The 65,841-nt window shown below is 34.4% G+C and overlaps 9 protein-coding genes and 1 non-coding gene across 17 annotated transcripts; 2 read left to right on the plus strand and 8 right to left on the minus strand.

Moving 5' to 3' along the window:
* On the minus strand, nucleotides 5,685–7,700 carry LOC104731056 (dof zinc finger protein DOF4.6-like). The gene is made up of 2 exons (XM_010450313.2): nucleotides 7,380–7,700; nucleotides 5,685–6,968 (listed from the first exon to the last, which is right to left on the minus strand). The coding sequence occupies exons 1-2, from the start codon at nucleotides 7,401–7,403 to the stop codon at nucleotides 5,928–5,930; spliced, it is 1,065 nt and encodes a 354-aa protein (XP_010448615.1). The 5' UTR covers nucleotides 7,404–7,700; the 3' UTR covers nucleotides 5,685–5,927.
* LOC104731057 (short-chain dehydrogenase TIC 32, chloroplastic-like) lies at nucleotides 14,445–17,422 on the minus strand. Of its 2 annotated transcripts, XM_010450315.1 has the most exons (9): nucleotides 17,334–17,422; nucleotides 17,016–17,193; nucleotides 16,713–16,944; nucleotides 16,429–16,508; nucleotides 16,126–16,282; nucleotides 15,667–15,748; nucleotides 15,176–15,263; nucleotides 14,990–15,036; nucleotides 14,445–14,846 (listed from the first exon to the last, which is right to left on the minus strand). In XM_010450315.1, exons 2-9 carry the CDS (start codon nucleotides 17,134–17,136, stop codon nucleotides 14,655–14,657), a joined length of 999 nt encoding a protein of 332 aa, XP_010448617.1. In that variant the 5' UTR covers nucleotides 17,137–17,193; nucleotides 17,334–17,422; the 3' UTR covers nucleotides 14,445–14,654. The 2 variants fall into 2 exon arrangements, with proteins under 2 accessions (XP_010448617.1, XP_010448616.1); XM_010450314.1 differs by lacking the exon at nucleotides 17,334–17,422 and having other exon boundaries at nucleotides 17,016–17,320.
* LOC109124610 (trehalase-like) lies at nucleotides 31,786–35,064 on the minus strand. Of its 3 annotated transcripts, none has more exons than XM_010450317.2 (12): nucleotides 34,881–35,064; nucleotides 34,079–34,673; nucleotides 33,809–33,928; nucleotides 33,619–33,734; nucleotides 33,431–33,531; nucleotides 33,229–33,338; nucleotides 33,072–33,144; nucleotides 32,824–32,985; nucleotides 32,651–32,738; nucleotides 32,482–32,581; nucleotides 32,172–32,385; nucleotides 31,786–32,055 (listed from the first exon to the last, which is right to left on the minus strand). In XM_010450317.2, exons 1-12 carry the CDS (start codon nucleotides 34,915–34,917, stop codon nucleotides 31,972–31,974), a joined length of 1,800 nt encoding a protein of 599 aa, XP_010448619.1. In that variant the 5' UTR covers nucleotides 34,918–35,064; the 3' UTR covers nucleotides 31,786–31,971. The 3 variants fall into 3 exon arrangements, with proteins under 3 accessions (XP_010448619.1, XP_010448620.1, XP_010448618.1); XM_010450318.2 differs by having other exon boundaries at nucleotides 34,885–35,062; XM_010450316.1 differs by lacking the exon at nucleotides 34,881–35,064 and having other exon boundaries at nucleotides 34,079–34,861.
* Nucleotides 35,940–36,475, minus strand: LOC104731060. The gene has a single exon (XM_010450319.2). It carries the CDS (start codon nucleotides 36,331–36,333, stop codon nucleotides 36,091–36,093), a length of 243 nt encoding a protein of 80 aa, XP_010448621.1. The 5' UTR covers nucleotides 36,334–36,475; the 3' UTR covers nucleotides 35,940–36,090.
* Nucleotides 36,533–36,603, plus strand: TRNAG-CCC. Its single transcript has one exon. It is a non-coding gene; the product is annotated as a tRNA-Gly (tRNA).
* Nucleotides 38,229–42,440, minus strand: LOC104731061 (protein NLP7). Of its 4 annotated transcripts, XM_010450323.2 has the most exons (6): nucleotides 41,924–42,440; nucleotides 41,039–41,619; nucleotides 40,565–40,612; nucleotides 39,589–40,480; nucleotides 39,055–39,498; nucleotides 38,507–38,975 (listed from the first exon to the last, which is right to left on the minus strand). In XM_010450323.2, exons 1-6 carry the CDS (start codon nucleotides 42,264–42,266, stop codon nucleotides 38,959–38,961), a joined length of 2,325 nt encoding a protein of 774 aa, XP_010448625.1. In that variant the 5' UTR covers nucleotides 42,267–42,440; the 3' UTR covers nucleotides 38,507–38,958. The 4 variants fall into 4 exon arrangements, with proteins under 4 accessions (XP_010448622.1, XP_010448623.1, XP_019089368.1 ...); XM_010450320.2 differs by having other exon boundaries at nucleotides 38,229–39,498; XM_010450321.2 differs by having other exon boundaries at nucleotides 38,231–39,498; nucleotides 41,039–41,613; nucleotides 41,924–42,439.
* On the plus strand, nucleotides 47,670–53,144 carry LOC104731063 (probable E3 ubiquitin-protein ligase RHA4A). 2 transcript variants are annotated; one of them, XM_010450324.2, is made up of 7 exons: nucleotides 47,670–47,879; nucleotides 48,472–48,550; nucleotides 48,680–48,746; nucleotides 48,901–49,039; nucleotides 49,404–52,014; nucleotides 52,185–52,270; nucleotides 52,900–53,144. In XM_010450324.2, exons 5-7 carry the CDS (start codon nucleotides 51,793–51,795, stop codon nucleotides 53,111–53,113), a joined length of 522 nt encoding a protein of 173 aa, XP_010448626.1. In that variant the 5' UTR covers nucleotides 47,670–47,879; nucleotides 48,472–48,550; nucleotides 48,680–48,746; nucleotides 48,901–49,039; nucleotides 49,404–51,792; the 3' UTR covers nucleotides 53,114–53,144. The 2 variants fall into 2 exon arrangements, with proteins under 2 accessions (XP_010448626.1, XP_010448627.1); XM_010450325.2 differs by lacking the exon at nucleotides 48,680–48,746.
* On the minus strand, nucleotides 53,358–56,171 carry LOC104731062 (cellulose synthase-like protein G1). Its single transcript, XM_019233824.1, has 5 exons — nucleotides 55,534–56,171; nucleotides 55,055–55,204; nucleotides 54,840–54,968; nucleotides 54,291–54,734; nucleotides 53,358–54,208 (listed from the first exon to the last, which is right to left on the minus strand). The coding sequence occupies exons 1-5, from the start codon at nucleotides 56,119–56,121 to the stop codon at nucleotides 53,384–53,386; spliced, it is 2,136 nt and encodes a 711-aa protein (XP_019089369.1). The 5' UTR covers nucleotides 56,122–56,171; the 3' UTR covers nucleotides 53,358–53,383.
* On the minus strand, nucleotides 57,659–60,742 carry LOC104731064 (cellulose synthase-like protein G2). Its single transcript, XM_010450326.2, has 5 exons — nucleotides 60,078–60,742; nucleotides 59,747–59,899; nucleotides 59,516–59,623; nucleotides 58,988–59,431; nucleotides 57,659–58,747 (listed from the first exon to the last, which is right to left on the minus strand). The coding sequence occupies exons 1-5, from the start codon at nucleotides 60,663–60,665 to the stop codon at nucleotides 57,860–57,862; spliced, it is 2,181 nt and encodes a 726-aa protein (XP_010448628.1). The 5' UTR covers nucleotides 60,666–60,742; the 3' UTR covers nucleotides 57,659–57,859.
* Nucleotides 62,196–65,835, minus strand: LOC104733330 (cellulose synthase-like protein G3). Its single transcript, XM_019233825.1, has 5 exons — nucleotides 65,286–65,835; nucleotides 64,146–64,295; nucleotides 63,883–64,011; nucleotides 63,336–63,779; nucleotides 62,196–63,236 (listed from the first exon to the last, which is right to left on the minus strand). Exons 1-5 carry the CDS (start codon nucleotides 65,751–65,753, stop codon nucleotides 62,349–62,351), a joined length of 2,079 nt encoding a protein of 692 aa, XP_019089370.1. The 5' UTR covers nucleotides 65,754–65,835; the 3' UTR covers nucleotides 62,196–62,348.

A 65,841-nucleotide genomic window follows, 5' to 3' on the forward strand; every position in this document is an offset into this window, starting at 1 on the left:
GGGCGATCGAAAACTCTCATCTCCATATTATCCTACAAACATGAGTTGCAATTCTGGGCAATCGCACGGTGAAGACGACCTACGTGGTGTTTTTTTTTTGCTTTTAAATTTGAGGCCCAACTTTGTTTAACCACTGAGGCCCAACTAGTTGAATGCTTCTTCATATATTTTCCACATTTGGCTTTTTTCTTAGTTCAATTATGTTATAAAACAATTTTTAAAAGTTCAATTATTTTTCCTACTTCTTATTCCTCTGCGTGGCCAAAACAAACATTATTATATTACATAGATAGATTATAAATCACCCAATTTGCATAATACAAATGATAAAGTGTCTTTTGTGTTTTATGTTCAAATAATGAAGCGTGGCGTATTTATATTTATCAAAAAATGCAGTAATTATGAGAAGAACAAAAAATGTTAAACGGGGCTTGTGTAATCAAAATTACATAAATGTCATCAAAAGTCTGGTATTTTAAGATATTTTTTTTAAAAAAAATCCTACTATATTAATTGAGAAGTACAAATATAAAACTAACCTTAAAATTATTAAAAATTACATTCAATTGCCATTAGAAAAACTAATTAAGATTAAATAATTATCTAAATAAATATTTTTAATTAAAAAAACGAAAATAGGGGAAACATCAAATAAAATAAATTGTAGAAAATTTAAAAAAATCTGTTAGAATCAATAAAAAAAACTAACAGATAAGATTTCTTTTACATGTTAGTTATATCTTTTTACCAAGATTTCACAAAGGTTTAAATAATTTTACAACTATAGCAAAGATTTCACAAAAATTTAAATAATTTTATTCATTACATGCAAATGTTTTATTGACAGGATTTCAATAAACATTTTTAAAATATAAAAATTATAATATAAGCAACAAATTTTTAATCACAAACCATTATAAATAACATAATAACAAAATAAATTATTACAAATTTTCATCAAAAAAAAATTCAGCCCGCGGTTTTCCGCGGGATAGTACCTAGTTGAATATAGTAAATCTACTACATATGATGGAAATCAAAAGTACCATAACAAAAATGTAAACGTTCCAGTTTTTCCTAGTTAATATATATTTTACTGAGTAAATGTAATATTCCTTGATGAAAAATGTTAATTATATTTTCCAGTTTTTCCTAAATAAAGTTCAAAATGTAAAACTTCCATTTTTTCCGATTTGGTTACACAAAAATTTATACATGTCTATAAATACAATTTGTAACTAACAAAGAAGAATACACGAGAAGAAAATAAAGTTAGAAAGAATACATATATTGGTGCCTTGAAAGAAACAAAATGGAGCCTGGTATGATCGTAATGATTGTAGCAATCATCCTTGCAATTGCCATCATAATCGGGGCTGTTCTATGTTGTTGTTATTGTTTTCGATCTCCGATTGCGCCTAATAATGCTTCTTAACTATTTCTATTATATCTTTTTTTTTTTGTCAAAACTATTTCTATAATATCTACTATAATCATTTTATTATGAAAGTTTTTACAATGAAGTTTTTCTTTTTTGTCATATTGAAACTCTTTATTTAAATGAATATTTTCATAAGTTGATGTATTACGCATTTCATGAATTTTACATATTCAGGCTGTTTACTTTTGTGAAAACAATCACGCATAATAATTAATAAAAGAAATTTTATAGGAGTACCTAGTCTATTTTTATTTCTAAAGTTTCTAGCCTAAGCTCAAGATTCTGAGTATGCAAATGCGGCATAATGGATTTGTCTCGTAATTAAAACCTTCGCGAATTGCATTGATCCAATAAGTTATGCTGGACTTGGGCTTTTTCGAAGAGAGATGACGTGTATATAACCTTGTCAGAGACAAGGTGACAAATCATTCAGACCCTAGGTATATGTGACCAAGGAGAGTTATAAATTGAAGGACATGAAAAAGGACTACAAATGAATCGGTTCTGTTTGATTTGACCATCTTTAGTTAATTGTGTGTTCTCAAAAATTCTGTTTCTACTGATTTTTTTTTTTTTTTTTTAGTTGGAAGCTTATAGTCATATTTTGCGAACATGATTTGAATGTTTGGTACGTTGACAATGATTTTATACCACAACCATAAACGTATCACTCATATTAAAAAAAAAAACAAAAAATGTTCGAGGGTCACACCTTTCCCCAACGTCTTTCGCATCAAATCGTCTTCTTTTTATGTCAACGGCCGGTATCATCAAAATTGTGTCGAATTCACTGTGTACTTGATTAATCTTATCGAATATACTATTTTCTTTTTGTGTGTATAGAAGAGACAAAAGTCTTCCCTTATTTGTTCAAAAATATAATATTTCAATCGAACATGTCTTGGCTGCTTAATGTTATTAACATTTTCTAACAAAATTGAATTGACAACATCCGGTCTAAAATCGAAAGAATAGAAACTTAAAGGTAACGAAAACATAGTTTGGTAATCAGTTAACTATATGATTAGCCTCTTTGTATACATGTGAGATACGGACTGTTTACTCTTTTGTAATAAAACCATAACACAATTGTAATACAAAAGATGAGCATCACTTATTTATATCTTTAGAAACCCAACAACAATTTCCGAATCAATTTTGAGCTCCACACGTGTAACTTACCGCTTTCAAACCATAACACATTCCCTATCGCTCTGCCAATGACGCTGAACATATGTCTATGTTAACGACAAATCCTCCACACCGATTCCCTTCCCCGTCTAGTAAAGCACCTCCGGCTAATCTAAACCTACTAATTAATACCCACTTACTATAAATTTTGGTGATAAAAATGAAATAAAATCATATTAGTAATAGACATGTTTGTACGTTGTACCATAATACCGTAAATTATGTTACAACTATATGTCTACAATAGAATATCTTAAGTTTTATGGTTTCTCTTCGTTCATATTCATTTTTTGATATCATACGATAATACGATACTTGATCTGCATGGTGATTATATCTTCCTCCCCAAATTATCCGACCTTTTTTTCTCACCAAACTATATATATATACTAGAAAGAATGAAAAGTTGAATAATTAGGTGGAAGTCTACTAATTAGATATTCAAACTATATCGCCATCATATCAATTCTGTAAGTTACCAAATATTTTCCCTTAGCTTAGCTATTTTATTTCATGATGTTGAGACTTGAGATCTAGCTATTATTCTTTTGAAATTTAAGAATCTATTCTAAGTTTCTAACATATATTCTTTTGCCATATGTAATATGTAACATTACATGCCATGGTGGCATGGTCCATCCTATCATCTTATAAATTATAATACTCCACTTGCCGAACAACTTGAAATCTACTTTAGAACTATATTTGTAGACCTACAATTGTTAAAATATAAGTAATTGACAATTTGACATAAATACAATTTTTGTGACAAAAACGTTAGTACAAATGTGATAGGAATTTAAACTGTGCTTAAAGATTGTATATCATTCGAACGTAATTAGAACCTATCTCAGTTATGTTAAAGTTATATGCTCATAAACATATAAAAATTGATCAAATGTTAACTTTGAATTAGTGGCATTAGGTTTCAAAATCAATACGGCTTTTATAGAGAAGAACTGACTACTAGAAAGAGATTAAGAAGAAATCAAAAGAAATCTAAAAGTGTTCGAGAAAATTTGGATTAAGATTCAACTAATTTTATGGACGTGGATGTATCATTCGAAGTTGTTGAGCTACGATCTGAGAGAAAACTATTTGACGTCAATTTTTTTTTTTATATATATATATCAATGTTCTATTCTCCACTAGAACTTATCCGTAAGATCACATCCATACTTGAATACTTCAACACAAGCACACCGAATTTAAAACTTAGTGTAGAAGTATGTTCTTAAGGTCGAGTCATTGTCACTTTCAGACAAAATTATTTAACGTTGGTCGGATTCTTTTTCTCTTTCTTTTTATAGTGGCCACCATAACACATCACCTAAGTCCATTGACCTTGATGTCTTTGTTGTTCGATGCCATAATAATCTCATTAACAAATTTGTTAAACTAAAGTGTGTTTATTTTACAGTATGGACGATTAAGGGCGGTTGGCTCAGCATTCGGAATAAATTCAACTGATCAGAAACATGACATGTCTTTCTTTTTTCGTTTCTTTTTCTTTTTTTTCTCAGTTTTTATTTTTGTATAAATTATATACATTTACAAACCCACGGATGAATAAAAATTAAATACAAAAGAGAAAAGTGATTTTCGAAACGAATAACGATATAATTTTTTAAAATTGTCATGTATAATTAACATAAAGTACTTAACGGCTAAAACCAATGCCACAAAACCTCAGAATTTTTGAGATTATCCAAATTGTTGTTGTATAATTGCGCCTTTGATTGTAGATATTGTCATAATGATCGTGTGTGGTTATCATTGGTCGAATAAACTTAAGCCATGGGTTATCAGTCAGAATTGTGAAGTGAATTAGTATAAGATATCTGAATTATTCCTTACAACTAACAGTTTATAACACACAGTACTTTTGTATGCAGCTAATATCTTTCCTGTTTCGATAGTTGAAATATTCTCAACTGCCATTTGACTGGTGTGGTTTTGTAACATAAAAGTTCGACTCATGTCTTTGTTTTCCTTAAAGTGAAATTCCAAATTTTATCGGATGTTTCGAACATAACTTATATAGTGAGACTATGAAACAATACATTCACTTATTCAGCCTCGTTTCGTTTTCGTTACTGAAGAATTAGTTTTCAATAAACTATATCGTATTTGTACGTCTTTTTAGTGTAATTAGTAGATAGATACGAAAAAAATATTAAATAAATAGTAGAGGTAAAAAGAAAAAAAACAACAAAAAACAAAAGGATCTAGATTGATGAAGCTGAAACCATAGTGGGATGTATAATTTCAAACACACAGATTTCAAGGAGAATGTTTCTGTGGGGGCCCACCTTCTCCAGTCCTTAGACTTGTGACTTTGTCTGTCTCTCACATTATTCTTCTTCTTCCCTCTCTTTGTTTTTCAATTTTTGGATTTTTGATTAAATTTTTGCCTCTTCGGTCTTCTACAACACATGGAAAACCAAAAACATGTACGCTTTGTTATTATTGTTTCATTTCAAAACTGTTTTCAGAATCAAAGTAATCCATGAAATCAACATTTTCCAAACACACTCACTCATGCCCATATATATATTCATTATATATGAATCAAAATGCGTCGACTGAATTAGTTAGGTACCTTTCCTTGTTGTTGTAAAACGAACCCAATCAACTGTCTTTCTGGTCAGAAATTAAACGAATCCAATAATTTATAATTAGATAAAGTTTTAACTGGAATATATGGTTTTATATATTACTAATTAATTGCGATGGTAGGGCTAAATCATCTTTAGCAATAAAGAATAGATAAGTGTATTTAGTGATGGTCATGTGAAAGTCATCAGACCTTACCTGTCTCTTTTATTTTTTTTAATTTCTCTTAATTTTCTAAAATTTGTACCTGTTCTCTAACAAAATGACATCCATGTGTTGTATGACCAAAAGAGAAAAAAAACATACTCTGCTGTTGCATATAATAAATTGCACACTATATATAGAACATAGTTTTGCATTAAATTTTTCATTATGTAATTTTAAAAAATAGTTTTGGTGAATGGATGACATGAAAAATTAGAATTAACAAGAGAAGGAACATCAAAAGACCAACCAATGTATCATTTATAATCTGTGTTAGCAATAACAAAATTCAAAACAAATTAAAGTCATTCAATATGCATGCACCCCCAATAATACCCTTAAATCCAAGTTAAGAAAGAAAAAAAAAACCCACCAATAAGAAAATTGAAAGGGAAACTAAGAACATATTGATTAATTAAATAAATAGCAATAATTAACCATTAATAGTACTAACTTCATCAATCAAGCCGAGAAATTAGCACCATGATCCCCCACTCAACATCCCAGTCCAATACCCACCAGATGTAGCGGCTGCATCACCACCACTACTTCCTCGCTTCTGATGATCATTAATGTCGACACTGACTGATGCTGATGAAGAAGAAACTGGCAATTTCAAATCCTCAAAAGGAAACAAGTGCCTTCCATTCACATCATCGTCGCCACCTTCTCCTCCTCCTTCACCTCCTTGAAACCCTCCATGGAATCCGTTATTATGATGATGATCTAATGAAAACCCTAGCAGTGTTGTGTTCGTGTTGCAAGGCTTGTAATGATCTTGCATTGAAAACCCTCCGGATGTTGGATCTTGATTATGAACTGGAAATCCCATAAATGAAGAACTTGAAGAATTCCCATTATTACTGTTGTTTCTTATGAGATCCAGAGAAGAAGTTGCCATGGCAGAACATGAAGAAACAAGCAATGGATTGTTGTTGTTGTGGCTCTTGTTGGTGTTGTTGCTGCTGTTCCCAATGTTGTGAATGAGGTCAGTGAAGTTGGTTCTGATCATCCCATGTGGTGGAAAACCTAAATTGAGATCTTGTTGGGCCGTCTCAAGGTATTTAGGGTTTTGACCGGTCAAACCTTGTTGAGAGATGCTCATGAGGTGGTGGTGATGATCAGAGAGATGCTTCTTTGTAGCTGGTTGTGTAGAACCCGAGTGATTGTTACTAATATCAGAAGAAGAAGAAATTGAAGATGAGTGAGATCTCTTGTTCTTTCTTGAGCCACCGCCGACAGGAATGTTCCTAAGCGAACCACCTTCGGTCCAATACCTTCTACAACCTTTACAGAAGTATCTTGGCTGCGTCAAACTATAATTGTTGTAGTAACAAAACTTTGTGTTGGTTGAGTTACATCTCGGACAGTTTACAGCTTGGTCCTTTTCTGGCCTTGCCTTCCTCTCTCCACCCATGGCCCCAGCCGTTGGTGGCTGCTGCGGCTGAAGCGGTTGTGGTTGCGGCTTTGGGCATGTGTTTGTTACTATTTCTTCCAAGGGCTTCACCACAATCTCCTGATCATCAAAATCACAAAAAAAACTCTCCCAACCATTAACACAAAAACCTTTGCCTATATATATACAAGTATATGTAAAAGACATAATTAACATGTATGTACTGTCTATCAAAAATTAATGGGTTTTTCATCAAGATAAAAATGATTGAAATATTTGAGAAATGCTTTAACTAAAAACATAAAAGAAAAAGCAAATTAATAAAGGGTAAAGTGAAAAAAAAAACCATATAATTAATTAAAGGAGAAGGTCCAAAACTGTTGAAGAGAAGAGTAACATCAAAAAGAAGAAGATCCAAAAAAAAAACTTAAAAGGGAATTCTAAGTAAAAGATCATGTACTGAAGCCAAGATATATCAAACGATCTAACACATACATATTGAGTTGTAAGAATATATGTGTTTGTGTATACCTGTGGCCAATGAGCTGTATCCATAGATGAACTTCCTCAGATCAGCCAAAACAAAAACTGATATTTCTTTTTCTTAATTGACTTCTGTATTTGGAAGAAAAAAACTATCTTTTTGTTTTTGTTTTGTAGGATGAAGAGAAAAGAAAAAATTTGATGGCTGAGAAATCTTTTTTGAATGGGGAACTTCTTTGTATGCTTGTCTCTGATCACATTTGCTTTATGGTAGAGACTAGACAGAGAGAGAGAAAGAGAGAGAACAAATTGTATAATATAAGATTAATAAAACATTCCGAGTGGGAATCTTTGTCGTACTGAAAAATAAACAAATGCTTTAGTACGCGTCCATATTTATTATAAGCATGTATGTATGGGCTTATATAATATATTCACTGATCTATATTTTGCCAAAGAACTCTCCACATTATTTAGAACATGGAAGGATTAATTAGGTGGAAGTACATACGATTACATATAGCTTGAATGTTTTTTTTTTCTTTCAATAAAACAAATAGTGGTGATGCTGCATTTCGTTTTAATTCATTACCAAAAAATTAAGTTCTTAATTAAATTGATTAAAATAACTTATTATCGGTATTCATTAATCATGCGATTGTGATTAAAAAAAATGTTTTTCTTTTGCAAAATCGTCACAATTTTGTCGCTGAACTTGTAAGCTAACATGATTTTTTTTGTTAGAAAAAAGACTATCTTATATTTTTAATATTTATTATATACTAATTGGATGTTAATCAAAATTAAATTGAATTGTCGTTTTCAATCTAAGTTACTATTTTTTGACTCAACATAAACATAATATAAATTCTAGCATAAGTGCAGAACATAATCAGATTCTCGTAAGGGTATTAGAAGAAAAAAACAAAAACAGTAGCAACGCGTTAACTCCTAAAAGAAGTTACAAACGTAAATCCTATTCGACAAGCAAATTATGGTTATGCTTTTGGAAATATTTTGACTATCAATATACATGTGTTATCTGATAAAACATCATCTATCAGTTTCTTAATTTTTTAATATATATATCACTTGTTGTTTTCCAGTTCAAGGGAACTTTCAAATTTGAAAAATCAGAGTCGGGTTGAAAATTTTGGTCATTAATTAGGTATTGGATATTTAAGTCTTAACGTCCACAACTATTTCATTTCTGTTCTTTAAATTGTAAACTATATATATAGTACATCAAAATTTCCTAATTTGATTTGAATGCCTGAACTTTAAAGTAGATTGGTCGCTTCTTCTGTTTCAAAAGTCGACTGCTCTTTTCGTAGTAAAATCACGGAAAGTGGCTTCTTTACCCATATGTTTTTTTTTTTTTTTGGGTTAAAGAACATTTCTTAATTATTGTTTCTAGAAAGTTATGGGGACTAGTGTTTACAATTTTGAGCAAAAGAATATAGTCCCTCCGTTTTAAAATACGGTCGTTTAAGGTTTTTCACACATATTAAAATGATGTTTAATTTTTATGTTTTACCCATAATTAATTTATTGTTTTATTTGATATCATCAATTAATAAGCTAAAAAAATAAAGATAAAATTGTACAATTTATCAAAAAAACTGTAATGAAAATATAAAACGACAACTAATTTAACACAAAATTATCCTCTATAATGACAACTAATGAAAAACAGAGAGTATTTAGTAGATTAATATTATGTGTGTTTTGATATTGTTACACGTAAAATATGTCTATATATCTAGCTTTTTATCAAAAAAAAAATTGTTAGAATGTTTCACATTGTAATTGGAAGTGAAGATAAATCGTTAGTTATGTAGTAGTTATTACTTATTACCAATTGATTATAATGATATGATACATAATAAATAATTTAACTTTGTGTATGTATCATCATGTGTACATATCTAGTTAACTAGTATTTGATTACATATTTACATTGATATACTCTGTTAGCTAGTTTGATTATATTGATACATACAACTTTACAAGTATAACGCATCAATACACAACTACTCAACTAGTATATGCTACATATACATCATCACAGAATTGAACTAAAAAATCTGCAATTTACCTTTTAAAAGACAAAATCGTTTTGCAAAGTGATAGGTGTGGCCTTTTTAAACTATCTTGTTAGAAGATTATCTTTGGAAATATATAATTATCAAATGAAAGAAAAAAATTCAGTTGTCGAAAAGGTATATAAAGTATAACTTTTTTTCACGATATAAAGTATATTATCAGTATCTTATTAGTACGGAGGAATTAAAATTCAAGGACCAAATAAGTTGACCATCCATTGACGAGTTGACCTCTTATATTATCTCTTATTTTGGTCGACCTATTATATTCTAAAATCAAATAACAACAAAACGAACACAATTCATCTATTTTAACATGTTTTCTTGGGACTTATTTACACGTACAAGTCAGATATACAGAAACAAAAACATTATGTACAAATGTTAAGAAGAGAGATCCAAAAGGTCCACATGCACCAGATTAAAAAAGATCATCTGTTATCTCATACTACAACTTATTCGTATTTCACGTGTGACTTAAGATTCCAATTAGGCTATATATGATTACCTGTATCGCACGAATTTAAGCTGATTTCATTTTAGACGGTCATGATCTACCCCATCATAACGTTGTGGTGTGTTGATTAGTCTGGCCCTCAGATTTAATATGACCTAATGTGTCATCGCCACGTGAGCTATCTTAGTGTACAAAACAGCTCATGAACACCTAATTTCTTTCACTCCACATGCCACGCTCCCTTATTTAGCCATCTTCTTATCACGAATGAAGAAGTTACCAAACACATTATAATAATATTTTTGAAAAACCAATATTATCTTATTAATTACATTCGGTGTTGAAATAATATTATGAAATGGTCATATTGTGCAAATATATGCTCCAAAAGCCCAAATGAAGATTAATCTCTTTGGTAAACTTGATTAGTCTTCATTTCTCAAAGTGGTAATCATGCATATGTGACATACAAGAGTCAGAGATGTTGACAAGTGTCGTGAATTGAGTTGACCGAGTCGAATAATGAACGGTTATTAGGGCTAGTTGTGGCCGGTGAAGTTAGGGTCCTACATTACCCCATGCGCGTGCCTTCTCTGATAATTCTCGACGAAGAAAAGGTCCACCGAATCTGAGCCGTTGGATTTAGTTACGGGTCCTACGTAGTGCGTGGATAGCATCTTAGAGAAGTTGCGGTCCATGTCAGCGTGTGTGTGGACAAACAAACCCGCACCTTAACCAACTTGCCATTCTCTGCACCCTTAAGCCACTTTACCAATAGTTGTATTTCCTTTTTTTCTTCTCGAATTCACTTTTTGAAGAGCAAATAACAAAATCTGATGCAAGTGTTTATTTCGGGTAAAAGATTAGAAACCACTGACTGACTTCAACTTAAGTCTTTGGTTTTGAGCACATTTATATAAAGAGGAAAAGATCGTTGTTAAGAGTTTGACTCCTTGGTGATGGAGACACCGTACGTAACCTTTCCATCTCTTAATCGAGGGGTTATATTGCTGGTTTTACACTTTTACTCTATAGGTTGAATGTTTGGATTAATTTGAATATTTTGATCGGTTCAATTTAGCTATCATGTGTACTAATGGGCCAACTTAGAATTAGTGATCTTATTGGGCTTCCTTCTTTTCAGTTTTTGAAAAACAGCAACACCTTCGATCCTTGTTGATATGGTATATAATCTTAATCCAATATGTCATCATACCATTAAACATGTTAGCTCTAGGCGATGAAAATTTTATTATTTCGTAATATTCAACTCTGTAAATATATATTCCCCCAACCTCCATAAAGATTAGACTTAGCCACATAAACATTTAACGATAATTTCAGAGGTTAATTTTGCTGACACTACTTTCATTAGCACTAGCAGCTCAAGACCCAAATTTTGGTACCCTGGCTCAAATTTAAGTAAAATACAAATATATTTAAAGCCATCACCTATTTGCCTTTGCTTTCTTGGATATATATATATATATATATATATATATATATATAGGATTGGTTAGAAAGAGATAAAATACTGTTCTCTCAAATAAAATAGGTTATACCACATTTTACTATCTAAGTTGATATTAAACAGCACCGTTTGAAAATGAGCCAAAACACAACTTTCGTAGTAGATATCCCCTATATATTAATAGAGAAGCACTCTTCTAAAAAAGCTGATGTGTCGCCGCCAGAGAGCTCGAGACACATTTAGCAAAAAAACCCTTAATTTTTCTACTTAATTACATTAACATGCCACTATATTTAAAAAAACCAATTAACTGAATAATAATTAGATATGTCATCAATTCTCACACAAATTTAAATATCACATATTAAAACTAATTAAATAATTACATACTATTTTAAGTCAAAATTTCACTAAAATTTACTTACAGATATACAAGTCAAAGTTATATTATTTTTAAGAAATCAATATAAACTATTGATTTCTTAAAATTAATATAAGTAAAATATTCTAAAAAAGCTATAAAAACATATAAAGTTAACAAAAATAAAGAACATATAACTTATTAAACATATAACTTATTAACAAAATCATATAAAAAATGTTATTTTTATGTTAGTATTATTACCATAATAATTTAAATAACAAGCTTTCAATAGTTATTATAATTGATTATAAAAAGAAATATATTACCCCTGAATTAACTCCAACTCATTAAAGGAAACTTAATTCCCAATAAATATAAATTTATATATATTCATAAATAAATATAAAAATGACAACAAATTAGGGGATATCATGATGTGTGATTATTTATAAATATCTAAGTATGTAAACTAATTAATCTCAATATTTAGTGTGATTATTCATTAAAAATAGAAATATTGATAACCAAATAAGAATATACGTTTTAATTGTACATTAATCAATGTGCTATTAAAAAGGAATAAGACAATAACTCTTATCATTATAAATAAACTTAGTACCCAAAAAAATATAATATATTTAAAATGAGTGATTATTAGATTGTGAAAAATTGTTATAGTTACTCGATTAACCATAAATATAAAAATTTGATTTTTAAAGCACACAAAAATATATATATTTTCATAAATTGTAACATTTTATAAATATTTTCTTTACCACGTTCACATAATTCACGGGTGAAATGTATTCTTACACGAATACGTTGATTTTGAAATTTCATTAATTTTTTCATAATGGTTTTTTTTGGTAATAACCCGTTATTTATAGAACTATTAACAAACCGACTAACTCAAAATATTTAAATAGCCTAATCACAAATATTAAATCAATAAATTAGATTATCTTAAGAAAATTTTAGAATCCGATTGTTACTAACATATAATAAAATTAATTAATGAAACTACCGAGTAATTTAGTATATGTTGTTATGGTTACATAAGAAACATGCAAAATTGTTATGATTATAAAATAAAACATAAAATATATGAATTTGATTTTTAAACCACACAAAACACATGTTGCAAGAAATAGTAACATTTTATCAATATTTTGTCTTCCACATTTAAAGATTTCACGTGTGAAACATATTTTTTACACGAAAAAACGCAGCTTTAAATAAATAAATAAAAAACTTTAGTTACATATTATGTTTGACACAAACAAATGTTGGTTCTAAAATAATAATTTTACTTATAATAATTTTGTTTAAATTGATTTATCTCGCACATAGTACGGGTTGTTACTTAGTTCTCTGTAATTTTACAATGTACCTTACATGGACGACCAACCTATAAGCAGCACTACATTATTACTAATCATCGTATCATCGCAAATAAAAAAAATAAAATAAAATAAAAATAAAAAAAAAAATAAAAAAAATATCGCATTAATGACTTTGGGGCCTCAAATTCGTTTGGGCTTTTTTATGTTATTAATTATTGCCTTCTCCAAATAAGATAAACTGATAAAGGTCCGTAAAGCGTTAGACCTTTATTTCCCAAACAAATTGCTGGTTCATGCTCTCTCGCTAAGGTAAGTTTAATTCATCGATGCATCGAAGAACGTGTGTTACTGTTAGTTGTGAACTGTTTTGTTTTTATATGCTAGATTTACACTGAAGTGTTGTTAAAAAGGGAAATTTAAGGAAGCATGTGCATTGTTCTTTTGTTTTAAGTTTGGTGCCAACCTTCTCCTTTTCTGCTCTTTATGTAATGATTAGAATTCCATAAGGACGGAGCAAGTTTGATGGTGCACGAGAGTTCTTTTTCATCACAAGTGAAAAAGTGAAAGATGAAAAGTGAAAACCCCTGGCGCATGTTAGTAGGGTCCCCTTCGATAAAAAGAAAAAGAATAGATAGAGAGAGAGAGACTCCCCCACGCGTAAAAGTATTATCATGCGCCATTTTATATGGTCCTAAATCTTAAAGTCCCATCTCTAACCAATTCTCATCTTTCTATCTTTCTTTTTTTTTTCTCACTTTTTCATATTATTTATTTTCTTTTTCATATCCTTCGTAGATTTCTTATCCATTTTTTTGTTCATTTATATTCACTATATACCATTTCTCCTATTTATATTAGATAAACATTTATAAAATTGAGTTTTACATAATATCACGAGTATGTACATATCATTTGAATAAGATAACTATTCCCTCTATTCTTCACGACTTATTGATAGAAAATTCTAACTATTAGAGCAAAAGGTAAACTAATCAATGCAAAGTTCAAACTCATTATTAAAGAGAAAACTCAAACATCCAAATAGCATCACACGTAATAATATAACAGTGATGGAAAGCCAGAACTTCCTTTTAATATCTCACATGGACATATATATGGATGGTCAATGTCAAAACGATTCTTTTAGAATAGAAAAAGAAACGATAAGAAAGAGATCTCTCTCTCACAGATCAGTCCAAATGAGTTAATCACAAGATTATCAAAAGATGAGAAGAACTTCCAAGCACTTTCGAAACTAATGATTGACATTATGATTTCCCACTTAACTTTATTATTCTAAGTTTAAGTATAATAGTCCAAGTTGAACTCTTCTTCATATATATATATGCTTACATAAAAGAAAACTATGACAATAATCTAGATTAATTGTTTCTCATATATATATAAGGTAATATAACTTAAGTATAAACAAAGACTACAACGTACATCAGCTTAGCATTCGCACTATAGAAATAGAATACTAATTGTATATATTAACTAAACTTTATGATATTTTTCTCGTATAATTTGTTTTCCTAGGGGTATATGATAAGATAATTACTACTACTTTATTTTTTTTCTCTTTAGCTACATGGATCGAAGCCGGCCTTGGAAGGTTGAGTTACCAGAATCTCAGAAGCAGCCCATAATTTGGTAGCTTCGGAGGAGTCAGAGCCGAGTCCAGACGGTATTGTTTCATTACAGTCCGTAAAGTACTTTCCCGATACGTTCACCAGTCTTGGATTTGTTGCCACGTAACACGTCGTTGCTGCTGCCTAATCCCATGCCAAAACCAAAGAAAGTAGCACATAAATCCACTAATCTTAAACATGATTCAAAACATAAAGGATAACAACTTATCCACCACAGATTATGTTACAAACTTTATAATAAAAAATAAAAAATAACAATTTATTACTTGAGGGACGGTCTTGACGAGCTTGGAAGCCAGGAAGAAGACGAGATCTGAGTAGGTAAAGACAAAGGGAAGTCATATAGTTATGATTAAGAATCTTGATCATGATTATAATTCAAGAATAAACTAATATGCTAATGTAGTGACTACTGAGTACTGACTAGTGAGAAAACATTAAAATAAACCAACCTGTCAATAAGCCTTCTCGGTCTCTTGTTAACCGGGTTCTAACAACTCCTGGGTGTACGCAGTTTACAGTCACGTTCGCTTCAATTTTCTGCATTTTGTTTTCTTTACCATTAAATTCTATACTTGTATAATAAACTTTAATCACTTTAGTTTAATGACCCACATGATTGTCCTAAATCCTAACTATGGTCAATAGTCAAATAAACTTTGTGGTGTGTGACTTAACTAACTCTTTCACATATTTAGTTAGAATACAAATCCTAGTTATCTAGGTTTCTTGTTGTCCCCTTCCCATACCCCCTTTCACCCTTTCATTAATCATTTTACACTTTGAATAAATTCAATAAATTTGACAATTTATGACACACATCAATTTCTACCATTATGCTTCTGAGTTTTTTTTTGGGATAATTATTTATTGTGTGAGTAATTTATTAAATGGATGCAAGTAAATAAGAGAGAGAGAGTGATAGAGGAGGAGAGAAAGAGACCTGGAGTCTAGAAGAGAGCTCCTTGGTATGCAAAACGTTGGCAAGCTTCGAGAGAGCATACGCACGTGTCGCATCGAATTGACTAATCGATCAAAACCAAAAGAAAAAAAGAAAAAATTGTTACATTCCCAAAGGTCAAAACCCTTTTACTTCGCTTTCCCATTAATTTACCCCTCTATCAAGTTACTGTCACTCATCAGTCAAAACATTAACAACTACGCAGCTTTTTTAGCTTTAGGTAAAAAAAGTAAATTCCTCGACAAGTTTTTATTCACCTCTCAAGCACACCAATCCTACTCACTCATTTATAGTTCTAGCTATTAGGCTCTTACATGAATTTGTACTAGATGTTACAGTATTAATTTTACTTTTTCTGATTTGGAGAATTAAAGTATGGAATGTGAACATTTACACCTACTCCCTGACTCAACCAGAAGATAAAAAAGAGATTATTCTTACCACTTGGGTTGTGAAATGAGTCGGAGATATTCGATCAAGTCGCCGGTAAACCAGCCGTGAATACCCGACGTAACGTTAACGATACGTCCTTGAACTCCTGTTTCCTCTGCCGTTTGTATCATCTTCTTCAGCAAAAGATTGGTCAAGAGAAAATGGCCTGATGATAATAATAATAATAATTAAGAAAGGCCATTAACGAAAGAGATTAAAAATAAAAATAACATTAGTATAATGGCCGGAGTAATTAAACTAAGATCTGTCACATAGAGTAGGGGAATCGTATGATTAAGAAAATAGTAATACCTAGATAATTAGTGGCAAATGTCATCTCGATCCCGTCTTCGGATATTGCATGTTCATGTGCTAACTTGCCTGCGTTGTTTCTGATTCGACAATTTGTATATTAAAATAAATAAATTAATCACATAAGATAATAATTAAAACAAAACCCAAAAACAAAACTAAGAAGAAACTGAGATTATGTTCTGTTCACAACATAATAAATTCCCAGAACCAGCCACACGTACGTACATGTGTGTAATAATTTATATACATGCATTAAAACTAATCGGGATTGTGTTACTTACATGAGAAGATTAAGAGGTAGATCAAGAGACTCGAAACCGGAGACGAAGCTTCGTACGGAGGTGATAGAACTAAGATCAAGCTTCATAACGACGATCTCCGTCTCCGGGAACTCAGAGACGATCTTTTCTTTCGCTTCTTCCGCCGCTTTCACGTTCCTCGCCGGAAATATCAACCTCGCTCCTCGTCTCGCCAGCACTCTCACCGTCTCCGCTCCGATCCCTGACGTCGCACCTAAATCAACCGTATCAAACAACAAATAAGAATCAAAACGATTCGAAAACACGAAAAATAAAGAACCTCACCGGTGATTATGGCTGTGATGGAACGAAGGTCACAGTTCTCGGTAACCTCCTCGGCGGTGGATTTAGAACCGAAGCCGCTAGCACCGGCGGCGCCGAGAAGGTATCTTCCCGTCTCGATCATCGGAGTTTTTTTCTCTGTTACCGGCGACTGTTATGTGGACTGGAAGAGTCTTTTTCTCTTTCCGAATTAAAATTAAAGGCACAAGAAAAAAACAGAATAAGGCAAGGAAGAATACAAATAAGAAGGAACGTAAATTGCCGTTTTCAGTTAGAAGGGTATAATCGTAAATGTAGTATCAAAGAAAAAAAAAAAAAAACCTGAGTTTGCTCTTGTCAGGTTTTTGTAAGGCAACGCCGCCTGGCAAGAGAGGAGAAATAGTAATGTGTTTATTTATAGTCAAACTTTGAATTGATGATGATGATGTGGTTAACAAAAAAAAAAGTAGTAGTAGTAGATACAACTTTTTATGAATAAGGATCGGTGTAAAATATAGTATACAATCTTGTACTTTCTTCTTGTTTTAAATCATTTCGTAGTGGTAGGTCTAGTTGTTGTATTTATATTATGATATAGTTATTACAGTTCTTGTTTAAAACCTGCAAGGTTTCAGGTTTTAGCAAATCAGTATGCATTAGATTTTGAATCAGAAATTACTCCGAAGGTTATGCATACTTAACCTAATTACAAGAATACATGTTTTTCATATATTGACAGATTTTTTTTCTTGTTTTTGATATCTATACTAGTATTTTTGCAGAAGTTTTTGCTCAAAAATATGTTTATGAAAATAATTATCATTGAATGTCATTTAATGTTTATATTCATATTCAAACAAGTTAAGTTAATTATCTCTACTATCCTTATAACCAAACAAATTAAAATATTTTAAATATCCATATATATAATATTTTTAATTAATATAGATATTTAGAAGATTTATTTCATATTAAAAAAAAATTCTCCTATCATCTTTTATTTTATTTTAAAATGTAAATATAGTGAATCATCATATAATACATAAAGTTAATAAAAATGTATATTTTTCCTGCATATATTGTGATTTAAAGTTTTTAAAACAAACATGTATTACTCAATTAATATAAAAGTGTGTGTTCAACATACATATATAGTAAATTTACGGTATATAGTAAATTATAGAATTTTAAGAAGTTTATAATTTATAATTGATATATCTAAACTTAATAAAAAGTTTAAAATTATAAATATTTAAACATTTTAAATTTTCAAAATAACACAAACGAGTTATATTACATGACGGGTTATATAACATTACATGAATTAATAATACTAGAAAATAAAATATCAGGACCCGTAAGCCATTCCCCAACAGCCAAGTCGAAAGGTATAGACTTAATATGATACTTCGATATGGGTTAAATCCTTATTTTACCATTTTAACAACACCAATATAAAATATGTCAAATCAAACTGATTTCATTAAGATTGTATTAAACAAAAATTGTAGTGCAGTATACCACGAATTATATACTAAATCACTAAAATTAACAAAATAGTACATTAACAAAACTAGTATTAAAATAGTAGATTAACAAAAAAAACAAAAAAAACTTGTTTCGCGGTGTACCGCAGATCATAATCTAGTATTTAACTATTTAAGAATGGCAAACTGAGTTTTGAAATTAAGTTTTGTGAAAATAACTGGACACATGTCAATTTTCAAGTTTCTTTCTAAAAAAACAAGTTTTTCTTTTAGATTTTTTATATAGAAAGGTAGGTAATATAAATAATTAGAAAAAGATATAAACTACAATTGGGGGAAAAATATTAATTAATCAGCAGAAATTTAAAACTCAGTGGTGTAATGGGAAACAAATCATCAACTTTTGGTATGGGTTGATTTGTTATATCTATATTTAGAGAGCTATCATGTGGCTTTTGGTAATGATCATATCTTTTTTTAATTATGTGACTTACTTATTAGATTGATGAATAATTTTATGAAGCCAGTTTGGTCAAACCTAGTTAATTACTAGTATTATAAGTATTCATACTAATTAACAGCTGTCAGTTTCTAATTCGAGAGTAATGGTGATATTGTTTCCTATTTTTGGTTATTGAATTCTTAACTAACGTACTCAATAGAAGTTTTTTTAACTCTGCCATGGACAATGCTACGCCATGGCATTGTCCATGGCAGAGAGTTGTTGAAAAAAGGGTTGAAGAAGAAAATAGGAAATGGGAAGTCTTTCAAAGTCTGGTGGGATCCTTGGATCTTTGATAATTGTTGGCGAGCTCCCTACAGGAAAAACACATTGTTTGATTGGGACCTGAGAGTCTCTGATCTAATCAACAGTGAGTCAAGAACTTGGAACTATGAGATCCTGGATTCCATTTTCCTACCCAATGATATAGAATGCATCAAAAAGCTGAAGCCGATCATCAGTAATGAAGACTTCTGGTGTTGGGATCATACGAAGAGTGGAGAGTATACCGTCAAGTCGGGCTATTGGCTGGCGAGCACTTTTAAGAACCCAGAGCTGCTAGAGGAAGCAAAGTCGCAACCATCTCTCAATGGCATCAAACACAAAGTTTGGTCTCTTCAAACTGTTCCCAAAATCAAGGCGTTCCTCTGGAGAGCAGTTAGTGACGCATTGCCGGTGACTGATCTGGTTTTGAAAAGAGGAATTAAGCTGGACTCCAGATGTCAGACTTGTGGCAAAGAGGGAGAATCAATCAATCATGTATTGTTTACTTGCACTCTGGCTAGGCAGGTATGGGCATTATCAAACTTCCCCTCTCCCCCAAATGGTTTTGACGAGCTCTCAGTGCATTCAAACTTCCACTATCTCTATAGAATAGCTAAGATCTCAAGTGTTCCTATTGAGACTAGAAGGTTATTCCCGTGGATTCTTTGGAGATTGTGGAAGAACAGAAACTCCTTCTTTTTTGAAGCAAAAATGTTCGATCCTCTTGATACAATCCTCAAAATCAGAGAGGATGCAGATCAATGGAGCTTATCTCAACAGGTGAACATTGAAAGCGAAATGGAGGAAGAAGCAGAGGAACATCGGAATGTTAACTTGTGGAAACCACCACCTGCTGGATGGTTAAAGTGTAACATAGGCACTTCAAGAGGAAACAAAAATTTGGTCTCAGGAGCTGCCTGGGTTCTTAGAGATGAACATGGTTCAGTTCTCCTACATAGCAGAAAAGCCTTGGAGAGTTCTATGAATAGGGAAGAAGCAGATTTTCAAAGTTTCTTATGGGCTGCCGAGAGTATGATCAGCCACAAATTCTTGAAAGTGATCTTCGCTTCTGAGTCTGCAGCACTGACTGGGGGGATTTTAAGACCAAAAGCTTGGCCATCTTATGCACACCAACAATCAGAATTGCTTCTGCTACTAACTAGAATACAAGAATGGAGAGTACTTTTTGAGAAACCAGATTCAAATAGAGGAGCCTCTCTCATAGCTCAAAGTGTTCCTGATCATGCTTTATTGCAATCTTATGTTTCCATTGGGGATCCCAGATGGTTACATGAACTCTTTGAATCTGAGAGATTCTTTTCCTCTGTTTAGGTATGGGTTTCATCTCCCTTAATGGCTAACTTGTTAGAGCCTACTTTTTGGAGGGTTAAGTCGAGTTTGTTTAAATCACTTTCCCGTAGTAGCTTTTGATCTCACTACAAAGCTACACTTATGTAATCCCTTCTTATTTGAATGGAAAATCCAGATGACAAAAAAAAAAAATTAACATATAGTATTATGTTGACAATATATAAAGAAACAGAGGGAGATGAGCGTGTGGCCCGAGCTCGTGATGTCCGCCGAGCAGTTCAACTTGGAGACGCGCTAACAGTATTGTTACGTCACACGCGTTTTCTGGTAGCATGCTAGCTAAAAGTAGTCTCATGAAACGATCCTGATTTACAGATATACTTCCATGATAAAGCAATTATCCATACAACTCTCTTAATTAGCCGTACCGGTTTAAACATATTACATNAGTGGAATCAAGATCAAAAACGGAAAAGATTGTAGTCGAAGGCAAATATATTAACGGTCAAAAGGCCTAAGGTTTGACTAACTTGTAGGGGACAATTATACAGTCGTGACGTATTAGTTGTATACTTGGTGTCACTCATTAACTAATTATTCTATCCTCATTTACTAATCCTCAATTAAACAAAGTACTTATAGTACTATTTCCTATATCAATATCGGAATAAACGCCGGTCTTGGGACTACCGGAAACGATAGTTTTTTCCTTTTCTTTTTGTAATGGAATAATGTAAAATATCACTACTCCATTGATATAGCATTGATGTTTGAGAAATACTAATTTAAATACAGATTTTCTAAACTACGTTTTGGTCTATAGTTAGAAAGAGAGATATAATGCATATAAGCCTAGACTCATGTGGATAAAGAAAGTAATGATATTCGAACTATGGAGTCTTATGTTTATTCTTCAACAAAGTTTATTTGGTGACGAAAGTGAGACGCGAGTAGTTAAAGCAGTAAATGTGAAAACGGCAGGAGAGGCAATGTGAATCAGTAGAGGAGGAAGAGACAGTCTTGTAGTTGTAGATACATAAAAGAAGAATCTTGCGAGAAGAAGGTTAACGCACGTGAGGTTTACAAACTGCGTGCTGGATCGCTTCTCCTCTTCCTTGGAACACGGTCACCGATCATTTTTTTAATATTTAATATGCTTACTAATTAGTTTGGTTGTTAATCGTTCATGATCAATTATTTTACAATAATTCAATCTTTGTAACATCCAATACCGTTTTTCAAAAGCCATATCGTTATAAGTTTTTGTAAGGATTGATCCAATGATTATATATGCTAAAATTTTGGTTGAATAGTATAGAGCTCACATGCACCTCTTGGCTCTAGGAAAAAACATTTTTTCTATAAAATTGCAGAGGAATTAATGAAATGAAAATACATATTTTTTAACATGTCGTTTATATTTTATTTCATAGTGTTTTACCATTGCGATCATCCAAAAAAGATAAAAACTAAACTTAGTTTCTTTACACTTTTCTAACACATTCAATGATTCAAAAAATCTTGGAGCTTATGTACAGCTTTCTCTTATCTCTTTTGTTTGGCACATTCGAGAGCTTCATGTGTATTCCCTTTCATACAAAACATAGCAACAAACGACAATAGATGATAGAGGATGTAAAGCTTCTCCTTCCTTACATTTTTCGTATTGTCCTTGTTGTGTCTAATGTCTTGAGTACAAGATTCCAGCTCATTGTCACGTTGGTAGTTCTATTGCGCTTATCCGAAAGTGAGTTTGAGTGAATTTTGAACTCCTACTCTTAATCAGTGTCTTCTACCCACTTTTGTTTTTGGAAACAATGTGTTGAAGCTTTAAGGTACTCTTTTTGATCCAGTATATCTTCGAGTACTCTGGTTTTGTCAGATACATTTTTTTTTGCCTATAAGAATCTTGCTTCAGTCCAGTGACCTAATTTTGAATCAAACTATAAATTCTGTAATGTCAACTTTATTCTAGATGTCACCAAAGATATATGGCTGATAAAATTACGAATCACACTTGTATTAAGAAAAAAAATCGACAGTGCACCTTCATCAGTATGGTAATGTCACAGAGTATATCAACTATGGCAAAATGCAAATCTGTCCAACCAAAAAAATTGAAAACGTTACTTTCTTAACCACTTTAAACTAAAAAAACACTTTCGGTTTAAAACAAAGGAAAAAAATGGAAATATAGAGATAATGGAGAATCAACTTTTTGGAGCACTTGTATTGGCTAGCGCCAACGTAACTGGGGACCCAATTTCGTTTTTACATACTACTTTTTATTTATTTTGTGAAGGCGGATAAACATTTATTACGTAACCAAAATACACATAACATCTAATCATCTCTGCCTTATTTAGTTTTTGTTAATATCGTTTCTACATTATTATTTTTCTCAACATTGGTTAGTGAGAATGCTTTCGTCACTTTCAACAGTTTCAACCCAAAGTACCTCTTTAGAATCATGATGATGTTGATATAAATACTTTTATATATGGTATCTTTTATCGAAATAGTTATCAATAGCAAATTTGAAAGTACATTGTATATATCGTATCTTTTCTGGCTTATTATGCGTTTCTCTTTCGTTATAATTAGGAAAAAAAGGTAAAGTTCCTCATCATAGCGAATGGAATGGCGTCTTCCTTATCAAGCGAAAAGGTGTCATGGGACAATTTGTGGCTTACATATATCAATCATACACAAAGCTGGCTGACACAAGATAGATTCATTAATAAGTAGTAGAATTTTAATAAAGTCATTTAGAAATCTACTTTCATATATAGTCCCAATATCCATAAAGGAGATCAGATGTTACGTACCATTATTCATACATACATGTGTTCTTATGTAATTATTTGAGCTTTAATACTAGTATTAATTAATTATGATAACATGATTAGTTAATTATGATATCGTACATTACAAGACTCATATCTACACGGGGAGGAAAGGAAACAGCTAAAAATGCAAATGTTCAACACCTAATGGTACTCATGGTCCAGCTCCTAGTTTCATAGATCATTCGTATTTCACCTATAGAAATATTTAAAAAATACACTTCGATAATTGATTTTTTTAACAGCAAAGAGGGTGAATAGAATGAAAACAAAAAATATTCGTATGATTCAAAAGAATGCAGGCATGCCGCATGCTAATGTGAAAACGCAAACGAACCAAATTTTGATCGAACAGTCAAAATATTTTATTACAAACGGTTATAAAAGGAAGTTAAAAAATTTTTGTATTTAGTTTTAAACATTTTAATGTTTGACTAGTGAGAAAGTGCACATGGGGTTTTGGGAACCCAAAATGAGTTTTGACCAGCAGCAAACCAATCCCTACTAGGACGGAAGATTCTCTAATGCATCATCCGTTGGCATAATTTAAACTAATTAACCACTATTTTCCACCCTATTTGTTATTTTAATTTAATTAATTAATTTTCAATACAATTGCAACTTGTGTTCCTGATTCCAAAAAAAAAAAGGTTTACGGCCATCTAAATTATCTCCTCTATATAACAACCGACTATTTTCAAAAGAACTCAAATCACGTTTTAAATAATTGAAGTACCTCTTAACCAACTAAAAATTGATACACATATTTTTATTATCACAACTAACATCATAAAATATAAAGAAAATAACTAAAAAAAAAAAAATAGAACACAAAGTGCTCGAGTCTGGTTCATCAATAAGTTAGTCAATTAAGAGTTCTAAAATAACGTTGTTAGTCCAAACGTATTGATAAAGTTACCTTCAACCTAGTATCATGATGAAAAATAATAATTAAGCGAGAATTTTATCATATGGATGCTTGAAAATTTGTCCAATGCAGGGTCTGAATGATTGTAGCGGTTGGGGCGGACAAATCCATCTGTGTATTGGATTATTTTTTCTTTACCATTCAGCAAATATAGTCCGCAGTGGTGCGGTCCAACTAAAGCAGAGACAAAACCGCAGCGAACCAACTGCGGATCCCTTCTGCATACTGTAAGTTTAAGAAGAAGGAATGGTTCTGAATGACTTTTCTTATTCATTAGGTCATGTACCCTTATATACACATGGGTAGATATACATAAATCTAGACTAGGACTTATCTTCATTAGATTTACATTTATCTCATTAACATCTTAGTAACAATATTTGTATCTATCTTAACACTCCCCCTCAAGTTGGTAAGTGTAAATTTGACACTTCTAACTTGGACAAAAGATACTCAAACGCAGAACCATCCAATGCTTTGGTTATTAAATCCGCCACTTGCTGAGTTGTATGCACATAAGAAGCTGTAATGAGACCATCCGTGATTGCATCTCTAACAAAATAGCAGTCTCGCTCTATGTGTTTGGTCCGTTCATGAAACACAGGGTTCTCTACAATGGTCAAAGCGGATTTACTATCAGTGTAGAGGGCATAGGAGCAGTGGGTGGAACACCTAGATCTTCAAGTAACATGGTGATCCATTTGAGCTCCTTGACCGTCTCTGCCATTGCCCGATACTCTGGTTCTGCAGAAGACATTGAAACCGTTTTCTGCTTCTTTACTTTCCACGAAATCGGAGAGTTTCCAAGCATGACTACATATGCACTGAGAGAACGTCGAGTCTTCGGACATCCAGAGAGGTTTGCATCACACGCCACAACTGTAGGCTTCACATTTGCTTTAAGAACAACGCCCTGTCCTGGACTTCCTTTGAGGTATCGAATGACACGAATTGCTGCCTCCCAATGAGCTTGTCTCGGATCATGCATGACCTGTGACAGAACATGAATAGCATAACAAAGCTCTGGCTGTCTAATGCGAAGATACACTAGCCGACCAATCATACGTCTATACTTTGCAGGATCAGTACACGGCGGCCCCTTGTCACCAAGTAACGTGTGATTCTGTTCTATTAGCAAAGAGAGAGGATGACCACCCAACAACCTTGCTTCAGTGATAATATCAAGCGCATATTTCCGCTGAGATAAAAAGAACCCATCTGGTCCTCTAGCCACTTCAATACCGAGGAAATACTTAAGTGGACCCAAATTCTTCATACTAAAACACTTACTGAGATAAGCTTTGAACCTCTCAAGCAATACTGGATCACTTCCACAAACGACTAAGTCGTCCACATAAACAAGAACCCGTAAACTCGTTTCACCCCGGATGTAGGTGAAGAGTGAATAATCGGTATAGGACTGTTTAAAACCATAACTCACCAATGCTGATGACAAATTTGAGAACCAACATCGGGGTGTTTGTTTGAGACCATACAAAGACTTCTTCAACTTGCAGACTTTTGTTAGATCAGATGTTTGAAAACCGGGTGGCAAGTTCATGTAGACTTCTTCGTTTAAATCACCGTGTAAGAATGCGTTATGAACGTTCATTTGATGCACTGCCCAGTCGTTTGCTGCAGCCACTTCCAACAAAGCACACACTGTTGTCATCTTAGCAACTGGTGCAAAAGTATCATTAAAGTCCTCCCCCTCGACTTGATGATTGCCAAGCACAACTAGTCTGGCTTTGTAATGCTCCAACGATCCATCAGCGTTAAATTTTAGTTTGTATATCCATTTGCTACCAAGTGCTTTCTTTCCTGCTGGCAATGTTTCCAAACTCCAAGTGTCATTGTCTTCCAAGGCTTTTATCTCCTTAGCCATAGCTTCTCGCCACTTAGCATCTTTAACAACATCATGATAGTAAACTGGCTCAATTCCGACACTAACTGCTGCTAGAAAAATCTGATGCTGTTCTGAAAACTTATGATCAGATATATAATTACACAAAGGATACGGAGTGTTACCTTGAACCGACGAGGAAGCTGGCAGCTCAGGTTGAGGAACGTGAAGTGGATGTTTATCAGGGAGTACACGAGCATTGTAAGTCTCATACCCACGAAGTTTAACTGATGGAACCTTTTTCTTCAACCCTTGCCAAGTTGTTCTTCACATTAAGACTCACGAGGAGAATTTGTGTCCTTAACTGCAGTTTCTGTTTCGACAGGAACTGGTAAACTTGTTTCAGCCTCCTCTGTTTCGACAGGAACTGGTGAATTGCTTTCAGCTTCCTCTGTTTCGACAGGAACTAGTGAACTTGTTTCAACCCGACTTTCTTCCTCGACATACGATTGACTCACCTCTGTACAACGGTAAACATCTGCAACCTGTACGGGAGTGTGATCTTCTAAGACGAGCATAGAAGGGGACTGTTTCTGCTCAAAATGGAACTTCTCTTCATAAAACGCAACATCTCTAGAAACAAAGAGCTCATTTGCTTCTAGATCATAAACCCTCCATCCTTTTTTTCCAAATGGATATCCTACAAATACACATTTTCTGCTTCGAGTTCCAAACTTATCTTTATCCTTAGCAACTTTGTGAGCATAACACAGACATCCGATCACCTTGAGATCTTCATATAACGGTGGGACTCCAAATAAGATCTCATAAGGTGACTTGCCATGTAAGATTGTAGATGGACTCCGATTTATGACATGAGTAGCGGCTAGAACACATTCTCCCTAAAACTTGATGGGCAAGTGTGCTTGGAACATAAACGAACGAGCCACATTGAGTATGTGCCTATGCTTTCTCTCAATACGACCGTTCTGCTGTGGAGTTGCCACACACGATGTTTGATGAGCAATCCCTTTCTCTGCAAAGAATTTTCCCAAGCACATAAACTCTGTTCCATTGTCACTTCTCACTATTTTGACTTGTTTTCCAAACTGTCTTTCGCTCATATTACAAAAGTTTTGCAACACTATCTTAACCTCGCTTTTCTCAAGAAGCAAGTATGTCCATACTGCCCTAGAGTGATCGTCTACTATTGTTAAGAAATAGTTTGCTCCACTAGAAGAAGGAACACGGTATGGTCCCCATACATCAACATGAATGAGAGAAAAACATTCGGAAGCTTTATTGATACTATCAAAGAATACAGCTCGGTTTGTTATGACTTAAAACAAATCTCACATTCACTAAGCTGCCTAGAACTACTTTCAACACCAACACCAAAAACCAATGGCAAAAACGACAAAACTTGAAAAGATGGGTGTCCCAGCCGTCGATGCCACAAAGTCTTGTCTTCAACAACTTGAGCCTTGTGCACACGTGCAGCCGTTACATCCCGATAAACATAGACTCCATCACGTTCTTCACCTGCACCAATCAGCGTCCTCATAAACCGGTCCTGCAATACACACAATGTATCAGTGAAGAGAGCAAAACAACCTGTTTGCTTCAACAGCTTTGAAACAGATAGCAGTGTACAATTTAAATTTGGAACAAGAAGAACGTTTTGGAGAGAAATCTTCTTTGACAATGTCAACACGCCATACTGTCTAGCAAACACTTGACTACCATCCGCAAAGTTAAGAGGACAAGACACCATATCCTCCAAACTGTGAAGGTGACTTGCATCCCCAGTCATATGGTACGATGCACCAGTATCAAGAATAACATCACCTGTTTGTTCTTTACCTTGCAAACGTTCAGGGATCGTAGAGCTCTTATGTTGCTCCAACATGCGTAGCAGCGACTCCATCTGATCAGGTGTAAAGTTTGGGAGCGGTGAGGTTGTTTGAGCAGTGTTTGCGCGGAACTGTGGTGTTCCTTGTCCTCTGCCAGAAGATGATTCTCGTCCGCTTCCTCGTCCCCTGCCACCTGGTGGAGCCCCTTGATATTTCTCAGACCACCACTCCGGGAAACCAACTATCTGCCAACACTCTGTTTTCTCATGACCCCTCCGTCCGCAATGAGAACATGATGGTACACGCTCTCGTGTTTGTGTTGCAGCAGCCAAAGGTGGAGACAGTGTTGTAGCCTCAGAATGGGTCTCTGATCGTGTAGCAAAACCCACTGCTTCGGGTTTGTGCTCATTCTTCAGAGAGTTTAACCTCCGCTCTTCTCTGACAATCTTCTGATAAACTTCATTCACATCTGGTAGCGGATCAACACCAATGATGGTGGTGCAAATATTCCCGAAACGAGACTCGTCCAAGCCCATCAGGAACTGGTACACCTGCTCCTCTTCTCTTTCTTTCACATACGGCGCTGTCCCTCCACATGAACAATGACGTATTGGCTTGTAGTTGTTGAGTTCTTCCCACTTGGAAGAGAGCTTCCCGTAGTAGTCTAGGACCGAAAGACCTTCTTGTCTACAAGCGACAAGTTCCGACTTCAGTTGATACACCCGAACAGAGTTTCCAACCGCAAATCTCTTCTTGAGATCAACCCACAACTTGTATGCTTCAGGTGTGAACGTCACCGTAGAGCGGATCTTCGGAGAGATGGAGGAACGAATCCATCCCACGATCATGGAGTTCACTGTCCTCCATTGATCATAATCTTCAGATGTGGTGGATGGAGCTGGCAAGGTCCCATCAATGAAACACGTCTTACGCTTTGCACGTAGAGCGTTTTCCAGCTCGGTGGCCCACTCTGAATAGTTTTCACCATTCAATTGTACCCCTGAGATTACTGATCCGGGATTATCCGAGGGATGAAGGTAGTAAGGTGAACTTACTGCGATCTCCTTGGAGGATTGTGTTGCGACTGCAACTTGTTTGCTATCATCGGAAGCACTCATAATTTTTTTTTTTAAAGAACCTGCTCTGATACCATGTAAGTTTAAGAAGAAGGAATGGTTTTGAATGACTTTTCTTATTCATTAGGTCATGTACCCTTATATACACATGGGTAGATATACATAAATCTAGACTAGGACTTATCTTCATGAGATTTACATTTATCTCATTAACATCTTATTAACAATATTTGTATCTATCTTAACACATACAAAGTGTGTGAATAGTTACAGTGGTTGGGACGGAAATCCATATGCGGATCAGACTGCTTTTTATTTACCATTCATTATGTGTAGTCCACAGTGGTGCGGTCCACAGAAAACAGAAACAAAACCGCAGCTAGTGCCGGCCCAACTATATTTGATGCCTAAAGCTAAAAATTTTTTTTTTGCCCATTCACAAACATTTAATAAAAAATATTGAAAAAACCAGCAACTTCAAGGGTCGAATTCAGATCATTTAAGTAGAAATTAGGAACGCATTACCACTGTACCACCGCAACATCACTGACATGATGCCCCGTATATTGCTAATAAATATTGGCGCCTAAAGCCCTTGCTTTACGAGGTTTAGGTCAGGGACGGCCCTGACTGCAGCGAACCAACTGCGGACCGCTTTTTCTTACAAATAGACTTGGACCGCAGCGGTTCGTTGTCCATACTTAAAACAGAGCGGTCTGATCCGCAGACAGATTTGTCCACCCAAACGTAGTTACCATTTAGATCTAAATAGAGTTAGTACGCAGCGGTCTGTTGTTCGTCTTAAAAATAGAGCGGTCCAGACCGCAGACGAATTTGACCGCCATGAACGTAGTTACCATTTAAACCCTTTTATTAGTTGGTTTTTGCAGGGGGACTACTTATAACTTTCTTTAGTAGTTATAAAATTAGTAACAAGTAATGCCAACACAAATCTGAACGTACTACTATCCTAGATAATTAACAGATAAGTGTTATTTGTATAATAGAAAGGTGCTCTTTTATAATTTAAGCAAGCTGCAGTTTTTCTATTATGATTCGTTTGGTACAATCTGATTCATCCAAACGGAGATTCTGTTTATGATCACCTTTTTTCAACTTATACAGACCTTTTAAATTGAATTAAACTATAGTACTGGTGCACAAAAAAAAAAACTATAGTACTGATTAAACAAAAGTCATAATTTTTTTTTGCCAACTATATTTGACTAATAAGCAACTTTTGATCACTCATTAGTCAGTAATCACTTATTTAAGTAGCTTCTATGAATAATTCAGCTCCCACTCAAGCCAACAACTCAAATAACACCAAATTAAGTGTTAGATTCCATAGTTTTATAGTCATAATTGAATGTTAATTTCTTTAGCTTATTAGTATGTGGGCATGCCTTTCGCTGGGCAAGCCTATTATATGTCTTGGTCCTATAACTGTAGCTTAGCATGCCGCGGTGAAATATTGGAGACTTTTTGTGTATCAAATTACTTTGATCGATCTTTACTATTATGTTCTTTTTCAAAATTTATCTCATGTGATGTTCAACCAATAACGTTGATAGATCACAGAATCTTTTTTTTTTCTGCTGAAGTAACAACTAGTTTTTTTTTTCTTTTTTTTAACATCTTTGGATCCACACAAAAAATTTAACCACTTTTCAACCTAGCTACAAGAAATTACTGCCGTTAAAAGTGACATCAAAGCCAAACATTATAAAATTCCTTTAAACAAAAATACAAGTATTATAATTTTCAGTACTTTTTGTTTAATATGGATCAACCAGTGGAAATGGAATTATACAATGCAAAATTGCAAATGCTTAGATGGGATCAAACTGGGCTGAATTATTAAAAAAAACAATTTAAAAGGTGTTTAAAAATAAAAAGAAGAGGACAACTTCTTCAATGATTGCCACTCTTTTGCTCGGCCATCCAAATTATGAGTTTTGCATATTTTAAACCCTACACATTGTTGGTTTTTTGCTTCTTCTTTTTTTTTTTATAAAAAAAATATGAGTTTAAGTCAGAAAACAATATACTTATGAGTGTAAGCTAAACAAATTTACAATAATATTCGTTATGCTTTTTTGTTATTTTTTTATTACAAATCTCTCTTAGATCTATTGGCTTATATTCCCCTTTAGTCTTTCCTTTCCATTTGTTTTCTAAAATATAATTACATTTTTTTGGTAGAAAGCCATTTGAATTTGATTTATTGAGTAAGAATTTGACAAATAAGGTTTTATATTTCGATTACATTGGCTTGTAGGTTTTCACGTCTCTAGAAGTCTATTTTAGGCAAATCTCTTCCATTTAATATATATACAACATAAAAGTTATTTTGTTATTGGGTTTTTATTATGAATATTAACTTATGAATTATGATATTGGAGAAAAGAAATTTGATATCCTTATGAATTTAGTTTTCAAGGAGGACACGAAAAGTGAAGTTAGTTTGTCCATCATTCAAAGAATCTATCAAGTGGTTTAGGCAGAGAAGAGATTATGAAAGTGTTAATTTTCTTCAAAATAATGATTAATTAAGATTAGGCTTTTTGTCACTATTCATACGTGTTAACCAACTGAATCCACCAGTGTTTTCATGTATCATTATATGTTTAATTATATTTATCTCTACTAACATTGGCTCATATATTTTGCAAGTACTATTATTGATCATAAAACATCTGGAACTCTATATATAACGGTACTGTATCATAAAGTTTTAGATTTACATAAAACACCAAAAGATCCACAACAAAAGAAACTACATTTAGATTTACCAGTATCATAAAGTTTTATTTTAAAATAAAGTGGTTAATTCCTTTAGATATAAGGTTTAATAGAAAGTATTTAATCTAGGGTTCAATGCTGACGTGAGAGGGCCATCCAAACTCCTCCAGGAATGCTAATATAACCCCGTTCGACCATCCAAATCCCGTCTGCAATTTTTTGGAACATAAATTAAAGTCAAAACATTATTAAAAACTCTTCCTCAATTCATATATCTACCTAAATGAAAAGAAAATTGAAGAAGAATGTTTTTTGTTTGTTTTACCTGTGGCTTATATTCTCCTCCACCACCATATTCACCAAGCTCTGTAACCTTGAGCTTCTCATGGATAGTCCCACTTTTTTTGTAAACAAGATAGTTGCTTCTGATCCATCTCCTTGCAATCTCCTCTGCCATCTCTTTTGCTTCCTTTGAACTTGATCTCGCTAGCCCTGTAACGATCATCTCTTGTTGGGGTGCCCATCCATTCGGATAATCCCTGTTCCAATGAAACCAAATATTAAGATACAAGATAAGGGTTTATCAAGTAGATATAAAGATTCAAGTGGAACTTAAAATCACATGTTTCACTTACCATTGTTGTCCAGAATCTGTCAAAGATGAGAGGATTCCAGCGGGAGCTATGAGCCCTGAGTTCTTAAGAGCTTTCACAACTTTCTTGACCAGTTTTTCATCTACATGTTACACAAGACAAAACGCTCAATATACAAATGTGTGCACATATATAAGTAGAGACAGTTTACCTGAATTGAAGGAGCTAATCCATATTGGAGCAAAGTTAGATGCAAAAACATTGGTGTTCTGGTTCTCAGCTTTCCATGTCTCAGTCTCCTGAAGACACAACCACGCTCTCAAAATGCTTTACTCATCAACAACATACTATTAGAAAATTGTAATTGAAGGTTATGTAACATACATCACCATTGGAGGAAAGCCAGTAATCTTGCCACTGTCCTGCTTTCTCGTTCCAAAACACGGTTTCAAACGCTTTCTCTCTCGCTTTTGACGCTTTTACAAAACGGTCTGACCCTTTTTTATCCCCGGTAATCTCCATCAAGAATGCTATATCGAGTTCCATCTACAGTTAAAAGATCACATACAATGCTTACCAAAAGTACAAGAACCGTTACCAAAGAGAATTAGGATTCAAGAAAAAGTGGAGACCTTAAGAAGAAAGACGTTGAGATCAACAGGTACAACTGATGTTGTAGCCATCGTTGTGAAATGAGGAGGATCCCTGCATGCATTATTATTTTGAGAGTAAATACAAGCGAACTTATAAACATCAACTAATCTTTATTAGTTGGTTAAGTAAATGAACCTCATCCATCGTGTGGTGAAATCACATCCTGATTCAGCAGCTGTGGCTATATCTCGATGGAAACGTTGTTTCTCTATTAAATTCGAGAACCCTGAAGCGGATTCTTCATCCTGTGGTTATTACACATAGGGACAGAGAGTCAACAGATTTTTTTTCACAAGAAAAATCATAATAACTGTTTGCAAAGAGACAAAAAACATACGAAAACAGAGGATTCAGGCCGTGGCATATTCCACATAGCATAATAACGGCTTAAAACGTGATCATAACCACTAGCGTCTCGAATCACCACTTTATGTTTTCCTACAAAGAAGATAACATAACCAAAAATTAAAAATCTAAGAACTAACTAAGCTATTGTACATCTAACCATCTAACTACTTAACTAACCTGAGTTCCAAAACTCGTACTCTTTGAGAAGCACAGGGATAGCTTTCCTCACAAGTTCTTCATCTTTGGTTACATTATAAATCTCATAGACCATTGAGCTCAATAGAGGTGGTTGGCTTGTAACAACAGTATAAAGATAATATTTAAATTTTATTCGTTATAGGCAAATAAAGACAAGAATCTTTGTTACCTTCTGTTAGTGTAATAAGCTCTAGCGCCGTTCAAAGCGTAACCATAAGTCTCCACGAGTGACATCAGATTCGTCACTAATCCTTTGGCCGTAGTGAACATTTGACTCGTCATAAGCCCTCTACACGTGCAAAAAGCACATGTTACAAGACGGTGACACGTGAGGTTCTTGTTTCGTAGTCAACACGTAATGTGTGAAAAGGAGAGGAATCAATGATATAAAAAAACAAAAAGCATTAGATTTGTGATTTTGAAAGTTGGAAACACTGACTTGATGACCCAGTAAGAATCCCAGTAATACACTTCTCTGAATCTCGAACCGGGAATGATAACCGGTTCCGGCAACGGTAGAAGTGTGTGCCGGCCAGGAGACTCTCTAACTGAGTCAGAGACTCTGCAGCTCAGGTTTCTCCAGAGACAGTGTACCTCACGCGCCCAGTCTCTGACTTTTTCGTTCTCCACGTTGGAGAGGAACCCGGAGGGATCTGAGACGAAATCCACTGGTTCGTGGTGCAACATATCCTCCCCTGCGCCGTCAAAGTATTGTTTAACAAACCTTTCAAACTTCTCCACTGGCACTAACATGTCATTTGATTCGCTCGTGAGATCTTCAAAGGCTGATTCAATGGTGGAGAGGTTATAGGGGTGTTTGAGAGATAGATCGATGTAGGATTTGGGATCAGCGCTTTGTTTTTTAGGGTAAGATCGAAATGCCGTGAGCTGCACGTGCTGGAGGAAAGTGACGAGTGGGGTTGTCGGGACTACAGGACCTGAGTCCGAGTATGTGTCTGATTCCACCATGGAAGAAGTTGTCAAAGAGAAACAGAGGAGGAGGAAGAACAGAGTGAACCCTTGTGGTTTAAGATCTATGGAAAAAGGAAAAGAGAATAAGGAATTGCAAAGAGAAGATAACGATAAGAAGGGTTTATTTATGTGTATGGAAATGATTGGATTAGCGTTACGTTTGAGTGATTTCATTGCCATATGTAGGAGTTTGACTAGGGTTCTTCTTCTTAGGATATCGCATACCAAAAAGAAAAGAGTATGAATATAATTGGGAAATGTAGACTTACTTACTATTAAACCCTTTGGCTGACTCGGATGCATCATTCTTATTGGTTGTCTCAAGATGAGAACGATTTTAGATTTTTTTACTTTCTTACTTTGGGAATTGGTGTACCTTTCTTTCTTTCTTATAAAAGATCAAGTTTCCAACTTCACCAAAGAAAAGAGATCAAGCTTCCAACATGGCAAAAAAAAAAAAAAAAGATCAAGTTTCCAAAGAGGTTGATTTCGTTACGAACTTATCAGAAAACAATATTTTCTCAAAATAGAACACCCCAACTTTAATAAAGTAACAAAAGCTAGTACTAGATTTTTAAGAAGTAATCACGGGGATAAAGTGACACGCTTCAGAGTGTGTTCTAAACATCTCTATCACAAAAGTGGTTAGTGGGTTTAATAATTAAGAAAAAGATAGAGAGAGCTTAATGAGAGGAGACATGCCTAAACCCGTACACAAATCCTAGAAACTTTTTTTCTCAATAATAATAAAACAAATGATGAAACTTGGAGAATGCGAATGCGTGCTACTTTTGTTGTGTAATGAACATTGTTAAAAATATACTACTATATTCTTGTTAATATAAAAAACAAATGAGTTAATTATTTATGTTCTTTAAACACTAAAACGAAGATAATGATACGCACCCAAAGCATAAATCGAAGATGTGATAAAAAAGAAAGAGATAATAAATAATGCGAGTCCTCATATCATATGGTCCAATTATTACATTTACATGACAAAGACGTTTAAACGACACATTCTCTGTATGGAGGAAACAACGGAATTAAAAGCTAAGGAAACAAATTGGGGCACAGTTTCAATTAAACACGACGTTTGTTGTCAAACGTTGAAAATCTTCTTTACCAACCAAAAAGGCCCTAGAGACATAACCAATTATCACATTTTTTATCGGTTGCATTGAACAAACGAAACTTGATACGTTGTGTTACAGAAAAGACCAGAAATGAAATGTAGATCAAGAAATTAATCACAAGAACACTTCAAACAAATGATACATTGTTCTTCACAATAAAACCCAAAAAAAAAATGATCAAAACATATCTAATGATTCAATCACGCAATTAATCAAATTCTCATTCAGGCATCATAGCGTTACACACTTTAGATATTGTATTAAAAATCAAGAAATTACAAATTCATACCAATCACGAGAGGAGTAAATTGTTATTTTTACCATGAGGTTAAAAAAAACAGAGCTAAACAATGTCGTGTTGATGAGGAGCGGCGGAGAGAGCAAGAGGACGGTGGTGAGCCTCGTCGTTATCGTCGTCTTCATCATCATCATGAGAGGTGGAGAGATTGACGCAGGCGCAGCGTTCAAGAGAGGAAAAGAAAGCGGAGATAACGGTGGCGCTGATCCAGCTCGCCGCGTGATCGATCTTCTCTATAGAAGTCGTTGTGCTAACGTTGGAAGAGGTGATGCTGATGCTTTTGTCCATAGCTTCACGAATCCGATCAGGGTTTCAGAAGACGACCAAGATCGTGGGAAGGGGTCAAATTCGTCGATTCGTTTTAGAGAGGAGGAGAGAAGAAAAATTTGTGTTGACGGTTTTAGTTTTTGAAAATGCAGAAGTATTTGATGAGGTGGATAATGTAAATTATAATAAATAGCTGTTAAGAGGATCGAAGGACAAGACAGCGCATCTGGTGTAGTGGTATCATAGTACCCTCCCACGGTACTGACCAGGGTTCGATTCCCTGGATGCGCATTTGTTTTTTGTTTTTTTTTGTTGTTGTAGTAGTTATTGTTGTGACCAATATTATGGTTTTTAGGATTGGGTTTTGTGCAAAAAAACCCTCTAAATAATTTTTTTTTGCAAAACCCTCCACCTCAAATAAATGCAAGTTAATACTGTAATCTCAAAAGTCATCCGCAATATAACCTTTTTCTGTATCGATGATGTGGCAATATGAAAATCTTGCTGTTTTGAAGACAACAAAATGGCAAAGCATTTGAGATTTATTTTTAATAATTTTTTTTACAAAAATCTCTTTTCTCGTCTCCTCCGTCTCCGCCTTGTCTTTCTCTCTCTCCACCCTCACAATCCTTGGTCGTCGCTCACTCCGCCTCCGTCTCCCTCTCTCTTTCCTCCTCCCGCCGTTTCTCCTTCCGTGATGTTGTCTCCTCTGTCTGTTTCCGTTCCAATGGCACACCTTTTCGCCGCCTGCGATCTCTCCGGCACTGTCCAGGTCTTCGACATCAAGGAACCACCACTCCCAATTTCTGCCTCTTCTCCTCAGTCCTTTCTCTCCTCTTCTCCTTTACACACCCAACGATTGCAAGTTTTTTTTTAGTTTGAATTGAGAATATGTTTCAGTTTTGTTTTAAATTTGAAAATATGTTTCAGTTTCTTTTATGCAATGTTAGTCTATTAGTGGGTTAGTTGAGAAGAAACAAGTTTTAGATTTGAGTTTGATTGTATTTGATTTTATCATAAGAGTTTTGGTTCTGTTTCATGATTAGAGGTTTCAGATTTGAGCCTTAACATGTGTTTTCTCTACTTACAAAATCACATTCGCTCACAAATAACGGATCTGATTACCAATGTTTCAGATTTCAGTTTTAGTTTTAGGTTGCATTTGAATTTGAGTTCTCTATGTTTTTTGTTAGACTTTGAGTTTTGTTTCATGATTAGTTTCAGATTTAAGCATTCACTTATGTAGTTATGTTTTGGGTTTTGAGTTTCATAGTTGTCTTTTGTCTAAATCATAATTCACTAAGTTTGAAATTCAGTTTCAATGACTATTGTCTAAATCTCACAAAGTTTCAGTTTTAATATTTACGTGTGTATAAAGGTTACACAAATTCAACTTAAAATGAAGCAAAAAAGAAGGAACAAAATGTGTGGATTTCTCTTGTTCATTGTCGGTCACAAATGGAGGATCGCCCGATCGCGGTCACAAACAAGTACACTTTCTTTTCAATTTTTATCAAAAAAATAAATCTCAAATGCTTTGCCATTTTTTTGTCTTCAAAACAGTAAGATTTTCAAATTGCCACGTCATCGATACAGAGAAGGGTTATATTGCGGATGACTTTTGAGATTGCAGTATTGACTTGCATTTATTTAAGGTGGAGGGTTTTCTTGCAAAAAAAAATTATTTGGAAGGTTTTTTTGCACAAAACCCTTTAGGATTCTTTTGATTCTTCAGACCAATACATTGAGACAATAGTGTAATTTCCTAAAAACTATTTTTAGTATACATCGCATCAGACGGCATAATTTAGTCATTTAGAAAACAGAAACCTTTCATTTCAACATGCAAAATTTCAGCTTTTCTTTAACAAGCCTTGTCTTTGTCGATTCTTGTTTTAATTTTTAAGAAGCAAAAAAGAATAAAGAACCATTATGGAGTTAGTTTACAACTAAGATTTACTTCTAACCTCACTCTCCTTCTTACAGTTACAAAGTTACAAACAAATGTTTTTTTTTTTACACCTTTATCCCCCAAACACATTCTTGCTTCTGTCTCAACCGAAACCCAAGAACAATAAAAACAAACCCTAAACAGTAAAAAATTTCAAAAAAATTATTTACAAAAAGAGTTGGAATGAATTACCTCGGGTCACAATTCTCCGGTGCTCTCACAGGAGCTCCCGAGATTTGTCGTTACATCATGAACTAAAAGCCTTACAATATTAGTGCGGGAGGATCTAGGGATCTCGAGACATTCTTGAAGATCAGCATCACAAGCAATCAAAACCCATTCGTTATCATCATCAAGATACTTGATATCGAATGTACCTGCATCAAGTTTCAGCCTCTTCGCCACTTCATCCTTCAATTCCATTATACCCGAACCCGAGGAGATCCTGAACCGTATAATGTCATCTTTGTAGCTTGCTTTGATTGTTACTGTTCTCGTTTCCGAGCCTGATGGTTCGCGTGTAACATTTGCAATGGCCTCTTCCTTTGGGGGAGCGTATATATTGTTGTTGCTATTATTATCATTGTTCATCCAGTTTGAGTCTGGAAACTTATCGTCGAATGCTGTAGTGGAGCAGAGATTTCTCAGATCTTTAGAACTTCCAGCGTCTTCGATGAGCATTCCTCGGAAATGGTCTATAGAACCAAGAAGCCTGTTTGGCATTGAAAATGATGCTGCGGATACATCATGATCTCTAGAATAAGGTGGAAAAAAGAGCCCCGGTGACTCACCAACTGTGAATAGCGGATCTTGGTTCGGGACTTTAGCTTCATCTAATTGGTTTCCGTCACATGAGCCGTGAGAGGTCGGGGTCCCAGCGCTCTCATCCACCGTTCGTGACCGCTTGTGACCGTTGCTTGGTACCTCGGGAGAACCATTTGGCTCGTGGGGACTATGATCACTTGACCAGTGGTTAGGTGAATTGTTGGTGTTTGGTAGCTCGGGAGGTTTGCAACCACTAGGTGAATTTAGTGGCTGTGCTGATGCTTGACCATGTGTCCAAGGGATGGAACTAACGGCCATGGAAGTCAGGTCGAGGCCTCCATCAGTGCCTTGAACAGATTCAATGACTCGTTTCAGTTTTGTGATTGAACGATTCACTTTCTTGATCTTCCTTGATGGCCACCGCGAGATTCCGTGTTGTCTGCAGATTCGCTTCATTGTCGTCGGGCAAACTGAGAAAAGAACAATATAGAGTTCAGTTGAAATATATCTAGCAAGTAACTATAACCAAAACATAAAACAGTTCATAGATATAAAATTACCTCCAAGACTCTTTGCAGCGTCTTTGAGACTTCCGGTGAAATACTGCTGAAGTACATCCAGACTGATCGTTTTCTCAGTCTTTCCACGTTTTTTCTCTGTTTTCTTCTTCTCCTTAACCACGCCATTAACAGTGGCCACGTTGATATTCTCTTTTACTGGATCAGAAGACTGAACCGCAGGCTGAGGAATCAACCGTGTCTCTGTCGCGTTTGACTTAGAACCAGAAAAGGGAACTCGAATTGATTCTATTTTTGAATGGATCTTCTTGTCCGGTAATGCTTGGATGATCTCGAAAGACAATTTGTCATCGTCTTCACCAAAGTCAACCCCAGATGCAACCCGAAGACTCTGAAAATGTTCTTTCATTGTCACCAATATAGAACCCAACAACGAATCTTGCTCTTGGTCGTCTGTTATACTCGAAGGAAGAAAGAATTCAAGAATGTAACTGTCGTCGCCCGTGTAAGAGCTCTGGAGAGAGATTGCAAAACAAGTGGTTAACTTGAACATGAGCGCATAATGGACCAATGGGTACTGCGTTTTGCAGAACTTGGTGATGTCTCTACAGAAACACGAGCCACCATTGAGAAAAGCTCGTCCAGCGACTCCCTGTCCTTTCTGGAGATGGTGTTCAAGACATGCATCTCTAAAACCCCAGACATGAGCATCCACGACATAGCAGGCCATGTCGGTTGTAGACATGCAGATTTGGCCCATGCAGCTACCGTCAAAGCTGGTGCAGTTTTTCTTTAGACCGCCACCATTGGCAAGAACGCTCCCGTGCTGGCATGGAACCCAAGTCTGAGCCAGAGGCAAGTTATGGGTCTCACATACAACTGTCAGCACTTCTAGAATCTCAGCAAGGGCGTTTTGGCGACTCTCATTGCATATCTGTGAATACCAAGTTCACTAAAAACAGTGAGAACCAGTGCTTAAATGGTAATTGGTAATCCCCAAAATGATAATGTAGCTAACCTGAGTGGTTTGGTGATCAAGTATTTCCGAGCTTTTCAGATTTACCGCCTGACAAAATTACCAGAGCTTGTTATCATTAATAAGGAATTAGAAATACAGTGCTCTGTACGGAAAAAAATACTTCAAAGCTGTAGCAAATCACAAAAACAAAGAACTATTTGGATACAACATAATGACAGATATTAAAGACGCTATAATTTAAATTAGAAGCTAGCAAGATAATGAAATGAATTTGTTGTTATTATCAAAGAATAAACCGTGCTTTGGAGAGAAAGAGCTTCAAAATGGCAGGTCAAATGATGTACAGAAACTTTTTACCAACGGTTATTCCTCAATACAACTAGCAGCTAGAAAGGCAAAACTTGCAACTCAATACTCTAATCCATCCACACCAAGTTCTAGGAATCAATTCAGATAAAGGATAAACATAAGCAAGGGTAGAGTATGTGTAGTAGTGAGGAAAGAGAGCCAAACCTCAAGGGCTTTGCAAACTTTGTCCACTTCGGGTGCATAGTGAATCTTCTCAGAGGTCATTATAAGTTCCACAACACCTATGCAGGACTGACCGGAAGGATTGAAGACAGGCAGGGCCAGTGTACCACGGACGTTGTAGTGCAAGGCATGGTCAAGGCGGGAGAATTCTTTGCTGGAATAGTACTGAACATTAGGAGTCCATTCAGGCAATTTCTGACGGAAAACTCGACCAGGGAGTCCGAGCTCAATGTCACTTTCACTATCCACAGAAAACATATATGTGAGAGAGATCATCCTGTATTGATTAAGCCCATTACCGTTAGGATTAAGAACAAAAGGTTGACCCAAAGTCGTCAGCAAATCACGACCATTCTTTCTCACAGGAGCCCAGACCTGAGCCAAAACGTGTTGTTCGGTAGAGTCTTTGAAGTATCGAAGCGCCTGAGTCATCCTCTCTTTGATCACACAGTAGTTGTCTGCGTTCTCTGGCGGCACTAGGCTCATCAATGGAGAAGGAAACTGGAAATTATTGTTATGTTTCTCTGTTGTGTTCTCAGCTGCTGATGGAGAAGAGTCTGCAACTACCAAAACATATACTTTAGTAACAAACACTTAGCGGGAAACAAACTTGACTTGTTACCCACTACGTCTATAGAACTCAGCTATTTTTGGCAACTTTGAAAAGGGAAAGCAAAGTCAAACGCAGAATCAATCAATCAATCCAATCAAACCAAAAAAATCTCTGTTCAATCCGTAACCAGCAAAGCTTAAAATCAAGCTTAAACCAATTCCATCAGCATCACAAATATTCAAAAATCGATTCTCCGATCAATTTTAAATTCCTACAAAACGAAATGAAGCTCAGAGTTGGGCGAAGAGACTAACATGGTAGAAAGAGAGGATACTCGGCGAGACGGAAAGAAGGAACACCAGAGGCGGAGCTGTTCTTCTCCTCATCACCACCACCGCCGCCGTTAGCGTGATGGTGAATACCACCGTTTCCACCACCGTCGGAGAAAGCCCAAAGAGGCGAGCAAGGCTGCTCGGAAGAAGACGAGACAAAAATAGGAGAAATCATGCGATTCGATGAAGATAAATAAGGGATTTGATCTAACGGCCAGGAACCGTCAAGATCTAAGTCGTCAACATCCATAAGAAGCTCCCTTGACCTCGACGAAGGAGGATGAGCGACGCCGTTTCTACCGGAATTATCATCGGGCTCGCACATTTTTTTTGTTTTAATTAAATAATCCAAAAGCAGCTTCTGGAATTTATTTTTTTCCCGTTGCGTCTGCTAATTCTCTTCTATTGATCTGTTTCCGATATGGATAGATAGAAGAAAGAGAGATGAAGCGAGCGAGAGAGAGAAAGGTCAAATTGGCAGAGTGTGTGATTCCACAATATCACACAGTATCAAACAAACCAACAAATTAAAATTTTAAAATAAAAAACAATTTTTCGGATAATATATTGAGAATCGATTCTCTGCTTCACAATACAACTGTGTCCCAAATATTTAAATTATTATTATTCTTGTAGATCTTTTTTTCGTTTTTGTAATATATTCCTCGAGATTTTATTCACCATTCATAATTTCGACAGCTATAAAATCCCATTATTTAATTGTTATTTTTTACATATATTGTGGTTGTTTGTTCGGATAATTAAGGTAATTTTCTACATATGAATATAATTTTTTTAAGTAAAAATTGTGTAATATAATTAGTACTGTTATTACTTATTAGTGGATATTATTATTGGCATAGTTTGTAGCATTTTCTGCATTGTCAAGTACGACGGCTGTCTTTAGACGACACGTTCAGCATACCTCGTGGTGGGAATGCACCAATCAAAATTTGCTTTTAATCCTTAAATTATTTATTCAAGTGTGGAAAAAAATTGTGAAACTTTTATTAGTATTAAATAAATGAGCGGAAAAAATTATTAAAAAATTATTACGTAATGCCTTTTGGGGGATTATTAATGGGAATTTGTGAGAAGTGGAGAAAAGACAAATTCTGGGCCTACCTGATTCTTTTTGGAATTTATAGTGCGATTCACTAGTTAATTTTTGATGGATTAGTTCAGTTTCTATATATTTTATAATCCTTCAAGTTGGGTTAATCATGTTTGTATTTAAATACCTACAATTATTAAGAGAAAACCATCTAAATTATCATGAAGAGTTGTTACCAATATATACTTTTCTAATATCATTTTGTAGTTTTAGTTCTATTGAATGTTTTTATTTATTATCAAAGAATTGTTTACTCAAATTTAGGATGAAAGATAGTATATAAACACTAGTGATATCTCCAAAATTAGTTCTGTATTTTTTTGTCATCTCTTTTTTAAAGTTGACATTTATTCTAGAATTTGTAATCTTTTAGTGGTAAAATAAATGGTGAATTTATCATTTTTTTTTCGCAGCAGGGGATGTATTGAGCTTGAAATTCCTAAGCATGCAACTGTAGAATCAATCATGCTTACTCACAGACCTCGTAGACGTAGAGTGGATATCCTAAACCAGGTGGAAGCAGCAATTGATACAGTCAAAGCCAAACGGAAGCTGCACATAGCAGATGTTCACCTCTGGAAATGGCAAACAGGTTTTAAACCCAAATTCTCCACTCGCGATACTTGGACTCAATTTCGTATAGCAAAACCACTTTGTCCTTGGGCGAAGGTGTATGGTTTTCACAGGCTACACCTAAATTTGCCTTCATAACCTGGTTGGGAATGCTCAATAAACTGTCTATAGGCGACCGTATGTTACGGTGGAACGGTCAAGTTGATCCCTCCTGCTCCTTCTGTAATATACTGGTGGAAACAAGAAATCAAATTTTCTTCCAGTGTTCTTACTCACGCCAGATTTGGAGCAAGCTAACAAATGGTTTTCTTGCTAATCACTCAACAGCAGAGTGGGATACATTCACGACACTCATCTCCGACACCACTCTTGATAAGATCTCTCTGCTGTTTCTCAGATACACCCTCCAAGCAACGGTACACTCCCTCTGGCAGGAGCATAACAGCCGCAGGCACGGCGAACAATCCATCTCGGCTCAACGACTAGGCAAACGGATAGACAGGACCATTTGCAACAAGCTCCTTCTGCTTCTGAACTCGGATCACCAAGACTACAAAGATGTCCTAATCCGCTGGTTCTCTACCAAAATTTAAATTTGTCTTTCATGTATTAACACTTAAAAACTCAGACAAGTTACACTTGATGTAATGTAAAGAACAGATATTTTTTATAAATAAAATTTTACATTCATTCAAAAAAAAAAATTATTTATATATTGGTTTCGATTGGAAAAGAAGATGAGTCACACAAAAAGCTTTGCTAAAAAGGAGAAAAAAATATTTACTACAAATGATTAAAATTATAATATAAATGGATTAGAACTGTTAGAAAATTTTGCCACTTGTATTAATTAAACTATGAATTACTTTATACTACAGTTTAAGAAAGTGTTTGACCAAAAATAAAATAAATTAAAAATATATATTAAGAAAACGTCAACTTGATAAGAATTGACAAGGTGAATTAGATGGATCAGCTGTTCCAGAATTATTCTTTATATTATGCTTAAACATAGTTCTGGAATTAACATAGAAATAAAATAATTAAATGTTCAAATGCTCTTTTTTTTTAATTGAAAAGTGTTTCCATTCTCTTGATTATCAGTAGTTAACAATAAAAATTTAGTTGAGCTTAGGCTTCTTGAGTAAACTAACTCTTCACACCAAAACTTTGCTAACAAAAGAAAAAAACTAAAAATATAGTTTGCTAACAAGTTAAGAAAACCACACTAACGGACAAATTAAAAACATAAACAAACACTACTACTCTATATAGTTGGCACTATTTATACTTTACCACATCCAGTCAATTTATATTTATGTATATTGTTACTATCAAAAATACAATAGTAATGAAATTGTGATAAGACTCCTAAGGCTAAGTGGTAATGGTTTTAGTTTATCTGATGTCGGCGAAACAAAAAAAATGAAGTCGGCGTTTATTACTGTATTTAATTTTTATTTTATTTTGAGAAAACTAATTTTATTAACAAGGACTATTAATCATATATTTTGTGTTTCTGGGTTTCACGCTTCTTTACCTTTTTTTACATTGGTACATTTCCTCAAATATTATAATTATATTTTCGTTTTACATTTGAAACTGTTACAGGTTTTCATCGAAGGCTATAATTAAGCTGAGCATATTAGATTACTAAATACCAAGTGGGGGAATTAAAAAAAAAAAGCATAAAAGTGTGGGATCGAAATGGAACAGGCGATAGTATTTCTTTATAATTTTGATAGCCAACGAATAAACTAAAGCCAAAATCGTGATACGGGTTCCACTTTCGACAGTTTGTATATATATATTATGATTATGGAAATCATATATTTTCAACCATAAAATAATTAAAAACGTAAAGAAATCCCACTATCTACTTTGTTTTCCGTTTGCCGAATATGTCATATATATTTTCAAGTTTCGAGTTTAAAGTATATTTTTTTAGAAAATGTGTCACCCTCACCATTCCCTTTGGCGTTTATACATCAACTCAAAAGTAGTGGTCGGGAAGTTATATGAGATCCATCACATGATCTGGAATTATCGTCTCAAGATTTCATATATCCGGAGTCTTTTGAATGGATAACTTAAAAATTAGCGTCATAAACTTGCGGACTGGTTATATATAACCGTATAAGTCGTTCTGCCATGAACATGTTACTGACTTACTGTTAGAGTTAGATACTAGTAAGGTAAAAAATGTAAATCACTCTTCTAACGTTTTCAAAACACAAATAACAAACCTTTACTACAAGCTTCTCGTTATATTCCGCGTAAAAACCATTACTCATGAGTCTTCCTTATATGAATTATCTGAAAGCTTCAAATGTTTTTTTAGCTTTAACTGTCCTCTGCCATGAAATATACAAATACAACATAATTATTATATGCTGAATTTTCATCAATATAGATCAGCGTCATTATGACTCTCGCAGGCCAACTCTTAAAATCAATAATCATAATAAACCTTAGTTGAGAAACCGGTGAAGATGTCTTTATATAATAGTCTGTACGTGTTGTCTTATGCTTTTTTAATTAGCGTGTTCCAATTCCGTAGAAAAACATGTTTGATTTCAGAAATATATAAAGAAAAAGTATCACTCAATATGTCATAGTTCTCTCTTTCAACATAAAATTGTTTGTGACCATCCACCCATATATATATATATATATAAATATCTCAAAAGAATCTACATAAGATTAGTTGCGTAAAAAACTTGTATATTTCTTCATTACGATTGATTACAGACTTTAGAGTTTCTCGTAAACCTCTCCGAACTTTTAACGGCATCGGTCATTATGTTACGAACTTACGATCGCATGAGACATAATATGACTAAAACGTTAGATTCTAAAATTTTCAGTCTTTGTTGTTTTTTTAAGAACAAGACGACAAATAGCAGTGTAGTCACTAACATAATAATTAACATTTTAAGAGTAATCATTATGGATGGTCGGCTATATAAAAATAAACAATACAATGAAATAGTTTGTGTTTTTTGTCGCCAGTAAACATACTTTATTCAGTGGTTTTGACGACGTCAAAGAGCAATATATATATATTTATTGAATTACTTTTTCTTTTAACGAATCTTTTTCTTAATCTAATACTGTAGTAAAACTTTAATGTGCTCATATTGAAATTAAAAAAATTCATACTATTTGTATAGATATGACATGTACTGTTGTAAATAAAAAGACATCACCTTTCCTTAGTAGTAAAAGATTATTGATTCATGTGGAAATTTTCCAAAAAGAACTAGCGACACCGCAAAAATTATACAATTATATTAAATCACACGTAAGAGGAACTTGTTCAAATTTGGCTGCCTATTAATGAACATGAAAAATTTAAGATAGTAAAATAATAAACACACTTGGGAAGATAGTATGTTACTATTGAATTTTTTAAAAAACGAGGGCCCATAAGAAAATTAGTAGTTGACAAATAAACAAACATAAAAAATGAAAAAAATGTCAACGCATGCCAACATTTCCAAGATAACGGGGTCAACTTGTAGATTGGTAAAATAGCAAATTACGTGAAGAAAACGATCGAGACATACTGACTGTATATCGTTCGATTGACGATTTGAAGTTATCGATCAAACCTTCCTCAAAAGATATTATCTCTGATTAAAACACTTAGAAAATTATTACTTTAATACTATGACTGAGAGACTTTTTCTCAAAAATGTTACAACAAATTAAATGTTTGAAAACATCCAACATGATCGCATCTTCATATTAATTATAAATGGTCAATGTTTTTTTTTTTTTTTTCTTTATTGATAAAGAATTATAGTAATGGTTAATGTTGGACCAACCATGATACACATCCCAAGAGTTTTGAAATCTAAAACCACATCAGTTAAAAATGTATGTTATTTGTTATATATACAAGTTCTAAAACCATATCAGTTAAATGTGATTATTAATTTATAGAAGTTTTATTGTATTTTTTTTAAAGTATATAAATATTTGGAATATTTACCGTCAAAGCTATAAAAATGGTTTTTTTTTTTTCTTTATTTTTCCCCGAGTATTGGGGTCTTCGACAGTACACACTCGCACAGTCGAAAAGCTTTGGGGTTCCGATCTCAAAGTTTTTGGCGGCCCATTTTTAGAAAATTCAAATTAGCAAAAACGCAATCTACAGTTTTTTTTTTCGTATCTCTGGAGTCTGGAGGCATGCGGACGGAGAGGAAGCAAAATTAGAAAAGTCTACAGCAGATCTACGGCAGAAAGGTCTTTTTTGTTGCTTCCATTCTTTTTATTCAGAGCTCAATCTCGTTCGTCAATTAGTTTCGTTATAATTCCATAATCAGTTCAGTGCATTGTTTTTGGGATTTTAGTTTCATTGTTTTAATCTTTGAATGGTGTGGTAAATTGGTAAACGATTCATAGTTTGATTTTGGTTTCCAAGTGAGTTTGAGTATTGAATTCTGAATATGAGCTAATTGATTCATGGCTGGTGTTTGTTTGCGTTAAACTGTAGTGTTAGTTTCCCAGTTTTTGTTTTCTCAATGGAAAATTTTCGTATTGGGAACGGACTATTCTTACTCATTTGGATTTTGTTTCTAGCAGAGAAGTTGTCTAATTTGGTGGCATAAAGTTTCAGAAAAATGATCAGACCTAAGTTGAATTGAGTTGGTGATGCCATTAGCTTGGTTAAGAACTGTATCTCTTTTTCTATATATATATATATATCCTCTTCTTATCAACAACTAACTCCTTATGATGACTTCTTGACTAGTTATTTGCATCAGCTTTGAAAAGTGCAAAAAAAAAAAAGTTAGCACTTTGAGCTTCTCATGTGTTTTCCTTTTACGTTTTTCAGTATTCAAAAAGAGAGATGAATTGCATAAGTACGGAGCACTAAGTCCAGTTCAGGACACAGTAAATCCAACAACAAAAAGGTTTGATGCTTATCTTGTTTCCGTATTGTTGGAGATAAGGACTTGCAAAGATGCTGTATCTTTTCACATCTGGTTGATAGCATTCAACTAATTTACGATATTTTTTCCCCCTCACGCCTTATACAACAGAGCTGAATCTATTTCTTCTACCATACTGTGAGACTTAGGCTATCCTCAATACCAGACAGTCATTTAGGTTCGAATATCTCTATTTCTCTGGTTTTTACCCGTCGGTTTGTTCTATTATCTCTCAGAAACTATACCACATTTTCGTGCAGAGAAGCCATGTGTGTGCAGAGAACTAACCTCACTATAGCAGTCATGTGACTCTCTTTATATTCTCTTTGCAGTCAATTCTATTCTTCAGAGACTGACCAAGGCAGAGAGTATGTTCTGATCATAAGTCGCAAATGTCAATGTCCTCAACAAAAGCACCATCAGAATCTGATACCAGTAATAGCCACTATATGGAAGTTGTTTCATCAAGAGGTGAGTACGGTATTCAATTGGTGCATACTGAAAAAGCTTAATAGAATCAAAGTACAATTTTTTCTCAAGGCTGATATACAACTGTAATTGTCTGATCAAAAGTTATGTCTCTTTTGGTTATAACTTAGATTAAAAAGTGAGTTATCAATTTGAAGAAAAATAGGGTCCACTTAGAAACATACATTACTCATATCGACTGGCTTATGTTTGCTCAACAACAGCATATAGAGATCAGAAAATGTCCCAGTTTACATGCATCATAGATTCTTTAAAGGTTCTAGAGGTCAGCTTTTCATATACTTATTGTTCTATACTGACGTGTCTTTGGCCTCTACCAACCTTTCACGTTGCTCATTTTCAACAGTTTCTGGTGCGTGAAAGCTCTTTTTGCTGGCAAAAATGATGGCTCAAAGACACATCTCTGCAAGACCTTCCAAATTTTGACCTTGGAATTTAAGCAAACATCAACATCACATTTACACCTAAAAAGGTAAATTTCCCCTTTTTACCTTATTCTTTCTATGACTTTTGAATTTCAAAAATTATTACTTTCCAAACCGAAGTTTAAGAATTAGAGACTAGGCATTTCTTTGAATTGCTTGAATCTGCCTAGCAAGGTTTATTTTGGTGTAAATCCATCTAAAGACAGTTCTGTGAAAATATGAATGACATAAGATATGAAGTTATATGTTCTATACTGGATTTAATCCAGGGTATCGTAGAGATATAAGTTGATTTCTGTCTTAGAAGTTAATAAGAAAATTTAGTGTAGACGAAATAGGAGACTAGAGTTCTTTAGCCAAAAACTGTAAGAGCCACATAACTGTAACCTTAAAAGTTAGTATGTGTCTGCTTCGACCAAGAAAACGATTTTGAAAAGTTCAGGGGTCTTCATATTTTGTATTTTAGCAAAGCTACATCAAATAGTTTTATAATCCCTAAACTCATCCATTTAGAATCTAAGTTAGTGATATCTTTTGATCATTCCCACTATGAGCGAGGGAGGTCACCTCTCAGGATCCACTATCACCAGTGATAGAAATATACATAAATATTTTTTATAGAACCTACTGGGATTATAGATATTTCTGTTTTAATATACATGCGAGGCTTATTTTAGTCTCTATATGCGTAGATGTTCTTTCCCACACTAGCTATTATATTTAAAATGGTATGGGAAGTTTTAGCGAATTCGATAGTAGACCTCAACAGAATGAGCAATATATATGCCATACTAAAAGGGCCAAGTTGTTGATAAACAAACGTAAAAATACAAAAAGCTGTCTATCACTAAAGGGAAAAGGGAAAAAACTGATCAATGTGGGTCACAAATCAAATCCTAAATCAAGATATTTATTTGGGGGTCCTAGGCACAATCATCTTGGTAAGTTTATGTGTCAGTCTATTAAAAGATGTCAAGAAAACTTATCTGCTTTTGCTGGTAGTGAAAAATTCTTGTTCAAAAAGTATAAACACTATTTCCCTAAAGTTAACAGATTTGAGAAATGAAGTTACTGGTTGACTGTTCATTTGTGTTTGAGTTGAGTAGTTCACTAGGAAATCTTCTTTGGATGAAATGTGAAAAGTTGGCAGGATTGTCTTGCTTAAACTAAAATCATATAATCTCGGTAATTAACAAATATTGGTAGGTTATTGACTTATTTCAAATCTTATTAAATAAATAAATGAAAATTCTTAGATTTGAGTTGAGAATCTTGTCCTAATCCAAGTGAAGAGGCCATAGGTATAGATATATTTATTTAAGTAATCACCACTTTTCTAAAAGAGAAGAATATAAGAAATGAAAGCTTACAGAAGATGTACATAGTAACAGTGTGGTTGTATTTAAGTGGGGTTGGTCTATTTGTTGAAGTTTGTGATTGATTTTTACTGCTTGCTTGGACTTGATCACCAAGAATTCTAGATTTTGGTGTAGAAACCTAGTTTCCAAAGAAAACTTTTACATATGCTTTTGTTCATTCTTTTCTGGGGAAGGGTAGGCAAAAGAAGAAGCATATGATTTATGCTTAGCTAGTGTCAAATAATCTAATAACCAAAAATGAGTCAGCAAATGAAATGATGGGTTTTAATAATTATATAGGTCCCATGTTAATGAGGATTGAGACATTTGAATCTAATCCTTAAGCATTATAAAGTTTCTATTCATCTTGTTTAGTGGAACCTCATCACCTGCTTATTCACTTCTTACCTTTTCATTATATTAAAAGAGCCATGAGGAATATATACCCTTGTATATTATATAAAAAGGCTCTTTTTATCCACTGATGATGTACATAAACATGTATTCATGTTACATGTGATATGTGTACATTTTAAATTTCTTATGTCATCAGATCTAGCCCCTATTCTTAGACTATATAAGTATATATGTTGAATTTTGCATTGGAAGAGGTAAAATATCTTATCTAACAAATAAACTGGTTACAAGTTAAAATAACTTGCAATTTGGTATATAAACATGCATTTCAAATTTTCAATAGTGTAAAAGTTGCTTTTATTTTACTAAAAAGAAAGTTTTAGATATTTTATATTATTATAGAATCTCAGTCCAAATCTGATATGGTTGCACAGTTACCTGCTTTTGGTTAGATATACACATACACAGGATATCTATATATAACCTCCTCTTGTGCCTCCTCAGCTCCCATCAAAACCCTCATTTCTCATTTGTGTGTTTCCTTTCATTTTCTTTTTTTTGTTGAGTTTGATTTCAAAAATTAACTTTTGAAGTCATGGTTGATCCTCAATCACCGATCACACCACACCTATACCCACAAGCAATTCAACTGAAACTCTACCAAGCCTTCATCTTCTCAATTCCAATCTTATTTTCCATCATTCTCTTCCTATTGTTCTATCTCTTTTACCTCAAGAGAAGAGCCTCTTCTCTCTCCTCTGCTCCCATGGTTCTTCCTGTTTCCTTGAGCCACCAGTCTTCTTCTCATCTCCCTTCGGTAAGTGTCTCATTTTCTTTGTAGATATATAATTTATATGTGTGAAAGTAACTGAATGAATCATTTACATCAACTTATGTGAGAACTATGGTCCTGTTTTTTTTCTATCGGCCTGTTATATAAAGTTGAATGAAGAATAGTGCTGAGATTGATTGTGTTTTATTTTGCAGATTTGTTTGTTAGATGTGAAATTAGAGCTCAAAGAAAAGCTTCATGTCGTTTTGTTCAATGAAGAACTAGGAACAAGAGATTCTCTGTAAGTTACTCCTGTTTCTTATTTTCTTGCTTTCAACAAAAAAAGGACTTCTGAAATGTCTGCATAGTTTTTTAAAGAACATTTAGTAACAAAAATCCACTTTTATTCAAAATTTCACTTTTACCTAAACCTTTTTATCTTTTCAGTGTTCTGCGAGTAAAAGCGAACTTGGCCAAAATTTTACTTTCACCTAAAATTTTTAGATCCTATACTTGGCCAATTCAATCTTAGTATCTGTGAGTTTTCATGAGCTTGAACTATATGGAATTATGTTAACAGTGTCAATATCCGAATTAAGATATCTAAGAATTATACCTCTTGAAAGTTGAAATATAGGAATGGAGATGCTCTTTGCTCATAAGTGTTTTTAGGCCGTTGCTAGAGCTAAGGAATATTAAAAGTAAAGACGGAAAGTTTAAATTCCATATATATAAGACCAAAATCAAGATTTCAGACAAGAAGTACCTTTTTATTCACTGGATTTTTGTCCTCATTCTGAATAGTAAAATACACATCTGGCATATTCAAAATCTATTAATATTAGATATTTTCAAGTCCTTGTGTTAATATGATCATTGATTTGGTGGATTGAAAGGTTGACTGATTGACTGGTTTGGTGGTGTTTGCAGATGTTGCGTATGTTTGGGAGAATTCGAGTTGAAGGAAGAGTTGGTGGAAATACCTTCATGTAAACACATATTTCATATGGATTGTATACACCTTTGGCTTTATTCTCACAATACGTGTCCTCTGTGTCGCTCCTCTGTTTCCATCTCCTCCACCAAAACCGCTGTGGAGGACGACAACGACCATCCAGACTCTCCTCAAACTTCACCAGTGTGACTCAAACCCCGAATGAAATAAAGAAAACACAAGTTTTGTTAGTGAATAGATCAGTACAAATTGTAAATTTTAATTTTGTTGGTTCAAGAGATGAAAATGTATTCCATCACAATACGTTATTGGATACACAGGTTTTTCAAATGATTTTCTTTAGCTTCTGATTGAGCCAGATGTATTATTGTTGTAAATCTAAATTTAACCCTAACGGGTGAAGTAACTTGACACAGTAAGAACAAACGTCAGGTTCCCCCCAGCTAAGAAACAAATCATTTATGGTAGTTTTTTGTCATCATCTTTCCTCAGGATCATAGCCTCATAGATCGGCAAGCAATTCACTACCGCGAAGCTTGCCAGCATAAGCTCAAGGACGAGTCCTTCTCCGCATAAGAAAACACCATAAAGCCCCCAGACAAAGGCAAGCAGATTTACGATGGCAACCGTAGTCAAGGGCAAGAACATGAGCGAAAAAGTTTCAAAATCAAAGATTTCTTTCTCGTACCGATTTCTCTGTTCGTCATCGTTGTTGGCTTTACTGGTGACGTTGAACTTAGGTGTGCTGAGTTTTAGGGTTTTGAGAGTGAACTCTATAAACCCAAAGAAGTAGGAAGAGAGTCCTTTTATCATTAACATTCTTTGATCGTTCCACCATTTCCGATAAGTTCCTCCTTCCAATAGAAAGTCCGAGAGATCTTGCGCATACGCACCAAAGAATAAGAAGATGTAAAGCCAAAACCACGGATCTGATACCTTGGGGAAGACGCTAACTCCATAGATGAGTGCAAGTTGGGGTAAAAGTCCATAGACGGTCAGAGGAATTGACCAAAACGGCCGAAACGTAGAGTTGCAATAGCCTAAGCCCATTAACAGCCCCAGTGACTTGAATCCGTAGACACTTGGGCTATACTTTGAAAACGACATTTCAAGAAGCCCAACGGCCCATCGCTTTTGTTGTCCCACTACATCAGTTAGGCATTTTGGGGAGTCTCCATAAAATGCAGCTTTTTTAGGGCTGCAAAATATTGATCTCCATCCTTCACAATGGAGCATAAATCCTGTATAGTAGTCTTCTACTAATGACCCATATCTGAATCCAATCTGCATAGTTTTGAATGATAAGTTAAACTTATATAGACTTAAACCATCAAGTTACTCAAGACATGTTAATTTATTATTTTACCTTGGATCCCCAATTGGTGTTGTACTCATAGATACATCCTGCTACATTGTGTGTTAATGCCAAAACATCTTGAGCTTCGATGGACTTATAGGCAATACGATAGGGGCTTAGTTCATCAATCTCTGGTAAAATCAACTTAGAAGGAGGACCAAAGAAAGCACGTCGGTTGAAAAAACAACCAGTTCCCACATGAGTCGGACCCATTAGACCATCAAGCCCGACCATATTAATATCGAAGAGACGTTTAGACTCACATGCATATATATCATTTTTGCTTATTCCTAGAAATTTCTGAGGAAACTGCACGTACCCTAAACTGGATTTGATTTTAGGATCTGTTAAATAGCACAAAGAACGAACCGGTGTTACTGGATCGTTTGAAAACATATCACAGTCGAGTGTTAAAATGATCGGCGAATTTGTCATCACCCCTGATACTCGTATCTACAATGAATAGAGAAAACACATGCAAGTAACTAATAAAAACTTTTTGAAATGCTAAGTTAATCGAACTATAAATTCGGTTAAAGATTAGGTTTTAGTTGATACCAAAGTATTAAGAGCACCGGCTTTGAAATGATGTGGTGAAACTTTCCTCTTCTCTCTTGAAACATAGATTAGGTTTGGCATCATATGTTTTTCGGTATTGTCCATATCTTTCTCGTTATTTTGCAATACCTGTCCTCAAATTTAATTCGAATTGAGATTTTGTTACATGCAATTTAGTTCAAGTTATTTTCTGTATAGAGATTTTTTATGAATACCTGAATAATTGTGGGGTGATCGTGACGACTGAATTTGTGGGTCCACAAGTCGAATACTCCACGAAGTTTATCACATGTGATCGACGTAGTCTCAACTTTCCCAATGTCCACCACGTGTTCTACTCTACCCTTCATGTCTGCGTACATCATCTGTACGTACATCATCATTAAGACAATTAATACTCCTATGATCCTATCGTTTAATTAGGATTAAACCATTAAAGGACTCACACATTATTTTGTTAGAAAGCATGGTATTCCATAATTCAAAGCATTTATTCTCGATGAAAGGGTACTACTAAAGGTAAGTAAGCAAAAATGGAATTTATGAATTATGTTTACAGTGCTAGTACGAGAAGACGTAATATTGTGTGAACCTGCATATACATGCGCTCTTGTCGAAATTACATTTTCTAAAACGTACTAATTAAACCTAATAATATATAGAGAAGTAATTAGATATAATAAATAACACATACCTTGAGATTTTCGGCTTCCTTAGTCCACGATTGTGACTTTGATGAGAAATAAACTTCAGGGGACCGATCTTGGAGATTGTTATTCTTGCAAAAGGGCAGCCAATGCTTAGAAAACTTAGCAGCCTCCATAAGAGCAAACAAAGTTAACGACGATCCTCCATCGTCCGATACGTAGACTGAGATCTTATCGGACGGATAATCGTAGGCCATCACAGACAAGGCCGTGTTGACCACCATCATGGGAGGCTCCTTGTAAGGATCAGCCGTGCATATGAACACGTCCAGCTTCGGAAAGTCCTCCGGTTTAGCTGCAAAGTTTTCAGGGTACTCGGTCCGGTGAACCGGGTTTAATCGGAGGGATGTTGTGCTTGCCCACATAAAAGAGAGAACAGTATCGGAGAAGAGAAGAAGACATGTTACTATTATAGGTGCGTTTGCTGTGAGAAGTGAGTACACATGATGGTACATGAGGGCTATGATGCCACACATATGAACTACGGCGTAGATTCTGTATGGAATGGTGCGCCGGCAGGGATGACACATGTGGAGGGTTGTGCTGACGACCATATGTTTTCTGTGAGGCTCCATTGATATTCCAATTAGTTTTGGAGAGAACTGTGAGTAAGAACAAAACTCACCTCTACTAGATTATTGATAATTTATAGGCGTTGATATTTCACCCGAGGACTATATAGAACAAAACTCACCTCTAATAGATTATTGATATTTTTACTGTCCAAGAATCTTGTAGAGGTGCTCTTTGTATAAAAAGTCGATATTTTTACCCTACGATTTAAGATTTTCAACGGTGTGTGCAAATTGATAAATAATAAAACATCATAAAATAAATAGTTACATCTATGTAATATGAAATTACGGTATACTTCAGACTATATTCTTACTGAGATTTCTTGAAATTTTAACCATTTAAAAATAAATGTTTCAGCTGATAGTTTAATTGTATCTCATTTTAAAAGATAGTTATTAGTAAAATGGTGGGAAAGATAATTCTTATATATATAAAAATTTAATAATGGGAATACGTATATTGTCATTGACTAGTTCTTTTTTTTTTTGAAATAGTTGTATATTATTTGCTGAGCTTTCAGTGGATAAATTACAATACAGGAGTATAAAAAATTCTCTCTTCAATAAAGGGAGAAAAAGATGGTTGCCAAAAGAGGCAAAAAGAAAAGAAAGGAGAATAGTTCCGTGATTGACCCAATATAGACGTCGGCGAGATTGTGAGAGCAACTGCCTTCAAAAATCTAGGCGTCGGCGAGAGAGAGAAGATGAAAGTGAAAGATATATATAGAACCCAAAAAAACCACCTCGCCGATATTGATGTATACCTAGCGATATTGATGTATACTATGTTCTTACTCAGCCCCGCTGATCCAGTGCACAAAGTGCATTTGCACCATGTTCAACCCAAATTTATTTTTTTTCTTTTATTTTTACTCTAATTTTTATAAAATCTGAACTGAACTAATAAAATTAGTTACACTTTAACCTAAATTTAAACATATTGTTGCCTTCTTTTCTTTTTTTATTTACAACCCGTTGTTGATTTTCCAGTTTTCTTTAAAATTTTTAGTGGATAAAATTTTTATTTTTGTTTTGTAAAAAAATTGAATATACAGTAACTATCGCATACGGGCGATGTTTAAGCCGGCCTTGTTCCTATTATTAGTCTCGATTCACTGCAAAATACTGATACAAGTATAAATCTGTTAATTATCTTATCTTTTGGATTCTGTCTATTAAGTATTAACTGCCCCATGTACTTTTCATTTCTTTACTAAAACCCGATATCGACCACCATACTCACACTTGTATTGTGTGTATATTAAAGAGAGTCGTACTCATAGATTATATGTGTAACAAAAAAAATTGTATACTTAGTTTTCTTTGATATCGTTTCAAGTACTTTCAACGTTTTAAATAATAAGAATCCTATATATAACCGATTGTAATCACCTTTGGCGCACAACACTTGTTCTCTGTGTCGCTCCTCTCTTTCCATCTCTTCCACAAAGACCTCTGCGGACGATCATAACGACCAGTCAACCATGCATCCAGAATATATCTCCTCAAACTTCATCGGTTTGACTTATAACCCGAATGAAATATTAATAATACAAGTTTTGTTACTGAATAGATCAGTACAAAATGTAAATCTTTAATTTTGTGCTGATTCAAGATATCAAAATGTATTCCATAACATTATAGATATTGGTTACACAGATTCATCACATTATTCTCTCTTGCTTCATCTTGAGCAAGGTGTACTATTGTTGTATATTTAAGCCCTAACGGGTTGAAGTTACTTGAGGAAGAAGTAACCTAACACAATAAGAACAAATGTGAGGATACCAGCTAAGAAACAAGTCCTTTTTGGTAATGCTCCGTCATCTTTCCTCAACATCATAGCCTCATATATCGGTAAGCAATTCACCACTGCGAAACCCGCCAGCATCAATTGAAGGGTGAGTTCTTCCTCCCAAGCGTAAAGATTATAAATCCCCCATATAAAAGCAAGGAGATTCACTATGGCGACAAAAGTCATGGGTAAGAACATGGAAGAAGGGCCAAAATCAAAAATCTCTTGCTCATACCGCTTCAATTGTTTATCATCGTTGTTGGCTTTACTGGTGACATTGAATCTTGGAGTGGAGAGGTTTAGGGTTTTGAGAGTGAACTCTATAAAACCAAAGAAGAAAGAAGAGAGTCCTCTTATCATCCACATTCTTTGATCATTCCACCACTTCCGATAAGTTCCTCCTTCCAATAAAAAATCCGATAGATCTTGCGCATACGCACCAAAGAATAAGAAGATGTAAAGCCAAAACCATGGATCAGAAACCTTGGGGAAGACGCTAACTCCATAAATGAGGGCAAGTTGAGGTAAAAGTCCATAGACCGTGAGAGGAATTGACCAAAATGGCCAAAATGCATAGTGGCAATAGGCTAAGCTCATCAATAGGCTCAGTGATTTGAATCCATAGGTAATTGGGTTGTACTTTGAAAAAGTTACTTCAAGAAGTCCAACGGTCCATCGCATTTGCTGGCCTACTACATCAGTTAGGCATTTTGGAGAATCTCCATAAAATGCAGCTTTTGTGGGGCTGCAAAAAACTGATCTCCATCCTTCACAATGGAGCATAAATCCCGTGTAGTAGTCTTCTACTAATGACCCGTATCTGAACCCTATCTGTCAAGTAGTTTTGAAAAATAGATTAATTTATACGTACCTATACAATATTATGACAAATAAAGAACTACTCTTTTATGAAAACCATATAAATAACGTACTATGTTTAAGTTAATGAATTTAAGATCATCAGATCACTATAAGTTTTGATGGCTAATAAGTAATGTCATTGAAACCAAGATTGGAGAGTCGATTGTTTCAAACTCAAAATACATAAAGATTCATTTTTGTCTTACATACCTTGGATCCCCAATTGGTGTTGCGCTCGTAGTTGCATCCTGCTACATTGTGTGCCAATGCCAAAACATCTTGGGACATAATGGGTTTGTCGGCAATCCGGTTTGGTCCAAGTTCATCTATATCAGGCAAAACCAAACTTGTCGGAGATCCATAAAATGCCCGTCGATTGAAGAAACACCCAGTTCCCACATGAATGGGGCCCATAAGTCCATCAAACCCAACCGTGATTATGTCAAATGGGCGTTTGAGCTCGGATGCATAAATATCATTCTTGTTTATTCCTTTAAATTTTTGAGGAAATTGCACAAATCCTAAACTGAAATTGATTTTAGGGTCTGACAAATAGCATAGAGCATGAAGCGGTGCTGTAGGATTGTTCGAGTACATGTCACAGTCTAGTGTTAGAATTATTGGTGAGTTTGTCATCACTGAAGATACTCGTAACTACAATGAAAAAATAACGAAATATTAAAAGACAAATGCCATTTAACCGAACTAAGATTGATTAAGGTACGGATTAGTTGATACCAAAGTATTAAGAGCACCGGCTTTGAAATGGTGCGGTGACACTCTACTCTTCTCTCTTGATACATAGATTAGGTTTGGCATAATCTCCGATTCATTATGTTGTAGTACCTTCCCCACAAATCAGTAGATAAAAAACGAGTTCTTATTTTAGAAACTTTTGTTTCTATAAAATAAAACATTATAAGGTATTTTTGTATGATACTATGCGATACAAAATGAGTATAATTCTACCTTAATAATAGTAGGATGGTCATGACGAGTGAATTTGTGATCCCACAAATTGAAGACTCCACGAAATTGATCAGATTCGATGGACTGGTCAGTATCAACTCTGCCACTATCCACCACATATTGTACTCTCTTTTTCATAGTTTCATACATCGTCTATTTCATCGCACAAAAACTTATGTTAGTTTGACTCTATAGTAAAAAAATATTAAGGGGGAAACAAAAGTTAGAAACAATAACATAATGAAAGTAAGACTATTGTTTATTGAATTAAGGAAACTAAAAAACGTTAAACTTGAGAGATAAGTAGAAGTGTAATTTAATGATCAAACACCTTAATATTTTCAGCTTCCTTCGTCCACGAATGTGACTTTGATGAGAAATAAACTTCAGGGGACCGGTCTTGAACATTGTTATTCTTGCAAAAGGGCAACCAATGCTTAGAGAACTTTGCAGCCTCCATAAGAGCAAACAAAGTTAACGACGATCCTCCATCGTCCGATACGTAGACTGAGATCTTATCAGATGGATAATCGTAGGCCATTACAGACAAGGCAGTGTTGGCCACCATCATGGGAGGCTCCTTGTACGGATCAGCTGTGCATATGAACACGTCCAGCTTTGGAAAGTCTTCCGGTTTAGCTGAATAGTTCTCAGGGTACTCGGTCCGGTGAACCGGGTTGAACCGGAGGGATGTTGTAGTGGCCCAGATGAAGGTGAGAACGATATCGGAGAGGAGAAGAAGACATGTTATTATTAGAGGTGTGGTTGCTGTGAGAAGTGAGTATACGTGATGGTACATGAGGGCTATGATGCCACACGTATGAACTACGGCGTAGATTCTGTATGGCATGGTGCGCCGGCAAGGATTACACGTGTGTAGGGTTATGTCATCGACCGTGTGTTTTCTTTGACGCACCATTGTGCTATTTTTTTCTATGATAGAAGGCAAATAGTTTTTGGAGAAGATTGGTACATAGAGAACAAAGCTCACCACTAATAGATAAAAGACATTTATAGATAAAAGACATGTATGTATACTTTTGGAATTTATACGCGATTTTTTTTCTTTCTTTATTTCCTCAAACGTCTACATCTTATTATCACTTCGAATCATCGTTTATAAAATCATCAAAAAACCATCCATATATGTACAAACCATATATAATCGATTAACAATAAATAAAAGACAACATATATAGAAAAAAACGTCCAAAAATCTCTAACAAATAATCACTGTTATATTAAATTTTTTATCTACTGCACTTTAATGAAGCCTTTAATTAGTTTATGTAATTTTTTTTTTGTTTTTAGATAGAGACAGTAGTTTGACATTTTCAATGGAGAAGTTAAGTTACAATTCTCTAACTTAAGAAGTAGACGTAAATATCAAAAGATCAAATGGATAAAGACTAGTGCTACGGGAGTCAATGCCTTAACAATTCACGCCACGCATATGTTGTACTTCCACACAATATATCGCACATAAATGTGAAACATCTGAAAAAAAGTTTCCTTTTACGAATATTTGACAAGAATTTTTTTTTTTTTTAATCTGCAAAGTAGTTTGAGGAAGAAAAAAACAACATAATTTTTTTTAACATTTCATTTATATGATTAACCGGCTATTACGAGTATAAATATCAATATCCTACCACGTGCACTAATATGATTTTTACGCGCGTAGTTACCATTAGTTTACATCAAATTGTTAAAATTTTATTTTTAAAATTTTTCATTATTTTTAACTATAATCTGTGATATTTTGTGTTTTGTGCACCAATATTATACCATTTTGTGTTCCTAAATTTGTAGTAATTTTGATACAATTTATCTCTGTTACTATTTATCATTATATAGCTATATTTAGTAAGTAATTAGCTGCAAATTCTATTAACTAAAATTTCGTCACTAATTTATAACTATTTATAGTTAATATTTGTTATTATTTTTTTGAGTAATTATATAATTAAAATTCTCTAGTGCGCCAACATTTTTGGACTATAAGAATTTTAAAAGGAAATTAAGTATTGGTGAAATACTAATTTGTAAATGAATGGGATTAAAGCAAATGAATATTTTCTCATTGTCTAGTATACATACATTCAAATATTATAACGTAGGTATATATATATATATATATATGTATATGTATATATATTTTTGTTGACAGCATAACGTGGAGTCGTTGATATGCACGCATGTAATATTTAATATTTTAACATTTTCTTGACTAAATATCGTGTGGTGTATCTGCGGTCCATATTTCTAACTTGTATCATGGTTCTTTTTTGTCGTCAACTTGTAGCATGGTTGATAACAAAAAGTTATTGTTTTTCCTACATTAACTAGAATTTAACATAAAACATACCGAAAAAAGAATAAATTGTTTTGTGAAAATAGAGATATATAGATGTATCTTCCGTCAATTTACTAAATTTTGCTGATTCGAGATATCAAATTTATATACGTTCTACATTGTGAGAGGCTGAGAGCATATTACATCAAATTGCATAGATTCGTGACACTATTCTCTCCTAATTTCCAGACGTAATATTTTTGATTTATTATAAATGAAATTACTGATGAGCCCTAATGGGTGCAGTTACTTGAGGAGGAGGTAACCTAACACGATAAGAACAAATGTGAGGATCCCAGCTAAGAAACAATTCCTTTTTGGTAATTTTCCTTCATCTTTCCTCAACATCATAGCCTCATAGATTGGTAAGCAGTTCACCACCTCGAAGCTCGCCAGCATTAATTCAAGTACCAGCCCTTCTCCCCAAGCGAGAAGACCATAAAGCCCCCAGACCAGAGCAAGGAGATTCACGATCGCGGCCGCAGTCATGGGCAAGAACATGGGCGAAGGGCCAAAATCAAAGATCTCTTGCTCATACCTCTTACTCTGTTCTTCATCATCGTTGGTTTTGCTTGTGAGGTTAAATCCATTCGTGGAGAGGTTTAGGGTTTTAAGAGTGAACTCTATGAAGCCAAATAAGAACGAAGAGAATCCTCTTATCGACCACATTCTTTGATCGTTCCACCATTCACCATAAGTTCCTCCTTCTAACACGAAGTCTAGTAGATCGTGCGCATATGCACCGAGGAACAAGAAGATGTAAAGCCAAAACCATGGATCTGATGACTTGGGGAAAACGCTAACTCCATTTAGGAGGGCAAGTTGGGGCAAGAATCCATAGACGATAATAGGAAGTGCCCAAAATGCCCAAAATGCATATTGACAATAGCTTACTCCCGTTAATAGACCCATTGATTTGACACCATAGGTAATGGGGCAATACCTTGAGAAGACAACTTCAAGAAGCCCTATGGCCCATCTCTTTTGTTGGCTCACTACATCAATTAGACCTTTTGGGACATCTCCGCAAAATGCTGCTCTTTTCGGACTGCAAAAAACTGATCTCCATCCTTCACAGTGGAGCCTATACCCTGTGTAGTAGTCTTCTACTAAAGACCCATATTTGAATCCAATCTGCATATATAGTTTTGAATGATAGTTTGAAGTTATAACAAACTGAAAACAATACTAGATATATATTCAAGGTAATTACGAGGGTTGGTTTAATCTTACTTTGGAGCCCCAATTGGTTTTGTGCTCGTAGACGCATCCGGCTACATTGTGTGCCAATGCCACAACATCTTGAGCCTTGATGGGTTTATTCGCAATACGATCGGGCTTAAGTTCATCTATCTCAGGCAAAATCAGATTAGATGGACCCCCATAAAAAACACGTCGGTTGAAGAAACAGCCAGTTCCCACGTGATTCGGACCCATTAGACCATCAAACCCAATTGAATTGATATCAAAAAGACGCTTATACACGCATGCATATATATCATTCTTGCTTACTCCTTGAAACTTTTGAGGAAACTGCACAAACCCTAAACTGGTTTTGATTTCAGGATCAGTTAAGTAGCACAAGGCACGAGTTGGTGCTACAGGATTGTTCGAGTACATATCACAGTCTAGTGTTAGAATGATCGGTGAATTCGTCATCACTCCAGACACTCGTAGCTATAGTGAAAGAAACACAAAAGTTAATTAAAATTAAACAGATATGACATGCTTAGTAGTTAATTATACAGGACTGTTAAGGTTTAGCTAGTGGGTATATTACCAAGGTATTAAGAGCACCGGCTTTGAAATGATGTGGTGAAACCTTACTCTTCTCTCTTGAAACATAAATTAGGTTTGGCATTATATATGTTTTGGTATCATCCATATCAGTCTCGCTATTTTGTAGCACCTGCCCTCAAATTAATTACATAATGAGATTTTATGAAGATAAAGAACAACATATGGCAAATCATATAAGAACATGTAATTTTATATATGATATATTACATAGTAGTGAGAGAAAAAAAAAGTTAATTATTGTACCTGAATAACAGTGGGATGGTCATGACGAGTGAATTTTTCTGTCCACAAATCGAATACTCCACGAAACTCGTCGGCTGTGATAAACGCTGTTTCAACTTTTCCACTCTCTACCACATGTTCTACTCTACTCTTCATATCTTCGTACATCAACTGTTCCATCAGGACCACCAGGTCCACCACACAGTTCAGTTTTTGTCTTGTATATCATATATAGCCAATTACTAATAAAACTGTTCGTCTAAAGTATCTTAGAACTTACTAAGCTTGTAAACAATAAAATATAGATACTGTATGTTTACTACTCGTAATTAATAAAGACAAAGAAGTGTATTAAATTTAGAGTACTTTTAGTCGTCCATTTTCAAAAGATAAGTATTTGGTACGTGTACATCCAGTACTCTCCATTTTCTATGTAACTTTTCCTTTTCCATACCATTTTTTTTGTCACACAGTCTTTTCTATATTGTTTTAGAAGTTTAACTTTAAAATTACTGTTTAGTATTTAACTCATAATTCATTGATGAATAATTGAATATAAAGGAAAAACATATGCAAAAAAGAAATTGTTATATGGTATTCATCAAAACAACTAAAAACCTTCTATCATTTAGATAACTAGTACTCCTATCGTATTAGGAGAAATCATTTGGGTCACTACGATGAGTCTTATTCTTATTGTTAAAGAAGAAATCATGGATGTTTAAACTTTAAACACTAATAATAAATGAATAAAAGTGATGTCACAGTCGTCCAAAGTCTTTAAACATGACAAAGCCGCTATTATCGTCGAGAAGATACGATAAGGTTTTGATGGAGTGACTGACCAGCTCCCAATTGAAGCAAATAATTTTGTTTGTCTGTTTCTACTCTCTCTCTCTCTCTTTTCTTTTTCTGTTTTATGAATTACTTCTTCCTCGAAAAATAGTACTATTTTAAAAATTCGATGAAAATTTGGTAATAGAAATCGGTAATCCAGGCAATTATTAATTAAGATTACAATATTCGGAACGGTCATGGTGGTTAGTACATACGAGAATTAAGACTCGACTTATGTTGACTCACCTCTGAGCATTTGTCATAATGAGATTTAAAAAATTACTAATATAGTTATAAGTGATTTAGTTGAAAAATAATACATACCTTAAGTTTCTCAGCTTCATCGCTCCAAGAATGTGACTTTGATGAGAAATAAACTTCGGGGGACCGATCTTGAACATTGTTATTCTTGCAAAAGGGCAACCAATGCTTAGAGAACTTAGCAGCCTCCATAAGAGCAAACAAAGTTAACGACGATCCTCCATCGTCCGATACGTAGACTGAGATCTTCTCGGAGGGATAATCGTAGGCCAACACCGATAAGGCAGTGTTGACCACCATAATGGGAGGCTCCTTGTACGGATCAGCCGTGCATATGAACACATCCAGCTTTGGAAAGTCCTCCGGTTTAGCTGCATAGTTCTCAGGGTACTCGGTCCGGTGAACCGGGTTGAACCGGAGGGACGTTGAAGTGGCCCACATGAAGGTGAGAACGATATCGGAGAGGAGAAGAAGACATGTTACTATTAGAGGTGTGGTTGATGTGAGAAGTGAATGTACATGATGGTACATGAGGGCTACGATGCCACACGTATGAATTACGGCGTAGATTCTGTATGGAACGGTGCGCCGGCAAGGATGACACGTGTGGAGAGTTGTG

The sequence above is a fragment of the Camelina sativa genome, chromosome 12, assembly GCF_000633955.1.
Source record: "Camelina sativa cultivar DH55 chromosome 12, Cs, whole genome shotgun sequence".
In the NCBI taxonomy this organism is placed as follows: Eukaryota; Viridiplantae; Streptophyta; class Magnoliopsida; order Brassicales; family Brassicaceae; genus Camelina; species Camelina sativa.

What these genes read in the sequence shown, in the direction of transcription:
- LOC104731063 (XM_010450324.2), top strand. Translation starts at nt 51,793, where the DNA reads ATGGTTGATCCTCAATCACCGATCACACCACACCTATACCCACAAGCA. An exon ending in CTTCTTCTCATCTCCCTTCG is followed by an intron (nt 52,015 to 52,184) that starts GTAAGTGTCTCA and finishes TTTATTTTGCAG; the next exon opens with ATTTGTTTGTTAGATGTGAA. An exon ending in CTAGGAACAAGAGATTCTCT is followed by an intron (nt 52,271 to 52,899) that starts GTAAGTTACTCC and finishes TGGTGTTTGCAG; the next exon opens with ATGTTGCGTATGTTTGGGAG.
- LOC109124610 (XM_010450316.1), bottom strand. Translation starts at nt 34,791, where the DNA reads ATGGCAATGAAATCACTCAAACGTAACGCTAATCCAATCATTTCCATA. An exon ending in GCTTATTACACTAACAGAAG is followed by an intron (nt 33,735 to 33,808) that starts GTAACAAAGATT and finishes TGTTGTTACAAG; the next exon opens with CCAACCACCTCTATTGAGCT. An exon ending in TTCACCACACGATGGATGAG is followed by an intron (nt 33,145 to 33,228) that starts GTTCATTTACTT and finishes TAATGCATGCAG; the next exon opens with GGATCCTCCTCATTTCACAA.
- LOC104731061 (XM_010450320.2), bottom strand. Translation starts at nt 42,266, where the DNA reads ATGTGCGAGCCCGATGATAATTCCGGTAGAAACGGCGTCGCTCATCCT. An exon ending in AAGTTTGCAAAGCCCTTGAG is followed by an intron (nt 40,613 to 41,038) that starts GTTTGGCTCTCT and finishes TAATTTTGTCAG; the next exon opens with GCGGTAAATCTGAAAAGCTC. An exon ending in TTGATCACCAAACCACTCAG is followed by an intron (nt 40,481 to 40,564) that starts GTTAGCTACATT and finishes TGGTATTCACAG; the next exon opens with ATATGCAATGAGAGTCGCCA.
- LOC104731062 (XM_019233824.1), bottom strand. Translation starts at nt 56,121, where the DNA reads ATGGAGCCTCACAGAAAACATATGGTCGTCAGCACAACCCTCCACATG. An exon ending in AGGAAGCCGAAAATCTCAAG is followed by an intron (nt 55,205 to 55,533) that starts GTATGTGTTATT and finishes ATGTACGTACAG; the next exon opens with ATGATGTACGCAGACATGAA. An exon ending in ATCACCCCACAATTATTCAG is followed by an intron (nt 54,969 to 55,054) that starts GTATTCATAAAA and finishes ATTTGAGGACAG; the next exon opens with GTATTGCAAAATAACGAGAA.
- LOC104731064 (XM_010450326.2), bottom strand. Translation starts at nt 60,665, where the DNA reads ATGGTGCGTCAAAGAAAACACACGGTCGATGACATAACCCTACACACG. An exon ending in AGGAAGCTGAAAATATTAAG is followed by an intron (nt 59,900 to 60,077) that starts GTGTTTGATCAT and finishes GCGATGAAATAG; the next exon opens with ACGATGTATGAAACTATGAA. An exon ending in CCGGTGCTCTTAATACTTTG is followed by an intron (nt 59,432 to 59,515) that starts GTATCAACTAAT and finishes TTTTCATTGTAG; the next exon opens with TTACGAGTATCTTCAGTGAT.
- LOC104731057 (XM_010450315.1), bottom strand. Translation starts at nt 17,136, where the DNA reads ATGATCGAGACGGGAAGATACCTTCTCGGCGCCGCCGGTGCTAGCGGC. An exon ending in CATCACAGCCATAATCACCG is followed by an intron (nt 16,945 to 17,015) that starts GTGAGGTTCTTT and finishes CGGTTGATTTAG; the next exon opens with GTGCGACGTCAGGGATCGGA. An exon ending in ATTTGCCACTAATTATCTAG is followed by an intron (nt 16,283 to 16,428) that starts GTATTACTATTT and finishes TATTATCATCAG; the next exon opens with GCCATTTTCTCTTGACCAAT.
- LOC104731060 (XM_010450319.2), bottom strand. Translation starts at nt 36,333, where the DNA reads ATGGACAAAAGCATCAGCATCACCTCTTCCAACGTTAGCACAACGACT.
- LOC104731056 (XM_010450313.2), bottom strand. Translation starts at nt 7,403, where the DNA reads ATGGATACAGCTCATTGGCCACAG. An exon ending in ATACAGCTCATTGGCCACAG is followed by an intron (nt 6,969 to 7,379) that starts GTATACACAAAC and finishes TTTGATGATCAG; the next exon opens with GAGATTGTGGTGAAGCCCTT.
- LOC104733330 (XM_019233825.1), bottom strand. Translation starts at nt 65,753, where the DNA reads ATGTACCATCATGTACATTCACTTCTCACATCAACCACACCTCTAATA. An exon ending in ACCATCCCACTGTTATTCAG is followed by an intron (nt 64,012 to 64,145) that starts GTACAATAATTA and finishes ATTTGAGGGCAG; the next exon opens with GTGCTACAAAATAGCGAGAC. An exon ending in AAACCAATTGGGGCTCCAAA is followed by an intron (nt 63,237 to 63,335) that starts GTAAGATTAAAC and finishes CTATATATGCAG; the next exon opens with ATTGGATTCAAATATGGGTC.